This window comes from Chenopodium quinoa, unplaced genomic scaffold, assembly GCF_001683475.1.
Source record: "Chenopodium quinoa cultivar QQ74 unplaced genomic scaffold, ASM168347v1, whole genome shotgun sequence".
Classification (NCBI taxonomy): domain Eukaryota; kingdom Viridiplantae; phylum Streptophyta; class Magnoliopsida; order Caryophyllales; family Amaranthaceae; genus Chenopodium; species Chenopodium quinoa.
This window is the reverse complement of record NW_018744547.1, coordinates 123,444-195,532: the sequence shown is the minus strand read 5'-3', so window position 1 is coordinate 195,532 and position 72,089 is coordinate 123,444. Positions and strand designations below refer to the sequence as shown.

Here is a 72,089-nt window from a genome sequence, read left to right as displayed (position 1 = left end):
CTTGTTTGAATGTGTTTGACTTTCATTTGATTCAATTAGCTTTGTTTGAATGTGTTTTACTTTCATTTGATTCAATTAGCATTGTTGAATGCATTTGGCTTTCATTTTATTCAATTAGCTTTGTTTGATTGTGTTTGACTTTAATTTGATTCAATTAGCTTTGTTTGAATGCATTTGACTTTCATTTGATTTATAAAGCTTTGTTTGAATGTGTTTGACTTTCATTTGATTCAATTAGCATAATTAAATGCATTTGGCTTGCATTTTAGTCATAAAGCTTGTTTGAATGTATTTGACTTTCATTTGATTTAATTAGCTTTGTTTGAAGGTGTTTAACTTAAATTTGATCCAAAAAGATTTGTTTGAATGTGTTTGACTTTCATTTGATTCAATTAGCTTTGTTTTGATGTGTTTGACTTTCATTTGATTCAATTAGCTTTGTAGAATGCATTTGACCCTCATTTGATTCAATTAGCTTTGTAGAATGCATTTGACATCCATTTTTTTTCAATTAGCTTTGTTGAATGCATTTGACTTTAATTTGATTCAAAAAGCTTTGTTTGAATATGTTTGACTTTCATTTGATTTAATTAGCTTTGTAGAATACATTTGACTTTCATTTGATTCAATTAGCTTTGTTTGAATGTGTTTGACTTTCATTTGATTTAATTAGCTTAGTTTGAATGTGTTTGGCTTAAATTTGATTCATAAACTTGTTTGAATGTGTTTGACTTGCATTTCATTCTATTAGCTTTGTTTGAATGTGTTTGACTTTCATTTGATTCAATTAGCTTTGTTTTGATGTGTTTGACTTTCATTTGATTCAATTAGCTTTGTAGAATGCATTTGACCCTCATTTGATTCAATTAGCTTTGTTGAATGTATTAGACTTCAATATAATTCAAAAAGCTTTGTTTGAATGAGTTTGACTTTCATTTAATTTAATTAGCTTTGTTTGAATGTGTTTGACTTTCATTTGATTCAATTAGCATAATTGAATGCATTTGGCTTGCATTTGAGTCATAAAGCTTGTTTGAATGTGTTTGACTTTAATTTGATTCAATTAGCTTTGTTTGAATGTGTTTTACTTTCATTTGATTCAATTAGCATTGTTGAATGCATTTGGCTTTCATTTTATTCAATTAGCTTTGTTTGATTGTGTTTGACTTTAATTTGATTCAATTAGCTTTGTTTGAATGCATTTGACTTTCATTTGATTTAAAAAGCTTTGTTTGAATGTGTTTGACTTTAATTTGATTCAATTAGCATAATTGAATGCATTTGGCTTGCATTTTAGTCATAAAGCTTGTTTGAATGTGTTTGACTTTCATTTGATTTATTTAGCTTTGTTTGAATGTGTTTAACTTAAATTTGATCCAAAAAGCTTTGTTTGAATGTGTTTGACTTTCATTAGATTCAATTAGCTTTGTTTGAATGTGTTTGACTTTCATTTGGTTCAATTAGCTTTATTGAACGCATTAGACTTTCATTGGATTCAATTAGCTTTGTAGAATGCTTTTGACAATTATATTATTCCAAAAGCTTTGTTTAAATGGGTTTGACTTTCATTTGATTCAATTAGCTTTGTTGAATGCATTAGACTTTAACTTGATTCAAAACGATTTATTTGATTCTGTTTGGCTTTCATTGGATTAAATTAGCTATGTTTGAATGTGTTTAACGTTGATTTGATTCAAGTAGCTTTGTAGAATGCATTTGAATTTCACTTTATTCATTTAGCTTTGTTGAATGCATTTGACTTTCATTTGATTTAATTAGCTTTGTTTAAATGTGTTTGATTTTCATTTGATTTAATTAGCTTTGTAGAATGCATTTGACTTTCATTTGATTCAATTAGCTTTGTTTGAATGTGTTTGACTTTCATTTGATTCAATTAGCTTTGTTTGATTGTGTGTTTGACTTTCATTTGATTTAATTAGCTTTGTAGAATGCATTTGACTTTCATTTTATTCAATTAGCTTTGTAAAATGCATTTGACTTTAATTTGATTCAAAAAGCTTTGTTTGAATGTGTTTGACTTTCATTTGATTTAATTAGCTTTGTAGAATGCATTTGACTTTCATTTTATTCAATTAGCTTTGTTTGAATGTGTTTGACTTTCATTTGATCCAATTTGCTTTGTTTGAATGTGTTTAACTTTTAATTGATTTAATTAGCATTGTAGAATGCATTTGACATTAATTTTATTCAAAAAGCTTTGTTTGAATGGGTTTGACTTTAATTTGATTTAATTAGCTCTGTTTGATTGTGTTTGACTTAAATTTGATTCATAAGTCTTGTTTGAATGTGTTTGACTTTAATTTGATTCAATTACATTTGTTGAATGCATTAGACTTTAATTTGATTTAAAAAGCTTTATTTGAATGTGTTTGACTTTCATTGGATTCAATTAGCTTTGTTAGAATGTGTTTAACTTTCATTTGATTCTATTAGCTTTGTAGAATGCATTTGACTTTCGTTTGATTCAATTAGCTTTGTTGAATGTATTTGACTTTAATTTGACTCAAAAACTTTGTTTTAATGTGTTTGACTTTCATTTGATTCAATTAGGTTTGTTTGAATGTGTTTGACTTTCATTTGATTTAAAAAGCTTTGTTTGAATGTGTTTGACTTTCATTTGATTCAATTAGCATAATTGAATGCATTTGGCTTGCATTTTAGACATAAAGCTTGTTTGAATGTGTTTGACTTTCATTTGATTTAATTAGCTTTGTTTGAATGTGTTTAACTTAAATTTGATCCAAAAAGCTTTGTTTGAATGTGTTTGACTTTCGTTTGATTCAATTAGCTTTGTTTTGATGTGTTTGACTTTCATTTGATTCAATTAGCTTTGTAGAATGCATTTGACCCTCATTTGATTCAAGTAGCTTTGTTGAATGTATTAGACTTCAATATAATTCAAAAAGCTTTGTTTGAATGAGTTTGACTTCCATTTAATTTAATTAGCTTTGTTTGAATGTGTTTGATTTTCATTTGACTTAATTAGCTTTGTAGAATGCATTTGACTTTCATTTGATTCAATTAGCTTTGTTTGAATGTGTTTGACTTTCATTTGATTCAATTAGTTTTGTTTGAATATGTTTGACTTTCATTTGATTCAATTAGCTTTGTTATGCATTTGACTTTCATTTTATTCAATTAGCTTTGTAGAATGCATTTGACTTTCATTTTACTCAATTAGCTTTGTTGAATGCATTTGACTTTAATTTGATTCAAAAAGCTTTGTTTGAATGTGTTTGACTTTCATTTGTTAGCTTTGTAGAATGCATTTGACTTACATTTGATTCAATTAGCTTTGTTTGAATGTGTTTGACTTTCATTTGATCCAATTAGCTTTGTTTGAATGTGTTTGACTTTCATTTGATTCAATTGGCTTTGTTTTGATGTGTTTGATTTTCATTTGATTCAATTAGCTTTGTAGAATGCATTTGACCTTCATTTGATTCAATTAGCTTTGTTGAATGTATTAGACTTCAATATAACTCAAAAAGCTTTGTTTGAATGAGTTTGACTTCCATTTAATTTAATTAGCTTTGTTTGAATGTGTTTGACTTTCATTTGATTCAATTAGCATAATTGAATGCATTTGGCTTGCATTTGAGTCATAAAGCTTGTTTGAATGTGTTTGACTTTCATTTGATTCAATTAGCTTTGTTTGAATGTGTTTTACTTTCATTTGATTCAATTAGCATTATTGAATGCATTTGGCTTTCATTTTATTCAATTAGCTTTGTTTGATTGTGTTTGACTTTCATTTGATTCAATTAGCTTTGTTTGAATGCATTTGACTTTCATTTGATTTAAAAAGCTTTGTTTGAATGTGTTTGACTTTAATTTGATTCAATTAGCATAATTGAATGCATTTGGCTTGCATTTTAGTCATAAAGCTTGTTTGAATGTGTTTGACTTTCATTTGATTTAATTAGCTTTGTTTGAATGTGTTTAACTTAAATTTGATCCAAAAAGCTTTGTTTGAATGTGTTTGACTTTCACTGGATTCAATTAGCTTTGTTTGAATGTGTTTGACTTTCATTTGGTTTAATTAGCTTTATTGAATGCATTAGACTTTCATTGGATTCAATTAGCTTTGTAGAATGCATTTGACAATTATATTATTCCAAAAGCTTTGTTTAAATGGGTTTGACTTTCATTTGATTCAATTAGCTTTGTTGAATGCATTAAACTTTAACTTGATTCAAAAAGATTTATTTGATTGTGTTTGGCTTTCATTGGATTAAATTAGCTATGTTTGAATGTGTTTAACGTTCAGTTGATTCAATTAGCTTTGTAGAATGCATTTGAATTTCACTTGATTCATTTAGCTTTGTTGAATGCATTTGACCTTCATTTTATTAAAAAAGCTTTATTTCAATGTGTTTGACTTTCATTTGATTTAATTAGCTTTGTTTGAATGTGTTTGATTTTCATTTGATTTAATTAGCTTTGTAGAATGCATTTGACTTTCATTTTATTCAATTGGCTTTGTTTGAATGTGTTTGACTTTCATTTGATTCAATTAGCTTTGTTTGATTGTGTGTTTGACTTTCATTTGATTCAATTAGCTTTGTAGAATGCATTTGACTTTCATTTTATTCAATTAGCTTTGTTGAATGCATTTGACTTTAATTTGATTTAAAAAGCTTTGTTTGAATGTGTTTGACTTTCATTTTATTTAATTAGCTTTGTAGAATGCATTTGACTTTCATTTGATTCAATTAGCTTTGTTTGAATGGGTTTGACTTTCATTTGATCCAATTTGCTTTGTTTGAATGTGTTTCACTTTTAATTGATTTAATTAGCATTGTAGAATGCATTTGACATTAATTTTATTCAAAAAGCTTTGTTTGAATGGGTTTGACTTTACTTTGATTTAATTAGCTCTGTTTGATTGTGTTTGACTTAAATTTGATTCATAAGTCTTGTTTGAATGTGTTTGACTTTAATTTGATTCAATTACATTTGTTGAATGCATTAGACTTTAATTTGATTTAAAAAGCTTTATTTGAATGTGTTTGACTTTTATTGGATTCAATTAGCTTTGTTAGAATGTGTTTAACTTTCATTTGATTCTATTAGCTTTGTAGAATGCATTTGACTTTCGTTTGATTAAATTAGCTTTGTTGAATGCATTTGACTTTAATTTGACTCAAAAACTTTGTTTTAATGTGTTTGACTTTCATTTGATTAAATTAGGTTTGTTTGAATGTGTTTGACTTTCATTTAATTCAATTAGCTTTGTTTTGATGTGTTTGACTTTCATTTGATTCAATTAGCTTTGTAGAATGCATTTGACCCTCATTTGATTCAATTAGCTTTGTTGAATGTATTAGACTTCAATATAATTCAAAAAGCTTTGTTTGAATGAGTTTGACTTCCATTTAATTTAATTAGCTTTGTTTGAATGTGTTTGATTTTCATTTTGATTTAATTAGCTTTGTAGAATGCATTTGACTTTCATTTGATTCAATTAGCTTTGTTTGAATGTGTTTGACTTTCATTTGATTCAATTAGCTTTGTTTGAATGTGTTTGACTTTCATTTGATTCAATTAGCTTTGTTATGCATTTGACTTTCATTTTATTCAATTAGCTTTGTAGAATGCATTTGACTTTCATTTTACTCAATTAGCTTTGATGAATGCATTTGACTTTAATTTGATTCAAAAAGCTTTGTTTGAATGTGTTTGACTTTCATTTGATTTAATTAGCTTTGTAGAATGCATTTGACTTTCATTTGATTCAATTAGCTTTGTTTGAATGTGTTTGACTTTCATTTGATCCAATTAGCTTTGTTTGAATGTGTTTCACTTTTAATTGATTTAATTAGCTTTGTAGAATGCATTTGACATTAATTTTATTCAAAAAGCTTTGTTTGAATGGGTTTGACTTTAATTTGATTTAATTAGCTCTGTTTGATTGTGTTTGACTTAAATTTGATTCAATTACCTTTTTTGAATGCATTAGACTTTAATTTGATTTAAAAAGCTTTATTTGAATGTGTTTGACTTTCATTGGATTCAATTAGCTTTGTTAGAATGTGTTTAACTTTCATTTGATTCTATTAGCTTTGTAGAATGCATTTGACTTTCTTTTGATTCAATTAGCTTTGTTGAATGCATTTGACTTTAATTTGACTCAGAAACTTTGTTTTAATGTGTTTGACTTTCATTTGATTCAATTAGGTTTGTTTGAATGTGTTTGACTTTCATTTGATTCAATTAGCTTTGTTTTGATGTGTTTGATTTTCATTTGATTCAATTAGCTTTGTAGAATGCATTTGACCCTCATTTGATTCAATTAGCTTTGTTGAATGTATTAGACTTCAATATAACTCAAAAAGCTTTGTTTGAATGAGTTTGACTTCCATTTAATTTAATTAGCTTTGTTTGAATGTGTTTGACTTTCATTTGACTCAATTAACATAATTGAATGCATTTGGCTTGCATTTGAGTCATAAAGCTTGTTTGAATGTGTTTGACTTTCATTTGATTCAATTAGCTTTGTTTGAATGTGTTTTACTTTCATTTGATTCAATTAGCATTGTTGAATGCATTTGGCTTTCATTTTATTCAATTAGCTTTGTTTGATTGCGTTTGACTTTCATTTGATTCAATTAGCTTTGTTTGAATGCATTTGACCTTCATTTGATTTAAAAAGCTTTGTTTGAATGTGTTTGACTTTAATTTGATTCAATTAGCATAATTGAATGCATTTGGCTTGCATTTTAGTCATAAAGCTTGTTTGAATGTGTTTGACTTTCATTTGATTTAATTAGTTTTGTTTGAATGTGTTTAACTTAAATTTGATCCAAAAGGCTTTGTTTGAATGTGTTTGACTTTCATTTGATTCAATTAGCTTTGTTTTGATGTGTTTGACTTTCATTTGATTCAATTAGCTTTGTAGAATGCATTTGACCCTCATTTGATTCAATTAGCTTTGTTGAATGTATTAGACTTCAATATAATTCAAAAAGCTTTGTTTGAATGAGTTTGACTTCCATTTAATTTAATTAGCTTTGTTTGAATGTGTTTGATTTTCATTTGATTTAATTAGCTTTGTAGAATGCATTTGACTTTCATTTGATTCAATTAGCTTTGTTTGAATGTGTTTGACTTTCATTTGATTCAATTAGCTTTGTTCGAATGTGTTTGACTTTCATTTGATTCAATTAGCTTTGTTATGCATTTGACTTTCATTTTATTTAATTAGCTTTGTAGAATGCATTTGACTTTCATTTTATTCAATTAGCTTTGTAAAATGCATTTGACTTTAATTTGATTCAAAAAGCTTTGTTTGAATGTGTTTGACTTTCATTTGATTTAATTAGCTTTGTAGAATGCATTTGACTTTCATTTGATTCAATTAGCTTTGTTTGAATGTGTTTGACTTTCATTTGATCTAATTTGCTTTGTTTGAATGTGTTTCACTTTTAATTGATTTAATTAGCATTGTAGAATGCATTTGACATTAATTTTATTCAAAAAGCTTTGTTTGAATGGGTTTGACTTTAATTTGATTTAATTAGCTCTGTTTGATTGTGTTTGACTTAAATTTGATTCATAAGTCTTGTTTGAATGTGTTTGACTTTAATTTGATTCAATTACATTTATTGAATGCATTAGACTTTAATTTGATTTAAAAAGCTTTATTTGAATGTGTTTGACTTTCATTGGATTCAATTAGCTTTGTTAGAATGTGTTTAACTTTCATTTGATTCTATTAGCTTTGTAGAATGCATTTGACTTTCGTTTGATTCAATTAGCTTTGTTGAATGTATTTGACTTTAATTTGACTCAAAAACTTTGTTTTAATGTGTTTGACTTTCATTTGATTCAATTAGGTTTGTTTGAATGTGTTTGACTTTCATTTGATTTAAAAAGCTTTGTTTGAATGTGTTTGACTTTCATTTGATTCAATTAGCATAATTGAATGCATTTGGCTTGCATTTTAGACATAAAGCTTGTTTGAATGTGTTTGACTTTCATTTGATTTAATTAGCTTTGTTTGAATGTGTTTAACTTAAATTTGATCCAAAAAGCTTTGTTTGAATGTGTTTGACTTTCGTTTGATTCAATTAGCTTTGTTTTGATGTGTTTGACTTTCATTTGATTCAATTAGCTTTGTAGAATGCATTTGACCCTCATTTGATTCAAGTAGCTTTGTTGAATGTATTAGACTTCAATATAATTCAAAAAGCTTTGTTTGAATGAGTTTGACTTCCATTTAATTTAATTAGCTTTGTTTGAATGTGTTTGATTTTCATTTGACTTAATTAGCTTTGTAGAATGCATTTGACTTTCATTTGATTCAATTAGCTTTGTTTGAATGTGTTTGACTTTCATTTGATTCAATTAGTTTTGTTTGAATATGTTTGACTTTCATTTGATTCAATTAGCTTTGTTATGCATTTGACTTTCATTTTATTCAATTAGCTTTGTAGAATGCATTTGACTTTCATTTTACTCAATTAGCTTTGTTGAATGCATTTGACTTTAATTTGATTCAAAAAGCTTTGTTTGAATGTGTTTGACTTTCATTTGTTAGCTTTGTAGAATGCATTTGACTTACATTTGATTCAATTAGCTTTGTTTGAATGTGTTTGACTTTCATTTGATCCAATTAGCTTTGTTTGAATGTGTTTGACTTTCATTTGATTCAATTGGCTTTGTTTTGATGTGTTTGATTTTCATTTGATTCAATTAGCTTTGTAGAATGCATTTGACCTTCATTTGATTCAATTAGCTTTGTTGAATGTATTAGACTTCAATATAACTCAAAAAGCTTTGTTTGAATGAGTTTGACTTCCATTTAATTTAATTAGCTTTGTTTGAATGTGTTTGACTTTCATTTGATTCAATTAGCATAATTGAATGCATTTGGCTTGCATTTGAGTCATAAAGCTTGTTTGAATGTGTTTGACTTTCATTTGATTCAATTAGCTTTGTTTGAATGTGTTTTACTTTCATTTGATTCAATTAGCATTATTGAATGCATTTGGCTTTCATTTTATTCAATTAGCTTTGTTTGATTGTGTTTGACTTTCATTTGATTCAATTAGCTTTGTTTGAATGCATTTGACTTTCATTTGATTTAAAAAGCTTTGTTTGAATGTGTTTGACTTTAATTTGATTCAATTAGCATAATTGAATGCATTTGGCTTGCATTTTAGTCATAAAGCTTGTTTGAATGTGTTTGACTTTCATTTGATTTAATTAGCTTTGTTTGAATGTGTTTAACTTAAATTTGATCCAAAAAGCTTTGTTTGAATGTGTTTGACTTTCACTGGATTCAATTAGCTTTGTTTGAATGTGTTTGACTTCCATTTGGTTTAATTAGCTTTATTGAATGCATTAGACTTTCATTGGATTCAATTAGCTTTGTAGAATGCATTTGACAATTATATTATTCCAAAAGCTTTGTTTAAATGGGTTTGACTTTCATTTGATTCAATTAGCTTTGTTGAATGCATTAAACTTTAACTTGATTCAAAAAGATTTATTTGATTGTGTTTGGCTTTCATTGGATTAAATTAGCTATGTTTGAATGTGTTTAACGTTCAGTTGATTCAATTAGCTTTGTAGAATGCATTTGAATTTCACTTGATTCATTTAGCTTTGTTGAATGCATTTGACCTTCATTTTATTAAAAAAGCTTTATTTCAATGTGTTTGACTTTCATTTGATTTAATTAGCTTTGTTTGAATGTGTTTGATTTTCATTTGATTTAATTAGCTTTGTAGAATGCATTTGACTTTCATTTTATTCAATTGGCTTTGTTTGAATGTGTTTGACTTTCATTTGATTCAATTAGCTTTGTTTGATTGTGTGTTTGACTTTCATTTGATTCAATTAGCTTTGTAGAATGCATTTGACTTTCATTTTATTCAATTAGCTTTGTTGAATGCATTTGACTTTAATTTGATTTAAAAAGCTTTGTTTGAATGTGTTTGACTTTCATTTTATTTAATTAGCTTTGTAGAATGCATTTGACTTTCATTTGATTCAATTAGCTTTGTTTGAATGGGTTTGACTTTCATTTGATCCAATTTGCTTTGTTTGAATGTGTTTCACTTTTAATTGATTTAATTAGCATTGTAGAATGCATTTGACATTAATTTTATTCAAAAAGCTTTGTTTGAATGGGTTTGACTTTACTTTGATTTAATTAGCTCTGTTTGATTGTGTTTGACTTAAATTTGATTCATAAGTCTTGTTTGAATGTGTTTGACTTTAATTTGATTCAATTACATTTGTTGAATGCATTAGACTTTAATTTGATTTAAAAAGCTTTATTTGAATGTGTTTGACTTTTATTGGATTCAATTAGCTTTGTTAGAATGTGTTTAACTTTCATTTGATTCTATTAGCTTTGTAGAATGCATTTGACTTTCGTTTGATTAAATTAGCTTTGTTGAATGCATTTGACTTTAATTTGACTCAAAAACTTTGTTTTAATGTGTTTGACTTTCATTTGATTAAATTAGGTTTGTTTGAATGTGTTTGACTTTCATTTAATTCAATTAGCTTTGTTTTGATGTGTTTGACTTTCATTTGATTCAATTAGCTTTGTAGAATGCATTTGACCCTCATTTGATTCAATTAGCTTTGTTGAATGTATTAGACTTCAATATAATTCAAAAAGCTTTGTTTGAATGAGTTTGACTTCCATTTAATTTAATTAGCTTTGTTTGAATGTGTTTGATTTTCATTTTGATTTAATTAGCTTTGTAGAATGCATTTGACTTTCATTTGATTCAATTAGCTTTGTTTGAATGTGTTTGACTTTCATTTGATTCAATTAGCTTTGTTTGAATGTGTTTGACTTTCATTTGATTCAATTAGCTTTGTTATGCATTTGACTTTCATTTTATTCAATTAGCTTTGTAGAATGCATTTGACTTTCATTTTACTCAATTAGCTTTGATGAATGCATTTGACTTTAATTTGATTCAAAAAGCTTTGTTTGAATGTGTTTGACTTTCATTTGATTTAATTAGCTTTGTAGAATGCATTTGACTTTCATTTGATTCAATTAGCTTTGTTTGAATGTGTTTGACTTTCATTTGATCCAATTAGCTTTGTTTGAATGTGTTTCACTTTTAATTGATTTAATTAGCTTTGTAGAATGCATTTGACATTAATTTTATTCAAAAAGCTTTGTTTGAATGGGTTTGACTTTAATTTGATTTAATTAGCTCTGTTTGATTGTGTTTGACTTAAATTTGATTCAATTACCTTTTTTGAATGCATTAGACTTTAATTTGATTTAAAAAGCTTTATTTGAATGTGTTTGACTTTCATTGGATTCAATTAGCTTTGTTAGAATGTGTTTAACTTTCATTTGATTCTATTAGCTTTGTAGAATGCATTTGACTTTCTTTTGATTCAATTAGCTTTGTTGAATGCATTTGACTTTAATTTGACTCAGAAACTTTGTTTTAATGTGTTTGACTTTCATTTGATTCAATTAGGTTTGTTTGAATGTGTTTAACTTTCATTTGATTCAATTAGCTTTGTTTTGATGTGTTTGATTTTCATTTGATTCAATTAGCTTTGTAGAATGCATTTGACCCTCATTTGATTCAATTAGCTTTGTTGAATGTATTAGACTTCAATATAACTCAAAAAGCTTTGTTTGAATGAGTTTGACTTCCATTTAATTTAATTAGCTTTGTTTGAATGTGTTTGACTTTCATTTGATTCAATTAGCATAATTGAATGCATTTGGCTTGCATTTGAGTCATAAAGCTTGTTTGAATGTGTTTGACTTTCATTTGATTCAATTAGCTTTGTTTGAATGTGTTTTACTTTCATTTGATTCAATTAGCATTGTTGAATGCATTTGGCTTTCATTTTATTCAATTAGCTTTGTTTGATTGCGTTTGACTTTCATTTGATTCAATTAGCTTTGTTTGAATGCATTTGACCTTCATTTGATTTAAAAAGCTTTGTTTGAATGTGTTTGACTTTCATTTGATTCAATTAGCATAATTGAATGCATTTGGCTTGCATTTTAGTCATAAAGCTTGTTTGAATGTGTTTGACTTTCATTTGATTTAATTAGTTTTGTTTGAATGTGTTTAACTTAAATTTGATCCAAAAGGCTTTGTTTGAATGTGTTTGACTTTCATTTGATTCAATTAGCTTTGTTTTGATGTGTTTGACTTTCATTTGATTCAATTAGCTTTGTAGAATGCATTTGACCCTCATTTGATTCAATTAGCTTTGTTGAATGTATTAGACTTCAATATAATTCAAAAAGCTTTGTTTGAATGAGTTTGACTTCCATTTAATTTAATTAGCTTTGTTTGAATGTGTTTGATTTTCATTTGATTTAATTAGCTTTGTAGAATGCATTTGACTTTCATTTGATTCAATTAGCTTTGTTTGAATGTGTTTGACTTTCATTTGATTCAATTAGCTTTGTTCGAATGTGTTTGACTTTCATTTGATTCAATTAGCTTTGTTATGCATTTGACTTTCATTTTATTTAATTAGCTTTGTAGAATGCATTTGACTTTCATTTTATTCAATTAGCTTTGTAAAATGCATTTGACTTTAATTTGATTCAAAAAGCTTTGTTTGAATGTGTTTGACTTTCATTTGATTTAATTAGCTTTGTAGAATGCATTTGACTTTCATTTGATTCAATTAGCTTTGTTTGAATGTGTTTGACTTTCATTTGATCTAATTTGCTTTGTTTGAATGTGTTTCACTTTTAATTGATTTAATTAGCATTGTAGAATGCGTTTGACATTAATTTTATTCAAAAAGCTTTGTTTGAATGGGTTTGACTTTAATTTGATTTAATTAGCTCTGTTTGATTGTGTTTGACTTAAATTTGATTCATAAGTCTTGTTTGAATGTGTTTGACTTTAATTTGATTCAATTACATTTATTGAATGCATTAGACTTTAATTTGATTTAAAAAACTTTATTTGAATGTGTTTGACTTTCATTGGATTCAATTAGCTTTGTTAGAATGTGTTTAACTTTCATTTGATTCTATTAGCTTTGTAGAATGCATTTGACTTTCGTTTGATTCAATTAGCTTTGTTGAATGTATTTGACTTTAATTTGACTCAAAAACTTTGTTTTAATGTGTTTGACTTTCATTTGATTCAATTAGGTTTGTTTGAATGTGTTTGACTTTCATTTGATTTAAAAAGCTTTGTTTGAATGTGTTTGACTTTCATTTGATTCAATTAGCATAATTGAATGCATTTGGCTTGCATTTTAGACATAAAGCTTGTTTGAATGTGTTTGACTTTCATTTGATTTAATTAGCTTTGTTTGAATGTGTTTAACATAAATTTGATCCAAAAAGCTTTGTTTGAATGTGTTTGACTTTCATTTGATTCAATTAGCTTTGTTTGAATGTGTTTGACTTTCATTTGATTCAATTAGCTTTGTAGAATGCATTTGACCCTCATTTGATTCAAGTAGCTTTGTTGAATGTATTAGACTTCAATATAATTCAAAAAGCTTTGTTTGAATGAGTTTGACTTCCATTTAATTTAATTAGCTTTGTTTGAATGTGTTTGATTTTCATTTGATTTAATTAGCTTTGTAGAATGCATTTGACTTTCATTTGATTCAATTAGCTTTGTTTGAATGTGTTTGACTTTCATTTGATTCAATTAGCTTTGTTTGAATGTGTTTGACTTTCATTTGATTCAATTAGCTTTGTTATGCATTTGACTTTCATTTTATTCAATTAGCTTTGTAGAATGCATTTGACTTTCATTTTACTCAATTAGCTTTGATGAATGCATTTGACTTTAATTTGATTCAAAAAGCTTTGTTTGAATGTGTTTGACTTTCATTTGATTTAATTAGCTTTGTAGAATGCATTTGACTTTCATTTGATTCAATTAGCTTTGTTTGAATGTGTTTCACTTTCATTTGATCCAATTAGCTTTATTTGAATGTGTTTCACTTTTAATTGATTTAATTAGCTTTGTAGAATGCTTTTGACATTAATTTTATTCAAAAAGCTTTGTTTGAATGGGTTTGACTTTAATTTGATTTAATTAGCTCTGTTTGATTGTGTTTGACTTAAATTTGATTCATAAGTCTTGTTTGAATGTGTTTGACTTTAATTTGATTCAATTACATTTGTTGAATGCATTAGACTTTAATTTGATTTAAAAAGCTTAATTTGAATGTGTTTGACTTTTATTGGATTCAATTAGCTTTGTTAGAATGTGTTTAACTTTCATTTGATTCTATTAGCTTTGTAGAATGCATTTGACTTTCGTTTGATTAAATTAGCTTTGTTGAATGCATTTGACTTTAATTTGACTCAAAAACTTTGTTTTAATGTGTTTGACTTTCATTTGATTAAATTAGGTTTGTTTGAATGTGTTTGACTTTCATTTAATTCAATTAGCTTTGTTTTGATGTGTTTGACTTTCATTTGATTCAATTAGCTTTGTAGAATGCATTTGACCCTCATTTGATTCAATTAGCTTTGTTGAATGTATTAGACTTCAATATAATTCAAAAAGCTTTGTTTGAATGAGTTTGACTTCCATTTAATTTAATTAGCTTTGTTTGAATGTGTTTGATTTTCATTTTGATTTAATTAGCTTTGTAGAATGCATTTGACTTTCATTTGATTCAATTAGCTTTGTTTGAATGTGTTTGACTTTCATTTGATTCAATTAGCTTTGTTTGAATGTGTTTGACTTTCATTTGATTCAATTAGCTTTGTTATGCATTTGACTTTCATTTTATTCAATTAGCTTTGTAGAATGCATTTGACTTTCATTTTACTCAATTAGCTTTGATGAATGCATTTGACTTTAATTTGATTCAAAAAGCTTTGTTTGAATGTGTTTGACTTTCATTTGATTTAATAAGCTTTGTAGAATGCATTTGACTTTCATTTGATTCAATTAGCTTTGTTTGAATGTGTTTGACTTTCATTTGATCCAATTAGCTTTGTTTGAATGTGTTTCACTTTTAATTGATTTAATTAGCTTTGTAGAATGCATTTGACATTAATTTTATTCAAAAAGCTTTGTTTGAATGGGTTTGACTTTAATTTGATTTAATTAGCTCTGTTTGATTGTGTTTGACTTAAATTTGATTCAATTACCTTTTTTGAATGCATTAGACTTTAATTTGATTTAAAAAGCTTTATTTGAATGTGTTTGACTTTCATTGGATTCAATTAGCTTTGTTAGAATGTGTTTAACTTTCATTTGATTCTATTAGCTTTGTAGAATGCATTTGACTTTCTTTTGATTCAATTAGCTTTGTTGAATGCATTTGACTTTAATTTGACTCAGAAACTTTGTTTTAATGCATTTGACTTTCATTTGATTCAATTAGGTTTGTTTGAATGTGTTTGACTTTCATTTGATTCAATTAGCTTTGTTTTGATGTGTTTGATTTTCATTTGATTCAATTAGCTTTGTAGATTGCATTTGACCCTCATTTGATTCAATTAGCTTTGTTGAATGTATTTGATGCGTTTCTTGATTCGTTTGGTCTTAGGTTTAAACAAGCTTCACTCGTTTGTTTTCGCCTAAGGGTTCTAAATCTGATTTCAAGGCTTCACTCACCTTAATCTCGTGATTTAGGGGTTTTTTTTTTGAGGATAGTTTGAATTAGCTTCACTCACTAATTAATCTAACCTCTCTTAAATCAGGTTTCACTCGCCTAATCTAAGGGTTTTTATGTTTAACTTCACTCGTCAAACACAAAGAAAACTTGGAAAGAAACGTTCCAAATTAACAAGCAATAAAGCTTTAATCAACAAAACAAAACTTGTATAATTCGAAGTTTACAACCTTTATTTATAGACTCAAAACTAATCCTAAACCTAATCAAATTAGAAAACTAATCCTAATTAAATTAGAATCCCATTTGACCTAGAAAACCTAAGAAAACCGAAACTTGATCCCCAAGTTCCTAATTCGGATATGACTAAACTAACTAAGTTTAATTCAACTTAGATTAGGTTATTCAATCCTCCTAAAACACCTAGACACGCCTAAAAACCAAAGTCAAGTCCTAATCCACTTAGGAATTTACTTTGCTAAAAACAAGTCCTAATCCAATTAGGAATCTCTTTTGCTAAAGACAAGTCCTAATTCAAATAGGAACTCACTAGACCAAAACAATTCCTAATCAAAATAAAAATCCTAATGCTTAAAACAAGAAAAACCCTTTCAAGTGAAAGGTAAAAACTTGTAAGCCAAAATCTAATCTAAGAAACATTAAAGAAACGGACCAAGAAAGGAAACGTTGAATGCATCCGCATCATACTCCTCCTCTTGAAAACGAACTTGTCCTCAAGTGACATCATAACAAGGAACGAGATCTTTTGCACTAAGAGAAGCACAAACGCCTTCACCAAGTAGCACTTGAGATGTATCATAATGCTCCCCTTCAAGACCTTTCATATGATTCATAAAATTAATGTTTTGTTCCATCAAAGAAGCCATCTTTTCAAGCAAGTGAGTTTCTGTTGATTTGCTCACCATATTTGCGCACAATCAATAATCTTCCCTCGAATGTTTGTTGCTGTAGATTTTGCGTCACTTATCCAATGACCACGAAATTTTACAGTCTATAATTTTAGTCCAATAGGAATCCAACCAAAAAAGAATCACCGAAAAATACCAAGTATATAGTTCGCAGTAACCTAAAACTTCCAACTGGTCCAGATCTGCGCCGAGAAGAACAAGAACCAAGAAACTAGCACGAATTGATTCTTGATTGCTCAAGAACAAGGATATAACGACTCAATAATCACACCAACAGCTCTGATACCATTTGATGCGTTTCTTGATTCGTTTGGTCTTAGGTTTAAACAAGCTTCACTCGTTTGTTTTCGCCTAAGGGTTCTAAATCTGATTTCAAGGCTTCACTCACCTTAATCTCGTGATTTAGGGGTTTTTTTTTGAGGATAGTTTGAATTAGCTTCACTCACTAATTAATCTAACCTCTCTTAAATCAGGTTTCACTCGCCTAATCTAAGGGTTTTTATGTTTAACTTCACTCGTCAAACACAAAGAAAACTTGGAAAGAAACGTTCCAAATTAACAAGCAATAAAGCTTTAATCAACAAAACAAAACTTGTATAATTCGAAGTTTACAACCTTTATTTATAGACTCAAAACTAATCCTAAACCTAATCAAATTAGAAAACTAATCCTAATTAAATTAGAATCCCATTTGACCTAGAAAACCTAAGAAAACCGAAACTTGATCCCCAAGTTCCTAATTCGGATATGACTAAACTAACTAAGTTTAATTCAACTTAGATTAGGTTATTCAATCCTCCTAAAACACCTAGACACGCCTAAAAACCAAAGTCAAGTCCTAATCCACTTAGGAATTTACTTTGCTAAAAACAAGTCCTAATCCAATTAGGAATCTCTTTTGCTAAAGACAAGTCCTAATTCAAATAGGAACTCACTAGACCAAAACAATTCCTAATCAAAATAAAAATCCTAATGCTTAAAACAAGAAAAACCCTTTCAAGTGAAAGGTAAAAACTTGTAAGCCAAAATCTAATCTAAGAAACATTAAAGAAACGGACCAAGAAAGGAAACGTTGAATGCATCCGCATCAGTATTAGACTTCAATATAACTCAAAAAGCTTTGTTTGAATGAGTTTTACTTCCATTTAATTTAATTAGCTTTGTTTGAATGTGTTTGACTTTCATTTGATTCAATTAGCATAATTGAATGCATTTGGCTTGCATTTGAGTCATAAAGCTTGTTTGAATGTGTTTGACTTTCATTTGATTCAATTAGCTTTGTTTGAATGTGTTTTACCTTCATTTGATTCAATTAGCATTGTTGAATGCATTTGGCTTTCATTTTATTCAATTAGCTTTGTTTGATTGCGTTTGACTTTCATTTGATTCAATTAGCTTTGTTTGAATGCATTTGACCTTCAATTGATTTAAAAAGCTTTGTTTGAATGTGTTTGACTTTCATTTGATTCAATTAGCATAATTGAATGCATTTGGCTTGCATTTTAGTCATAAAGCTTGTTTGAATGTGTTTGACTTTCATTTGATTTAATTAGTTTTGTTTGAATGTGTTTAACTTAAATTTGATCCAAAAAGCTTTGTTTGAATGTGTTTGACTTTCATTTGATTCAATTAGCTTTGTTTTGATGTGTTTGACTTTCATTTGATTCAATTAGCTTTGTAGAATGCATTTGACCCTCATTTGATTCAATTAGCTTTGTTGAATGTATTAGACTTCAATATAATTCAAAAAGCTTTGTTTGAATGAGTTTGACTTCCATTTAATTTAATTAGCTTTGTTTGAATGTGTTTGATTTTCATTTGATTTAATTAGCTTTGTAGAATGCATTTGACTTTCATTTGATTCAATTAGCTTTGTTTGAATGTGTTTAACTTTCATTTGATTCAATTAGCTTTGTTTGAATGTGTTTGACTTTCATTTGATTCAATTAGCTTTGTTATGCATTTGACTTTCATTTTATTTAATTAGCTTTGTAGAATGCATTTGACTTTCATTTTATTCAATTAGCTTTGTAAAATGCATTTGACTTTAATTTGATTCAAAAAGCTTTGTTTGAATGTGTTTGACTTTCATTTGATTTAATTAGCTTTGTAGAATGCATTTGACTTTCATTTGATTCAATTAGCTTTGTTTGAATGTGTTTGACTTTCATTTGATCTAATTTGCTTTGTTTGAATGTGTTTCACTTTTAATTGATTTAATTAGCATTGTAGAATGCATTTGACATTAATTTTATTCAAAAAGCTTTGTTTGAATGGGTTTGACTTTAATTTGATTTAATTAGCTCTGTTTGATTGTGTTTGACTTAAATTTGATTCATAAGTCTTGTTTGAATGTGTTTGACTTTAATTTGATTCAATTACATTTATTGAATGCATTAGACTTTAATTTGATTTAAAAAGCTTTATTTGAATGTGTTTGACTTTCATTGGATTCAATTAGCTTTGTTAGAATGTGTTTAACTTTCATTTGATTCTATTAGCTTTGTAGAATGCATTTGACTTTCGTTTGATTCAATTAGCTTTGTTGAATGTATTTGACTTTAATTTGACTCAAAAACTTTGTTTTAATGTGTTTGACTTTCATTTGATACAATTAGGTTTGTTTGAATGTGTTTGACTTTCATTTGATTTAAAAAGCTTTGTTTGAATGTGTTTGACTTTCATTTGATTCAATTAGCATAATTGAATGCATTTGGCTTGCATTTTAGACATAAAGCTTGTTTGAATGTGTTTGACTTTCATTTGATTTAATTAGCTTTGTTTGAATGTGTTTAACTTAAATTTGATCCAAAAAGCTTTGTTTGAATGTGTTTGACTTTCATTTGATTCAATTAGCTTTGTTTGAATGTGTTTGACTTTCATTTGATTCAATTAGCTTTGTAGAATGCATTTGACCCTCATTTGATTCAAGTAGCTTTGTTGAATGTATTAGACTTCAATATAATTCAAAAAGCTTTGTTTGAATGAGTTTGACTTCCATTTAATTTAATTAGCTTTGTTTGAATGTGTTTGATTTTCATTTGACTTAATTAGCTTTGTAGAATGCATTTGACTTTCATTTGATTCAATTAGCTTTGTTTGAATGTGTTTGACTTTCATTTGATTCAATTAGTTTTGTTTGAATGTGTTTGACTTTCATTTGATTCAATTAGCTTTGTTATGCATTTGAATTTCATTTTATTCAATTAGCTTTGTAGAATGCATTTGACTTTCATTTCACTCAATTAGCTTTGTTGAATGCATTTGACTTTAATTTGATTCAAAAAGCTTTGTTTGAATGTGTTTGACTTTCATTTGATTTAATTAGCTTTGTAGAATGCATTTGACTTTCATTTGATTCAATTAGCTTTGTTTGAATGTGTTTGACTTTCATTTGATCCAATTAGCTTTATTTGAATGTGTTTCACTTTTAATTGATTTAATTAGCTTTGTAGAATGCATTTGACATTAATTTTATTCAAAAAGCTTTGTTTGAATGGGTTTGACTTTAATTTGTTTTAATTAGCTCTGTTTTATTGTGTTTGACTTAAATTTGATTCATAAGTCTTGTTTGAATGTGTTTGACTTTAATTTGATTCAATTACCTTTTTTGAATGCATTAGACTTTAATTAGATTTAAAAAGCTTTATTTGAATGTGTTTGACTTTCATTGGATTCAATTAGCTTTGTTAGAATGTGTTTAACTTTCATTTGATTCTATTAGCTTTGTAGAATGCATTTGACTTTCGTTTGATTCAATTAGCTTTGTTGAATGCATTTGACTTTAATTTGACTCAGAAACTTTGTTTTAATGTGTTTGACTTTCATTTGATTCAATTAGGTTTGTTTGAATGTGTTTGACTTTCATTTGATTCAATTAGCTTTGTTTTGATGTGTTTGATTTTCATTTGATTCAATTAGCTTTGTAGAATGCATTTGACCCTCATTTGATTCAATTAGCTTTGTTGAATGTATTAGACTTCAATATAACTCAAAAAGCTTTGTTTGAATGAGTTTGACTTCCATTTAATTTAATTAGTTTTGTTTGAATGTGTTTGACTTTCATTTGATTCAATTAGCATAATTGAATGCATTTGGCTTGCATTTGAGTCATAAAGCTTGTTTGAATGTGTTTGACTTTCATTTGATTCAATTAGCTTTGTTTGAATGTGTTTTACTTTCATTTGATTCAATTAGCATTGTTGAATGCATTTGGCTTTCATTTTATTCAATTAGCTTTGTTTGATTGTGTTTGACTTTGATTTGATTCAATTAGCTTTGTTTGAATGCATTTGACTTTCATTTTATTTAAAAAGCTTTGTTTGAATGTGTTTGACTTTCATTTGATTCAATTAGCATATTTGAATGCATTTGGCTTGCATTTTAGTCATAAAGCTTGTTTGAATGTGTTTGACTTTCATTTGATTTAATTAGCTTTGTTTGAATGTGTTTAACTTAAATTTGATCCAAAAAGCTTTGTTTGAATGTGTTTGACTTTAATTTGATTCAATTACATTTGTTGAATGCATTAGACTTTAATTTGATTTAAAAAGCTTTATTTGAATGTGTTTGACTTTCATTGGATTCAATTAGCTTTGTTAGAATGTGTTTAACTTTCATTTGATTCTATTAGCTTTGTAGAATGCATTGACTTTCGTTTGATTCAATTAGCTTTGTTGAATGTATTTAACTTTAATTTGACTCAAAAACTTTGTTTTAATGTGTTTGACTTTCATTTGATCCAATTAGCTTTGTTTGAATGTGTTTCACTTTTAATTGATTTAATTAGCTTTGTAGAATGCATTTGACAATAATTTTATTCAAAAAGCTTTGTTTAAATGGGTTTGACTTTAATTTGTTTTAATTAGCTCTGTTTGATTGTGTTTGACATAAATTTGATTCATAAGTCTTGTATGAATGTGTTTGACTTTAATTTGATTCAATTACCTTTTTTGAATGCATTAGACTTTAATTTGATTTAAAAAGCTTTATTTGAATGTGTTTGACTTTCATTGGATTCAATTAGCTTTGTTAGAATGTGTTTAACTTTCATTTGATTCTATTAGCTTTGTAGAATACATTTGACTTTCGTTTGATTCAATTAGCTTTGTTGAATGCATTTGACTTTAATTTGACTCAGAAACTTTGTTTTAATGTGTTTGACTTTCATTTGATTCAATTAGGTTTGTTTGAATGTGTTTGACTTTCATTTGATTCAATTAGCTTAGTTTTGATGTGTTTGATTTTCATTTGATTCAATTAGCTTTGTTGAATGCATTTGACCCTCATTTGATTCAATTAGCTTTGTTGAATGTATTAGACTTCAATATAACTCAAAAAGCTTTATTTGAATGAGTTTGACTTCCATTTAATTTAATTAGCTTTGTTTGAATGTGTTTGACGTTCATTTGATTGAATTAACATAATTGAATGCATTTGGCTTGCATTTGAGTCATAAAGCTTGTTTGAATGTGTTTGACTTTCATTTGATTCAATTAGCTTTGTTTGAATGTGTTTTACTTTCATTTGATTCAATTAGCATTGTTGAATGCATTTGGCTTTCATTTTATTCAATTAGCTTTGTTTGATTGCGTTTGACTTTCATTTGATTCAATTAGCTTTGTTTGAATGCATTTGACTTTCATTTGATTTAAAAAGCTTTGTTTGAATGTGTTTAACTTTCATTTGATTCAATTAGCATAATTGAATGCATTTGGCTTGCATTTTAGTCATAAAGCTTGTTTGAATGTGTTTGACTTTCATTTGATTTAATTAGTTTTGTTTGAATGTGTTTAACTTAAATTTGATCCAAAAAGCTTTGTTTGAATGTGTTTGACTTTCATTTGATTCAATTAGCTTTGTTTTGATGTGTTTGACTTTCATTTGATTCAATTAGCTTTGTAGAATGCATTTGACCCTCATTTGATTCAATTAGCTTTGTTGAATGTATTACACTTCAATATAATTCAAAAAGCTTTGTTTGAATGAGTTTGTCTTCCATTTAATTTAATTAGCTTTGTTTGAATGTGTTTGATTTTCATTTGATTTAATTAGCTTTGTAGAATGCATTTGACTTTCATTTGATTCAATTAGCTTTGTTTGAATGTGTTTAAATTTCATTTGATTCAATTAGCTTTGTTTGAATGTGTTTGACTTTCATTTGATTCAATTAGCTTTGTTATGCATTTGACTTTCATTTTACTCAATTAGCTTTGTTGAATGCATTTGACTTTAATTTGATTCAAAAAGCTTTGTTTGAATGTGATTGACTTTCATTTGATTTAATTAGCTTTGTAGAATGCATTTGACTTTCATTTGATTCAATTAGCTTTGTTTGAATGTGTTTGACTTTCATTTGATCCAATTAGCTTTGTTTGAATGTGTTTCACTTTTAATTGATTTAATTAGCTTTGTAGAATGCATTTGACATTAATTTTATTCAAAAAGCTTTGTTTAAATGGGTTTGACTTTCATTTGATTTAATTAGCTTTGTTTGAATGTGTTTAACTTAAATTTGATCCAAAAAGCTTTGTTTGAATGTGTTTGACTTTAATTTGATTCAATTACATTTGTTGAATGCATTAGACTTTAATTTGATTTAAAAAGCTTTATTTGAATGTGTTTGACTTTCATTGGATTCAATTAGCTTTGTTAGAATGTGTTTAACTTTCATTTGATTCTATTAGCTTTGTAGAATGCATTTGACTTTCGTTTGATTCAATTAGCTTTGTTGAATGCATTTGACTTTAATTTGACTCAGAAACTTTGTTTTAATGTGTTTGACTTTCATTTGATTCAATTAGGTTTGTTTGAATGTGTTTGACTTTCATTTGATTCAATTAGCTTAGTTTTGATGTGTTTGATTTTCATTTGATTCAATTAGCTTTGTTGAATGCATTTGACCCTCATTTGATTCAATTAGCTTTGTTGAATGTATTAGACTTCAATATAACTCAAAAAGCTTTGTTTGAATGAGTTTGACTTCCATTTAATTTAATTAGCTTTGTTTGAATGTGTTTGACTTTCATTTGATTCAATTAGCATAATTGAATTCATTTGGCTTGCATTTGAGTCATAAAGCTTGTTTGAATGTGTTTGACTTTCATTTGATTCAATTAGCTTTGTTTGAATGTGTTTTACTGTTATTTGATTCAATTAGCATTGTTGAATGCATTTGGCTTTCATTTTATTCAATTAGCTTTGTAGAATGCATTTGACCCTCATTTGATTCAATTAGCTTTGTTAAATGTATTAGACTTCAATATAACTCAAAAAGCTTTGTCTGAATGAGTTTGACTTCCATTTGATTTATTTAGCTTTGTTTGAATGTGTTTGACTTTCATTTGATTCAATTAGCATCATTGAATGCATTTGGCTTGCATTTGAGTCATAAAGCTTGTTTGAATGTGTTTGACTTTCATTTGATTCAATTAGCTTTGTTTGAATGTGTTTTACTTTCATTTGATTCAATTAGCATTGTTGAATGCATTTGGCTTTCATTTTATTCAATTAGCTTTGTTTGATTGTGTTTGACTTTCATTTGATTCAATTAGCTTTGTTTGAATGCATTTGACTTTCATTTTATTTAAAAAGCTTTGTTTGAATGTGTTTGACTTTCATTTCATTCAATTAGCATAATTGAATGCATTTGGCTTGCATTTTAGTCATAAAGCTTGTTTGAATGTGTTTTACTTTCATTTGATTTAATTAGCTTTGTTTGAATGTGTTTAACTTAAATTTGATCCAAAAAGCTTTGTTTGAATGTGTTTGACTTTTATTTGATTCAATTAGCTTTGTTTGAATGTGTGTTTGACTTTCATTTGATTCAATTAGCTTTGTAGAATGCATTTGACTTTCATTTTATTCAATTAGCTTTGTTGAATGCATTTGACTTTAATTTGATTTAAAAAGCTTTGTTTGAATGTGTTTGACTTTCATTTGATTTAATTAGCTTTGTACAATGCATTTGACTTTCATTTGATTCAATTAGCTTTGTTTGAATGTGTTTGACTTTCATTTGATCCAATTTGCTTTGTTTCAATGTGTTTCACTTTTAATTGATTTAATTAGCTTTGTAGAATGCATCTGACATTAATTTTATTCAAAAAGCTTTGTTTGAATGGGTTTGACTTTAATTTGATTTAATTAGCTCTGTTTGATTGTGTTTGACTTAAATATGATTCATAAGTTTTTTTTGAATGTGTTTGCCTTTAATTTGATTCAATTACCTTTTTTAATATGTTTGACTTTCATTTGATTCATTTAGCTTTGTAGAATGCATTTGACTTTCGTTTTATTCAATTAGCTTTGTTGAATGCATTTGACTTTAATTTGATTCAAAAAGCTTTGTTTGAATGTGTTTGACTTTCATTTTATTTAATTAGCTTTGTAGAATGCATTTGACTTTCATTTTATTCAATTAGCTTTGTTTGAATGTGTTTGACTTTCATTTGATCCAATTAGCTTTGTTTGAATGTGTTTCACTTTTAATTGACTTAATTAGCTTTGTAGAATGCATTTGACATTAATTTTATTCAAAAAGCTTTGTTTGAATGGGTTTGACTTTAATTTGATTTAATTAGCTCTGTTTGATTGTGTTTGACTTAAATTTGATTTATAAGTCTTGTTTGAATGTGTTTGACTTTAATTTGATTCAATTACATTTGTTGAATGCATTAGACTTTAATTTGATTTAAAAAGCTTTATTTGAATGTGTTTGACTTTCATTGGATTCAATTAGCTTTGTTAGAATGTGTTTAACTTTCATTTGATTCTATTAGCTTTGTAGAATGCATTTGACTTTTGTTTGATTCAATTAGCTTTGTTGAATGTATTTGACTTTAATTTGACTCAAAAACTTTGTTTGAATGTGTTTGACTTTCATTTGATTCAATTAGGTTTGTTTGAATGTGTTTGACTTTCATTTAATTCAATTAGCTTTTGTTTTGATGTGCTTGACTTTCATTTAATTCAATTAGCTTTGTAGAATGCATTTGACCCTCATTTGATTCAATTAGCTTTGTTGAATGTATTAGACTTCAATATAACTCAAAAAGCTTTGTTTGAATGAGTTTGACTTCCATTTAATTTAATTAGCTTTGTTTGAATGTGTTTGACTTTCATTTTATTTAAAAAGCTTTGTTTGAATGTGTTTGACTTTCATTTCATTCAATTAGCATAATTGAATGCATTTGGCTTGCATTTTAGTCATAAAGCTTGTTTGAATGTGTTTTACTTTCATTTGATTTAATTAGCTTTGTTTGAATGTGTTTAACTTAAATTTGATCCAAAAAGCTTTGTTTGAATGTGGTTGACTTTCATTTGATTCAATTAGCTTTGTTTGAATGTGTTTGACTTTCATTTGGTTCAATTCGCTTTATTGAACGCATTAGACTTTCATTGGATTCAATTAGCTTTGTAGAATGCTTTTGACAATTATATTATTCCAAAAGCTTTGTTTAAATGGGTTTGACTTTCATTTGATTCAATTAGCTTTGTTGAATGCATTACACTTTAACTTGATTCAAAAAGATTTATTTGATTGTGTTTGGCTTTCATTGGATTAAATTAGCTATGTTTGAATGTGTTTAACGTTCTGTTGATTCAATTAGCTTTGTAGAATGCATTTGAATTTCACTTGATTCATTTAGCTTTGTTGAACGCATTTGACTTTCATTTTATTAAAAAAGCTTTGTTTCAATGTGTTTGACTTTCATTTGATTTAATTAGCTTTGTTTGAATGTGTTTGATTTTCATTTGATTTAATTAGCTTTGTAGAATGCATTTGACTTTCATTTTATTCAATTAGCTTTGTAAAATGCATTTGACTTTAATTTTATTCAAAAAGCTTTGTTTGAATGTGTTTGACTTTCATTTGATTTAATTAGCTTTGTAAAATGCATTTGACTTTCATTTGATTCAATTAGCTTTGTTTGAATGTGTTTGACTTTCATTTCATCCAATTTTCTTTGTTTGAATGTGTTTCACTTTTAATTGATTTCATTAGCATTGTAGAATGCATCTGACATTAATTTTATTCAAAAAGCTTTGTTTGAATGGGTTTGACTTTAATTTGATTTAATTAGCTCTGTTTGATTGTGTTTGACTTAAATTTGATTCATAAGTCTTCTTTGAATGTGTTTGACTTTAATTTGATTCAATTACATTTTTTGAATGCATTAGACTTTAATTTGATTTAAAAAGCTTTATTTGAATGTGTTTGACTTTCAATGGATTCAATTAGCTTTGTTAGAATGTGTTTAACTTTCATTTGATTCTATTAGCTTTGTAGAATGCATTTGACTTTCGTTTGATTCAATTAGCTTTGTTGAATGTATTTGACTTTAATTTGACTCAAAAACTTTGTTTTAATGTGTTTGACTTTCATTTGATTCAATTATGTTTGTTTGAATGTGTTTGACTTTCATTTAATTCAATTAACTTTTGTTTTGATGTGTTTGGCTTTCATTTTATTCAATTAGCTTTGTAGAATGCATTTGACCCTCATTTGATTCAATTAGCTTCGTTGAATGTATTAGACTTCAATATAACTCAAAAAGCTTTGTTTGAATGAGTTTGACTTCCATTTAATTTAATTAGCTTTGTTTGAATGTGTTTGACTTTCATTTGATTCAATTAGCATAATTGAATGCATTTGGCTTGCATTTGAGTCATAAAGCTTGTTTGAATGTGTTTGACTTTCATTTGATTCAATTAGCTTTGTTTGAATGTGTTTTACTTTCATTTGATTCAATTAGCATTGTTGAATGCATTTGGCTTTCATTTTATTCAATTAGCTTTGTTTGATTGTGATTGACTTTCATTTGATTAAATTAGCTTTGTTTGAATGCATTTGACTTTCATTTGATTTAAAAAGCTTTGTTTGAATGTGTTAGACTTTCATTTGATTTAATTAGCATAATTAAATGCATTTGGCTTGCATTTTAGTCATAAAGCTTGTTTGAATGTGTTTGACTTTCATTTGATTTAATTAGCTTTGTTTGAATGTGTTTAACTTAAATTTGATCCAAAAAGCTTTGTTTGAATGTGTTTGACTTTCATTTGATTCAATTAGCTTTGTTTGAATGTGTTTGACTTTCATTTGGTTTAATTAGCTTTATTGAATGCATTAGACTTTCATTGGATTCAATTAGCTTTGTAGAATGCATTTGACATTCATAATATTCCAAAAGCTTTGTTTAAATGGGTTTGACTTTCATTTGATTCAATTAGCTTTGTTGAATGCATTAGACTTTAACTTGATTCAAAAAGATTTATTTGATTGTGTTAGGCTTTCATTGGATTAAATTAGCTATGTTTGAATGTGTTTAACGTTGATTTGATTCAATTAGCTTTGTAGAATGCATTTGAATTTCACTTGATTCATTTAGCTTTGTTGAATGCATTTGACTTTCATTTTATTAAAAAAGCTTTGTTTCAATGTGTTTGACTTTCATTTTATTTAATTAGCTTTGTTTGAATGTGTTTGACTTCCATTAAATTTAATTAGCTTTGTTTGAATGTGTTTGACTTTCATTTGATTCAATTAGCATAATTGAATGCATTTGGCTTGCATTTGAGTCATAAAGCTTGTTTGAATGTGTTTGACTTTCATTTGATTCAATTAGCTTTGTTTGAATGTGTTTTACTTTCATTTGATTCAATTAGCATTGTTGAATGCATTTGGCTTTCATTTTATTCAATTAGCTTTGTAGAATGCATTTGACCCTCATTTGATTCAATTAGCTTTGTTAAATGTATTAGACTTCAATATAACTCAAAAAGCTTTGTTTGAATGAGTTTGACTTCCATTTAATTTATTTAGCTTCGTTTGAATGTGTTTGACTTTCATTTGATTCAATTAGCATAATTGAATGCATTTGGCTTGCATTTGAGTCATAAAGCTTGTTTGAATGTGTTTGACTTTCATTTGATTCAATTAGCTTTGTTTGAATGTGTTTTACTTTCATTTGATTCAATTAGCATTGTTGAATGCATTTGGCTTTCATTTTATTCAATTAGCTTTGTTTGATTGTGTTTGACTTTCATTTGATTCAATTAGCTTTGTTTGAATGCATTTGACTTTCATTTTATTTAAAAAGCTTTGTTTGAATGTGTTTGACTTTCATTTCATTCAATTAGCATAATTGAATGCATTTGGCTTGCATTTTAGTCATAAAGCTTGTTTGAATGTGTTTTACTTTCATTTGATTTAATTAGCTTTGTTTGAATGTGTTTAACTTAAATTTGATCCAAAAAGCTTTGTTTGAATGTGTTTGACTTTTATTTGATTCAATTAGCTTTGTTTGAATGTGTGTTTGACTTTCATTTGATTTAATTAGCTTTGTAGAATGCATTTGACTTTCATTTTATTCAATTAGCTTTGTTGAATGCATTTGACTTTAATTTGATTCAAAAAGCTTTGTTTGAATGTGTTTGACTTTCATTTGATTTAATTAGCTTTGTACAATGCATTTGACTTTCATTTGATTCAATTAGCTTTGTTTGAATGTGTTTGACTTTCATTTAATCCAATTTGCTTTGTTTCAATGTGTTTCACTTTTAATTGATTTAACTAGCTTTGTAGAATGCATCTGACATTAATTTTATTCAAAAAGCTTTGTTTGAATGGGTTTGACTTTAATTTGATTTAATTAGCTCTGTTTGATTGTGTTTGACTTAAATATGATTCATAAGTCTTGTTTGAATGTGTTTGCCTTTAATTTGATTCAATTACCTTTTTTAATATGTTTGACTTTCATTTGATTCATTTAGCTTTGTAGAATGCATTTGACTTTCGTTTTATTCAATTAGCTTTGTTGAATGCATTTGACTTTAATTTGATTCAAAAAGCTTTGTTTGAATGTGTTTGACTTTCATTTTATTTAATTAGCTTTGTAGAATGCATTTGACTTTCATTTTATTCAATTAGCTTTGTTTGAATGTGTTTGACTTTCATTTGATCCAATTAGCTTTGTTTGAATGTGTTTCACTTTTAATTGACTTAATTAGCTTTGTAGAATGCATTTGACATTAATTTTATTCAAAAAGCTTTGTTTGAATGGGTTTGACTTTAATTTGATTTAATTAGCTCTGTTTGATTGTGTTTGACTTAAATTTGATTCATAAGTCTTGTTTGAATGTGTTTGACTTTAATTTGATTCAATTACATTTGTTGAATGCATTAGACTTTAATTTGATTTAAAAAGCTTTATTTGAATGTGTTTGACTTTCATTGGATTCAATTAGCTTTGTTAGAATGTGTTTAACTTTCATTTGATTCTATTAGCTTTGTAGAATGCATTTGACTTTCGTTTGATTCAATTAGCTTTGTTGAATGTATTTGACTTTAATTTGACTCAAAAACTTTGTTTTAATGTGTTTGACTTTCATTTGATTCAATTAGGTTTGTTTGATTGTGTTTGACTTTCATTTAATTCAATTAGCTTTTGTTTTGATGTGCTTAACTTTCATTTGATTCAATTAGCTTTGGAGAATGCATTTGACCCTCATTTGATTCAATTAGCTTTGTTGAATGTATTAGACTTCAATATAACTCAAAAAGCTTTGTTTGAATGAGTTTGACTTCCATTTAATTTAATTAGCTTTGTTTGAATGTGTTTGACTTTCATTTGATTCAATTAGCATAATTGAATGCATTTGGCTTGCATTTGAGTCATAAAGCTTGTTTGAATGTGTTTGACTTTCATTTGATTCAATTAGCTTTGTTTGAATGTGTGTTACTTTCATTTGATTCAATTAGCATTGTTGAATGCATTTGGCTTTCATTTTATTCAATTAGCTTTGTTTGATTGTGTTTGACTTTCATTTGATTCAATTAGCTTTGTTTGAATGCATTTGACTTTCATTTTATTTAAAAAGCTTTGTTTGAATGTGTTTGACTTTCATTTCATTCAATTAGCATAATTGAATGCATTTGGCTTGCATTTTAGTCATAAAGCTTGTTTGAATGTGTTTTACTTTCATTTGATTTAATTAGCTTTGTTTGAATGTGTTTAACTTAAATTTGATCCAAAAAGCTTTGTTTGAATGTGTTTGACTTTTATTTGATTCAATTAGCTTTGTTTGAATGTGTGTTTGACTTTCATTTGATTCAATTAGCTTTGTAGAATGCATTTGACTTTCATTTTATTCAATTAGCTTTGTTGAATGCATTTGACTTTAATTTGATTCAAAAAGCTTTGTTTGAATGTGTTTGACTTCCATTTAATTTAATTAGCTTTGTTTGAATGTGTTTGACTTTCATTTGATTCAATTAGCATAATTGAATGCATTTGGCTTGCATTTGAGTCATAAAGCTTGTTTGAATGTGTTTGACTTTAATTTGATTCAATTAGCTTTGTTTGAATGTGTTTTACTTTCATTTGATTCAATTAGCATTGTTGAATGCATTTGTCTTTTATTTTATTCAATTAGCTTTGTTTGATTGTGTTTGACTTTCATTTGATTCAATTAGCTTTGTTTGAATGCATTTGACTTTCATTTGATTTAAAAAGCTTTGTTCGAATGTGTTTGACTTTAATTTGATTCAATTACCATAATAGAATGCATTTGGCTTGCATTTTAGTCATAAAGCTTGTTTGAATGTGTTTGACTTTCATTTGATTTAATTAGCTTTGTTTGAATGTGTTTAACTTAAATTTGATCCAAAAAGCTTTGTTTGAATGTGTTTGACTTTCATTTGATTCAATTGGATTTGTTGAATGCATTAGACTTTAACTTGATTCAAAAAGATTTGTTTGATTGTGTTTGGCTTTCATTGGATTAAATTAGCTATGTTTGAATGTGTTTAACGTTCAGTTGATTCAATTAGCTTTGTAGAATGCATTTGAATTTCACTTGATTCATTTAGCTTTATTGAATGCATTAGAATTTAATTTGATTTAAAAAGCTTTATTTGAATGTGTTTGACTTTCATTGGATTCAATTAGCTTTGTTAGAATGTGTTTAACTTTCATTTGATTCTATTAGCTTTGTAGAATGGATTTGACTTTCGTTTGATTCAATTAGCTTTGTTGAATGCATTTGACTTTAATTTGACTCAGAAACTTTGTTTTAATGTGTTTGACTTTCATTTGATTCAATTAGGTTTGTTTGAATGTGTTTGACTTTCATTTGATTCAATTAGGTTTGTTTTGATGTGTTTGATTTTCATTTGATTCAATTAGCTTTGTAGAATGCATTTGACCCTAATTTGATTCAATTAGCTTGGTTAAATGTATTAGACTTCAATATAACTCAAAAAGCTTTGTTTGAATGAGTTTGACTTCCATTTAATTTAATTAGCTTTGTTTGAATGTGTTTGACTTTCATTTGATTCAATTAGCATAATTGAATGCATTTGGCTTGCATTTGAGTCATAAAGCTTGTTTGAATGTGTTTGACTTTCATTTGATTCAGTTAGCTTTGTTTGAATGTGTTTTACTTTCATTTGATTCTATGAGCTTTGTTTGAATGCATTTGACTTTCATTTTATTTAAAAAGCTTTGTTTGAATGTGTTTGACTTTCATTTGATTCAATTAGCATAATTGAATGCATTTGGCTTGCATTTTAGTCATAAAGATTGTTTGAATGTGTTTGACTTTCATTTGATTTAATTAGCTTTGTTTGAATGTGTTTAACTTAAATTTGATCCAAAAAGCTTTGTTTAAATGTGTTTGACTTTCATTTGATTCAATTAGCTTTGTTTGAATGTGTTTGACTTATTTGTTTCAATTAGCTTTATTGAATGCATTAGACTTTCATTGGATTCAATTAGCTTTGTAGAATGCATTTGACATTCATATTATTCCAAATCTTTGTTTAAATGAGTTTGACTTTCATTTGATTCAATTAGCTTTGTTGAATGCATTAGACTTTAGCTTGATTCAAAACGATTTCTTTGATTGTGTTTGGCTTTCATTGGATTAAATTAGCTATGTTTGAATGTGTTTAACGTTGATTTGATTCAATTAGCTTTGTAGAATGCATTTGAATTTCACTTTATTCATTTAGCTTTGTTGAATGCATTTGACTTTCATTTTATTAAAAAAGCTTTGTTTCAATGTGTTTGACTTTCATTTGATTTAATTAGCTTTGTTTGAATGTGTTTGACTTCCATTTAATTTAATTAGCTTTGTTTGAATAGGTTTGACTTTCATTTGATTCAATTAGCATAATTGAATGCATTTGGCTTGCATTTGAGTCATAAAGCTTGTTTGAATGTGTTTGACTTTCATTTGATTCAATTAGCTTTGTTTGAATGTGTTTTACTTTAATTTGATTCAATTAGCATTGTTGAATGCATTTGGCTTTCATTTTATTCAATTAGCTTTGTTTGATTGTGTTTGACTTTCATTTGATTCAATTAGCTTCGTTTGAATGCATTTGACTTTCATTTGATTTAAAAAGCTTTGTTTGCATGTGTTTGACATTCATTTGATTCAATTAGCATAATTGAATGCATTTTGCTTGCATTTTTGTCTTAAAGCTTGTTTGAATGTGTTTGACTTTCATTTGATTTAATTAGCTTTATTTGAATGTGTTTAACTTAAATTTGATCCAAAAAGCTTTATTTGAATGTGTTTGACTTTCATTTGATTCAATTAGCTTTGTTTGAATGTGTTTGACTTTCATTTGGTTCAATTAGCTTTATTGAATGCATTAGACTTTCATTGGATTCAATTAGCTTTGTAGAATGCATTTGACATTCATATTATTCCAAAAGCTTTGTTTAAATGAGTTTGACTTTCATTTGATTCAATTAGCTTTGTTGAATGCATTAGACTTTAGCTTGATTCAAAACGATTTCTTTGATTGTGTTTGGCTTTCATTGGATTAATTAGCTATGTTTGAATGTGTTTAACGTTGATTTGATTCAATTAGCTTTGTAGAATGCATTTGAATTTCACTTTATTCATTTAGCTTTGTTGAATGCATTTGACTTTCATTTTATTAAAAAAGCTTTGTTTCAATGTGTTTGACTTTCATTTGATTTAATTAGCTTTGTTTGAATGTGTTTGACTTCCATTTAATTTAATTAGCTTTGTTTGAATGTGTTTTACTTTAATTTGATTCAATTAGCATTGTTGAATGCATTTGGCTTTCATTTTATTCAATTAGCTTTGTTTGATTGTGTTTGACTTTCATTTGATTCAATTAGCTTCGTTTGAATGCATTTGACTTTCATTTGATTTAAAAAGCTTTGTTTGCATGTGTTTGACATTCATTTGATTCAATTAGCATAATTGAATGCATTTTGCTTGCATTTTTGTCTTAAAGCTTGTTTGAATGTGTTTTACTTTCATTTGATTTAATTAGCTTTGTTTGAATGTGTTTAACTTAAATTTGATCCAAAAAGCTTTGTTTGAATGTGTTTGACTTTTATTTGATTCAATTAGCTTTCTTTGAATGTGTGTTTGACTTTCATTTGATTTAATTAGCTTTGTAGAATGCATTTGACTTTCATTTTATTCAATTAGCTTTGTTGAATGCATTTGACTTTAATTTGATTCAAAAAGCTTTGTTTGAATGTGTTTGACTTTCATTTGATTTAATTAGCTTTGTACAATGCATTTGACTTTCATTTGATTAAATTAGCTTTGTTTGAATGTGTTTGACTTTCATTTGATCCAATTTGCTTTGTTTCAATGTGTTTCACTTTTAATTGATTTAACTAGCTTTGTAGAATGCATCTGACATTAATTTTATTCAAAAAGCTTTGTTTGAATGGGTTTGACTTTAATTTGATTTAATTAGCTCTGTTTGATTGTGTTTGACTTAAATATGATTCATAAGTCTTGTTTGAATGTGTTTGCCTTTAATTTGATTCAATTACCTTTTTTAATATGTTTGACTTTCATTTGATTCATTTAGCTTTGTAGAATGCATTTGACTTTCGTTTTATTCAATTAGCTTTGTTGAATGCATTTGACTTTAATTTGATTCAAAAAGCTTTGTTTGAATGTGTTTGACTTTCATTTTATTTAATTAGCTTTGTAGAATGCATTTGACTTTCATTTTATTCAATTAGCTTTGTTTGAATGTGTTTGACTTTCATTTGATCCAATTAGCTTTGTTTGAATGTGTTTCACTTTTAATTGACTTAATTAGCTTTGTAGAATGCATTTGACATTAATTTTATTCAAAAAGCTTTGTTTGAATGGGTTTGACTTTAATTTGATTTAATTAGCTCTGTTTGATTGTGTTTGACTTAAATTTGATTCATAAGTCTTGTTTGAATGTGTTTGACTTTAATTTGATTCAATTACATTTGTTGAATGCATTAGACTTTAATTTGATTTAAAAAGCTTTATTTGAATGTGTTTGACTTTCATTGGATTCAATTAGCTTTGTTAGAATGTGTTTAACTTTCATTTGATTCTATTAGCTTTGTAGAATGCATTTGACTTTCGTTTGATTCAATTAGCTTTGTTGAATGTATTTGACTTTAATTTGACTCAAAAACTTTGTTTTAATGTGTTTGACTTTCATTTGATTCAATTAGGTTTGTTTGATTGTGTTTGACTTTCATTTAATTCAATTAGCTTTTGTTTTGATGTGCTTGACTTTCATTTGATTCAATTACCTTTGTAGAATGCATTTGACCCTCATTTGATTCAATTAGCTTTGTTGAATGTATTAGACTTCAATATAACTCAAAAAGCTTTGTTTGAATGAGTTTGACTTCCATTTAATTTAATTAGCTTTGTTTGAATGTGTTTGACTTTCATTTGATTCAATTAGCATAATTGAATGCATTTGGCTTGCATTTGAGTCATAAAGCTTGTTTGAATGTGTTTGACTTTCATTTGATTCAATTAGCTTTGTTTGAATGTGTGTTACTTTCATTTGATTCAATTAGCATTGTTGAATGCATTTGGCTTTCATTTTATTCAATTACCTTTGTTTGATTGTGTTTGACTTTCATTTGATTCAATTAGCTTTGTTTGAATGCATTTGACTTTCATTTTATTTAAAAAGCTTTGTTTGAATGTGTTTGACTTTCATTTCATTCAATTAGCATAATTGAATGCATTTGGCTTGCATTTTAGTCATAAAGCTTGTTTGAATGTGTTTTACTTTCATTTGATTTAATTAGCTTTGTTTGAATGTGTTTAACTTAAATTTGATCCAAAAAGCTTTGTTTGAATGTGTTTGACTTTTATTTGATTCAATTAGCTTTGTTTGAATGTGTGTTTGACTTTCATTTGATTCAATTAGCTTTGTAGAATGCATTTGACTTTCATTTTATTCAATTAGCTTTGTTGAATGCATTTGACTTTAATTTGATTCAAAAAGCTTTGTTTGAATGTGTTTGACTTCCATTTAATTTAATTAGCTTTGTTTGAATGTGTTTGACTTTCATTTGATTCAATTAGCATAATTGAATGCATTTGGCTTGCATTTGAGTCATAAAGCTTGTTTGAATGTGTTTGACTTTAATTTGATTCAATTAGCTTTGTTTGAATGTGTTTTACTTTCATTTGATTCAATTAGCATTGTTGAATGCATTTGTCTTTTATTTTATTCAATTAGCTTTGTTTGATTGTGTTTGACTTTCATTTGATTCAATTAGCTTTGTTTGAATGCATTTGACTTTCATTTGATTTAAAAAGCTTTGTTCGAATGTGTTTGACTTTAATTTGATTCAATTACCATAATAGAATGCATTTGGCTTGCATTTTAGTCATAAAGCTTGTTTGAATGTGTTTGACTTTCATTTGATTTAATTAGCTTTGTTTGAATGTGTTTAACTTAAATTTGATCCAAAAAGCTTTGTTTGAATGTGTTTGACTTTCATTTGATTCAATTGGATTTGTTGAATGCATTAGACTTTAACTTGATTCAAAAAGATTTGTTTGATTGTGTTTGGCTTTCATTGGATTAAATTAGCTATGTTTGAATGTGTTTAACGTTCAGTTGATTCAATTAGCTTTGTAGAATGCATTTGAATTTCACTTGATTCATTTAGCTTTATTGAATGCATTAGAATTTAATTTGATTTAAAAAGCTTTATTTGAATGTGTTTGACTTTCATTGGATTCAATTAGCTTTGTTAGAATGTGTTTAACTTTCATTTGATTCTATTAGCTTTGTAGAATGGATTTGACTTTCGTTTGATTCAATTAGCTTTGTTGAATGCATTTGACTTTAATTTGACTCAGAAACTTTGTTTTAATGTGTTTGACTTTCATTTGATTCAATTAGGTTTGTTTGAATGTGTTTGACTTTCATTTGATTCAATTAGGTTTGTTTTGATGTGTTTGATTTTCATTTGATTCAATTAGCTTTGTAGAATGCATTTGACCCTCATTTGATTCAATTAGCTTGGTTAAATGTATTAGACTTCAATATAACTCAAAAAGCTTTGTTTGAATGAGTTTGACTTCCATTTAATTTAATTAGCTTTGTTTGAATGTGTTTGACTTTCATTTGATTCAATTAGCATAATTGAATGCATTTGGCTTGCATTTGAGTCATAAAGCTTGTTTGAATGTGTTTGACTTTCATTTGATTCAGTTAGCTTTGTTTGAATGTGTTTTACTTTCATTTGATTCTATTAGCTTTGTTTGAATGCATTTGACTTTCATTTTATTTAAAAAGCTTTGTTTGAATGTGTTTGACTTTCATTTGATTCAATTAGCATAATTGAATGCATTTGGCTTGCATTTTAGTCATAAAGATTGTTTGAATGTGTTTGACTTTCATTTGATTTAATTAGCTTTGTTTGAATGTGTTTAACTTAAATTTGATCCAAAAAGCTTTGTTTAAATGTGTTTGACTTTCATTTGATTCAATTAGCTTTGTTTGAATGTGTTTGACTTATTTGGTTCAATTAGCTTTATTGAATGCATTAGACTTTCATTGGATTCAATTAGCTTTGTAGAATGCATTTGACATTCATATTATTCCAAATCTTTGTTTAAATGAGTTTGACTTTCATTTGATTCAATTAGCTTTGTTGAATGCATTAGACTTTAGCTTGATTCAAAACGATTTCTTTGATTGTGTTTGGCTTTCATTGGATTAAATTAGCTATGTTTGAATGTGTTTAACGTTGATTTGATTCAATTAGCTTTGTAGAATGCATTTGAATTTCACTTTATTCATTTAGCTTTGTTGAATGCATTTGACTTTCATTTTATTAAAAAAGCTTTGTTTCAATGTGTTTGACTTTCATTTGATTTAATTAGCTTTGTTTGAATGTGTTTGACTTCCATTTAATTTAATTAGCTTTGTTTGAATGTGTTTGACTTTCATTTGATTCAATTAGCATAATTGAATGCATTTGGCTTGCATTTGAGTCATAAAGCTTGTTTGAATGTGTTTGACTTTCATTTGATTCAATTAGCTTTGTTTGAATGTGTTTTACTTTAATTTGATTCAATTAGCATTGTTGAATGCATTTGGCTTTCATTTTATTCAATTAGCTTTGTTTGATTGTGTTTGACTTTCATTTGATTCAATTAGCTTCGTTTGAATGCATTTGACTTTCATTTGATTTAAAAAGCTTTGTTTGCATGTGTTTGACATTCATTTGATTCAATTAGCATAATTGAATGCATTTTGCTTGCATTTTTGTCTTAAAGCTTGTTTGAATGTGTTTGACTTTCATTTGATTTAATTAGCTTTATTTGAATGTGTTTAACTTAAATTTGATCCAAAAAGCTTTGTTTGAATGTGTTTGACTTACATTTGATTCAATTAGCTTTGTTTGAATGTGCTTGACTTTCATTTGGTTCAATTAGCTTTATTGAATGCATTAGACTTTCATTGGATTCAATTAGCTTTGTAGAATGCATTTGACATTCATATTATTCCAAAAGCTTTGTTTTAATGGGTTTGACTTTCATTTGATTCAATTAGCTTTGTTGAATGCATTAGACTTTAACTTGATTCAAAAAGATTTATTTGATTGTGTTTGGCTTTCATTGGATTAAATTAGCTATGTTTGAATGTGTTTAACATTCAGTTGATTCAATTAGCTTTGTAGAATGCATTTGAATTTCACTTGATTCATTTAGCTTTGTTGAATGCATTAGAATTTAATTTGATTTAAAAAGCTTTATTTGAATGTGTTTGACTTTCATTGGATTCAATTAGCTTTGTTAGAATGTGTTTAACTTTCATTTGATTCTATTAGCTTTGTAGAATGGATTTGACTTTCGTTTGATTCAATTAGCTTTGTTAATGCATTTGACTTTAATTTGACTCAGAAACTTTGTTTTAATGTGTTTGACTTTCATTTGATTCAATTAGGTTTGTTTGAATGTGTTTGACTTTCATTTGATTCAATTAGGTTTGTTTTGATGTGTTTGATTTTCATTTGATTCAATTAGCTTTTGATAAGCCTTCTTATCATGGGTTGAGAGAAGCATTTTAGGGTGTGTTTTGATGCTTTATATGTACTTTTGTTAGCTTTTGTGAGTTTTGACTCATCGTCCCATTTATGTGCAAAAGAGGGAAATTATGAGTGAAAGTGAGTGAGTTGAGCTCGGGAATGAAGTGAAGAGTACTATGAGTAGGCGGACCTTGGATGATGATTTGAGAGTGTATGAAGCATGGCTTGTTGATTCACAAGGAGGCAAGAAAGCAAGTTTGAAGAAGCTAGAAGAAGGTTCAAAGCAAGGAAGAAGGAAAAAACAGTAGTGAATTGCTGCCAGGGCAGCTGGCAGCTGGCCAGAGCCGCTGGCAGCTGCTATTCCAGCATACGAAGGCTTCCAAGGCTGCCAGAGCCGCTGCCAGCGGGTCCAGAGCAGCTGGCAGCGGCAATCTCAGTTTTTGCGCAATTTTTGGCTTCTTTTTCAGCAATTTTGGCTTTGTTTTGGCACGTGTTTGGATATTATTTTATTATTATTATTGTGTTATGTTATTAAAATATAGAAACATATAAATAGCTTAGTTTTAATTAAGTTTAGAGGGGAGGAGAGGAGAATGAAGTTTTGAGAAAAAAAAGCTTTCTAGGGTTTTCTTGGAATTTTCAGAATTCTTTGTTTTGGAATTAGAATCCATGGAAGCTTAATCTTCCGGATTCTTGGTTAAAGATTGAAGCTTTTAGCTACGAATTGTGAGATCTTTCTTCTCTTAATATCTATTGAATATATATTGTTCCTTGAATTAATTTCATGATTTGCTTTAATCAATTGCTAGGTTAGAATTATTGGATTCGCTTGCATCTAATTAATCTTTCCAAAGTAGCAACTTTAGGTTATTGATGCATGCTTTTGGTTGATAACTTGAAGAGGGAATAATATTATTGAAGAAATTAGACCGCTTGTGTTAATTTATTCAATCCTTGTTGATTTCTCCGTTTATTTTCTTCTTGTGGATAATTTAGAGCGCTTGTCTTGAATTGTGCATTGGAAAGGGTTAGAAAGGAGCGCTTTGCTATTTCTAACTATTTATGAGAATTTAGAATCTAGGAATTCTACAACAAGGTGTTCAATAGAGCTTGATTGAGGAGACTTCTATGATCAATTTGTATGTTCATTAGTGGATTTCGCATAACCAAGACCGTTCTTCTCATTGATTACCTATTCATTACGTTCGTTGTTCTTACTTAGTTCATTTATCATCATTGCTCGTGAAAACCCCCCTCGTTACTTAGGTTACTACCGTCCTAGAGTATTTCCACTTAGGTTTCCAGTTATTAGTCCCTTTTTCCCTGTGGATTCGAACTCGACTTCCCTAACTACGTTTATTTGCAGTTAGCTTAGTTGTGATATTTTTGGTTGCATACGACTGAGGCACACCAAATTTTGGCGCCGTTGCCGGGGACTTAGGCGTTACCGTTTAATTGTTTATCTTAGTAGAATTTATTTTAGGATTGTTCTTAGATATTTTTTCTTTGTTTGTTCGCTAGGGTATGATAAGTACCCGTTCTGCTAACAAAGAAGTTTTGCAGTTTGATCCAGAAATTGAAAGAAATATTTCCAGGTCGCGAAGAGAGGCAAGAACAAACCCCAGTGAATCAACATACATCTTCAACATTAAAGAAGAGGAAGTGATGGCAGAAAATCGAACACTGAGAGAGCTAACAGCTCCTAACTTGAACCAACAGCCGTTGTGCATCGCATATCAGCAGTTGGAGGAAGGTGCTAATGTTGAGATCAAATCTGGTCTAATTCATCTATTGCCGGCATTCCATGGCATGAAGGGTGAAGATCCAAATAAACATCTGGCAGAATTTCATGTGGTATGTACTAGCATGAAACCGATTGGGATGACTGATGAGCAAATTCAGTTGAGAGCATTTCCTTTTTCTCTCAAAGATGTAGCGAAGGATTGGTTTTACTATCTTCCCCCAGGGAGCATAACAAATTGGGCAGGTTTGAAGAAGTGTTTCTTAGAGAAGTATTACCCAGCCACTATTTCTGCAAGCCTTAAGAAAGCTATCAGCAATGTGGATCAGAAGGAAGATGAGTCCTTGTATGAGTATTGGGAGAGATTCAAGAGATTGTGTGCTAGTTGTCCGTACCATGGGTATTCCGATCAAGACCTCATCCTATACTTCTATGGAGGTCTAACAGATGATGATTTGAGGATGGTGAATGCAGCAACTGGTGGAGGGCTAGTGAATAAGACTCCAGGAGATGCAACTAGGCTGATTGCAGAGCTAGCAGAGAATTCTAGGCAGTTCAGTCAGAGAACTCCCACGCGCCGGGTGAATGCAGCAAATTCAAATACAACTGAGTTAGAGAGTCAAGTAGCTGATTTGACTTCTATGATGCGTGAGTTCATGGTGAACTCAAGGAATCCACAGCAACTGAATGCTTGTGGTTTATGCACCTCCACAGGACATCCCACTGATGCATGTCCTCAATTACAAGAGGAACAGAATGAGCAGGCCAATGCAATGGGTTTCCAAGGGCAAGGTCCTCAGAGAAGATATGATCCATATTCGAATACATACAATCCAGGATGGAGGGATCATCCAAATTTGAGATATGGGAATTCCCAGGGGAACCAACAACAACAGCAAAATGCTCAAGGCCAGCAGCAATATCAGCAATATAGGGCACCATTAGCCAAACCTCAGGGCCAAAGCTCAAATTCGAGTAATATGTCAACTGATGAAATGATTAGATCACTAACTTCTAATGTTTCTACTATGCAGCAAAACATGGTGCAATTCCAGCAAGAGACCAAATCCAGTATTCAGAATTTGGAAAGTCAAGTGAGTCAAATTTCAAGTGCAGTGAGCAGACTTGAAGCTAAGGATTCGGGAAAACTTCCATCTCAAACGGAGTTGAATCCTAAGCAACAAGCCAACGCTATTACATTGAGAAATGGCAAGGAGCTGAAAGAGACTGAAATTGCAACTAAGAGGGCTGAAGAGTTGATTGGAGCTGAGGAGAAGGAAGTGGAACATGAAGCTGTAGCAAATCCTCCCACTTTTCCATCTTATGAACCCACACCACCTTTTCCTGAAGCTTTGAAAGAAACGAAGAGGTATGAGAAGGACAAAGATATCTATGAAACATTCAGCAAGTGTGAGGTAAACATTCCCCTTTTGAATTTAATAAAGAGTGTTCCTCGATTCGCTAAATTTTTGAAAGAACTTTGTACTATTAAGAGGAAGCACAGGTTAGGAGGGAAGGAAAAAGTGAAAGTCAGTGCTCATGTTTCTGCAGTTTTCCAAAAGAAACTTCCTGAAAAATGCAGTGACCCTGGTATGTTTACTGTTCCAGTTACAATAGGGGACACCACTTTTCATAGAGCAATGTTGGATTTGGGTGCATCAATTAATGTTATTCCATATTCACTGTTCAAATCTTTGGAACTTGGACCCTTACATGACACCGGGGTAGTGATTCAATTAGCTGATAGATCAAATGTTTATCCTAAGGGAGTAGTGGAAGATGTGCTTGTGAAAGTTGATGAACTAATTTTTCCTGCTGATTTTTATGTGCTTGATATGGAACATGATAGACAAGCAGTACCCATCTTGTTAGGAAGACCTTTCTTGAAAACTGCTAGGACTAAAATTGATGTTTTTACTGGTTCTTTGACTATGGAGTTTGATGGACAAGAAATTGTGTATAACATCTATGATTCCATGAAATACCCTGTTGACACTCATTCTTTGTGTTCCATTGATATCATTGATCCTATAGTGCAGGATGTCTTCAATGTTGAGGGCGAGGATGCGCTCCTCACTTCCATTTCTAATGATTTATCTGCTGATTGTTTGGATATTCCTTTGCCTAATAGTGTGCAGATGATGGTAGCAGAGTTGAATGGTCATTCCAAGCTTCCACTTAGACCACCAGGTTCGACACCTACCCCATTGACAGTGCCTACTGATAAACTCTTACCTTCTGTTTTGCAGGCACCCCAGGTGGAGCTAAAACCACTGCCTGATCATTTGAAATATGTGTTCCTTGGTCAGAACGATACTTTACCTGTTATAATTTCAAGCAAATTGACCAAGGAGCAAGAGGACAAGTTGGTGACAGTGCTGAAAGAGCACAAGTTAGCTATTGGATGGACCATTGCAGACATTAAGGGAATAAGTCCATCCACTTGCATGCATCGTATTCTGTTAGAAGATGATGCCAAACCTGTGAGGCAACCTCAGCGTCGCCTAAATCCCCCCATGATGGACGTGGTAAAGAAGGAGATCATAAAATTATTGCAAGTAGGAATGATATTTCCTATATCTGATAGTAAATGGGTCAGTCCTACGCAGGTGGTTCCTAAGAAAAGTGGTGTGACTGTGGTAGAAAATCAACAGGGTGAAATGGTTCCTACTAGAGTTCAAAATGGTTGGCGAGTTTGCATTGATTATCGTAGGTTGAATGCAGTAACTAGGAAAGACCATTTCCCTTTACCTTTTATTGACCAAATGATTGAAAGACTTGCAGGGAAATCTTATTACTGTTTCCTTGATGGGTATTCTGGGTACTTTCAAGTGCCCATTGCACCTGAAGATCAGGAAAAGACAACTTTTACATGTCCTTTTGGCACATTTGCTTATCGCCGTATGCCTTTTGGCCTATGTAATGCACCTGCAACCTTTCAGAGATGCATGATGAGCATCTTTTCTGAGTTTGTTGAGCATTTCATGGAGGTATTTATGGATGATTTCACTGTGTATGGTGATTCTTTTGATAAATGCTTGCATCACTTATCTATGGTCCTCAAAAGATGTATTGACTCTAACCTTGTCTTGAATTCTGAGAAATGTCATTTTATGGTCCAACAGGGCATTGTGTTAGGTCATGTAGTTTCTTCTAGAGGTATTGAGGTTGATAAGGCTAAGATTGACACTATTCAGTCTCTCCCTTATCCTACTAATGTGCGTGAAGTGCGTTCTTTTCTTGGCCATGCAGGTTTCTATCGTAGGTTCATTGAGGGATTCTCAAAGCTTGCAAATGCTATGTGCAAATTGCTGCAGAAAGATGTGAAATTCCACTTTGATGATGATTGCAAGAAGGCTTTCGACGAATTGAAGGCTAAGCTCATTTCTGCCCCTATCATTCAAGCCCCAGATTGGTCTCGACCATTTGAGATAATGTGTGATGCGAGTGATTATGCAGTTGGAGCTGTTTTAGGCCAGAAAGTAGGGAGGGCATCTCATGTGATCTATTATGCCTCAATGACCCTCAATTCAGCCCAACGAAACTACACTACCACAGAAAAAGAGTTGTTAGCTGTAGTATTTGCTCTAGAAAAGTTTCGATCTTATTTGCTTGGTACTAAAGTAATTGTTTTCACTGATCATGCAGCTCTTCGCCACTTGATGACGAAGAAAGAGGCCAAACCAAGACTAATAAGATGGATTCTGCTCTTATGTGAGTTTGAGTTAGAAATCAAGGACAAGATAGGCGCGGAAAATCTAGTTGCTGATCATTTGAGTCGTTTGACCCATATTGTTGATCAACCATCATTCCAATATCAAATCCTAGGAGAATTTCCGGATGAATCTCTATTTGCTCTTAAGGTTTTGCGCCCTTGGTTTGCTAACATTGTGAATTTTCTGGTTTCTCAACAGTTTCCTCCAGGTTTCACAAAGTCTCAAAAGGACAAGCTTCGAACTGATGCGAAGTACTATGCATGGGATGATCCATACTTATGGAAGTTCTGCTCCGATCAAATCATTCGCAGATGCATTCCCGAAAATGAGGTGATCCCCATTCTCACCTTCTGTCATTCTCATGCTTGTGGAGGACACTTTGGAGCCAAACGCACAGCAAGGAAGGTTCTCGACTGTGGTTTTTACTGGCCAAGTTTGTTTCGAGATTCCTATGGATTTTGTAAATCCTGTGATAATTGCCAGAGAGTAGGTAACATTTCCCAGAAAAGTGAAATGCCCCAATCCTCTCTTCTATATTGTGAAATATTCGATGTTTGGGGTATAGATTTCATGGGACCATTCCCTATTTCTTACGGTTTTACTTATATACTTCTTGCTTGTGATTATGTGTCGAAGTGGGTGGAAGCAATACCCACTAGGACTGATGACTCTAAAGTGGTTTCAGGTTTTATCAAAGCTTACATATTTTCTAGGTTTGGAATCCCAAGGGCGTTGATAAGTGACCGTGGAACACACTTTTGCAACCGTACAGTGAGTGCTTTGTTGAGGAAGTACTCTGTTCACCACAAAATCTCCACGGCTTATCACCCACAAACCAATGGGCAAGCCGAGGTGTCCAATAGAGAGGTGAAGTCAATTCTGCAGAAAACGGTGAATCCGGATAGGAAGGATTGGAGTTTGAGGTTGGAGGATGCTCTATGGGCGTACCGCACCGCATACAAAACACCTATCGGGATGTCCCCTTACCGCCTTGTCTTCGGAAAACCGTGCCATCTACCGGTTGAGCTTGAGCATAAAGCATATTGGGCGGTTAAGTCATTCAACATGCAAATGGATGAAGCAGGTGAACATCGGAAATTGCAACTCCAAGAACTAGAGGAGATCCGGCTTGAGTCCTATGAGAATGCAGATATTTATAAAGCAAAGACCAAGCTATGGCATGATCGAATGATCACGCGGAAGGAGTTTAAAGTCGGTGACAAAGTACTCCTATATCAATCCCGACTTAGATTATTTCCGGGAAAACTTCGGTCCCGTTGGGAGGGCCCTTTTCAAGTGGTGAATGTATATCCGCATGGAGCAGTTGAAATTCAAAGCCCCGAGACCGATAAGGTTTTCAAAGTCAATGGACAAAGGCTCAAACCCTACTTCGAGGGTTTCAAAACCGAGAACGTGGAGAGCATCGATCTCTACGAGCCATCAATGGAGTAGCGAAGTGGGATGAGCCGCGTCGAGCCAACGACGTAAAACAAAGGCGCTAATCGGGAGGCAACCCGATCGAAAACTCTTCCCCATTACTTTTCGTAGTTTAGTTTTATTTTTTTCGTGTGATGTGAAGAGTGTTTTTATTGTTTTTGTGTAGGTGGAGGCCTTGGGAGCAATTTTTATGCGCGAAACGCAGCAAAAACAGAGCAAAACATAAACAAAGGGGCCTTCCCTGCAGAAGCCGCTGGCAGCTGCTCTGCAGCCGCTACCAGCGGGTCTTCTTGCAGCCCAACCCCTTTGTTTCTGTCCCAGCCGCTGGTAGCTGCTCCTGAGCCGCTGCCAGCGGGCCCCCCTCTACGTAAAAAAAAAAAAAAAAAAAAAAAAACAAAAAAAAAAAAAAAATAAAAAAAAAAAAAAAAAAACAAAAATAAAAAAAAAAAAAAAAAAAAAAAAAAAAAAAAAACACCAAAATCTGCCAGAGCCGCTGGCAGCGGGCCTCAAGCCGCTACCAGCGGCTCCTACAGCTCTCCCCGATTTTTTTTTCCCCTTATTTCCCCTTTTCCAAACTCCAACTTCATTATCCCCCAATTCACATAAACCCTTACTCCTTTTCTTCTCCTTCTCTCTACTCATTCATTCCCCTACTCCAATTATACCAAATTCCTACCAATTTCCCTTTCCCAAATCTTCATCTTTCATCAAATTCTCAATTCCCATCACAATTTCACCTAAGGTGAAGGTGAAGGTGCAAGTGAACATATTCCTTTTTATAGCCATGGGTAGAGACAACAAGAGGTCTAAAGAATCATCTCCATCAAGACCCTCAAGGGGCAAGAGGCAAGGGGCTTCTTCAAGTCAAGGGGAGGCACCTCCATTGCCTCAAGGGGATGGTTTCATGGGTGTTCGGTTGCATTCCAAGGAGAAGGGCGTATGGACTAAGCTTCAACAACCCCGACGAACGGTGCAATGCACCAAGTTCTTTGACTTAGAAGCTCTACAAGAGCTAGAGATGGAGGAAGGAGTGCGGCTCTTGCTAAGGAACGTGGGTCTCGAGAATTTCATGACCAAATGCGCTCCCACCTATGTCAGGTATACATATGAATTCCTTTCAACGCTTACTAAAGGACGTGAACAAATATCCTTTAATTTGAACAATAGGAATTATGTGATGTCTTATGATGATTTGCGTATGGCATTTGGTTGGGATGCACCCCATTGGTGAACCGTTGGGGTGATTATAGCACGTACTCGTCCCGAACATTTTGGAGGGCTATAACTGGTTGTGAAGTTGACCCTCATGGTGATCATAGCTTCAAAATCACCCACCCATGCCTTAGACTGGTGCATAGGTTTATATCGTCCACTATTCTATGCCAAGGGGAGGCCACTAAGGTCCCCAAAGTCACATTGTCGTATTTGTGGGCGATGACCCCTGAAGGTGTCGGTACGCCCAATTGGGTGGAGATTTTTGTTGATAGTTGTGTAAAGGTGAAGTCCAACTCCAGTGGCCATATTAGTATGGGTGGCATGGTCTCTTTGCTAGCCTGTTATTTGAATGTTCCACCCCCTGAGGATCTTGTGCCAGTAGACTCGACATACTTGACATATAACATCATGACTCTGGTCAAGACCGGTTTATTATCGCGTTCCCCCGTCGCCGGTAGTTATTTCTGGCGATATGGACCGCAGGGTTTGAACTATTTGAGACTTCCTCGTCCCGAGGGACGAGCATTACCTTTTGGCCCTACTGCTGCAGACTTTTTCCTTCCGCCCGACCCGGATGTTGCTCCTTATTTGGGAGATGCTGAAATCATAGTTGAGAACATGGGAGAGGAGAATCCCGATGTTCATATGGGCGGAGAGTTTGTTGATGAGGAAGGGGGTGAGGATGCTGCTGGAGTGCAGCACGATGATTGGCCTCGATGGAGGGCTGATGTGGATGATAGACTAGAGGAGGTGTGCGATGGGATGCAGGAGCTGCTTGCATATCAAAGAAGCATGAGTCGGTTTTACACCACTCAGTATCCGCAGTATGAGCCTCCAACTGAGGCGTTCATGGATCATTTGGCATCCCGTGCTTTGCGTCGTTCCGAGAGGCGTGCTTCTCGGGGCGATGCCGGCTCTTCTGGCTCTGGAGGTCCCTCTCATTGAGATGGTAACGATTCTCTTCCTTTTCCCTTATTTTTGGTTTCATTGTAGTTGTTCTTGCATCGAGGACAATGCTTCATTCAAGTAGGGGGGGGAAGAAATTCTTGCATATATTCTTTGAATTTTGTATAGTTATTTTGATTTCATGTTTTGTATAACTATCTTAATTGTGGTTCAATGAAGCAAGCTTGAAAAAAAAAAAACAGAAAAATGAAAAGAAAAAAAAAAAAAAAAAAAAAGAAGGAAAAAAAGAAAAAGAAACCCGCTAAGTCGAAAACCTGAAAAGGCGGCTTAGGCAAAAATGGGGGCCCGGTTAGGTTGAAAACCCGAAAGGGCGACCTAAGCAAAAAAGTGGCTAATGAGTGGGTGAGAAAGTGAGATTTGGAAAAAGATGAGAGGCTAGGATGAAAACCCGAAAGGGCTCCTAGGCAAAATGAGAGAAAAAAGAGAGAAATGTTCATGAATTTGATTCTTCAAGGAAATTTCGCATCTATTTGCCGGAGTCGGTGTCATAAGGGGAGGAGATATAAGGAGGTGTTGGGGTAGGTTTCATCTTGGTGATTTTGGGAGATAGTTGAGATTTTGGGGGAATTTGTTGATCATCTTAGGAATTTGAGAGCATGAGTTGTTTGTTTTCACTCTTGAATGTGGAAGTGTTTTTATGAGATTTTTGGTTAAGTTGAGTTTTTGTTTGCCCAATTTTATCAAAAATTTCATTTCTTTAGGAGGTTGAGAATATTCATACTCATGGCTATGCGTTTATCGTTCCAAGTTGATTTTGGGGATGAATTGATAAATAAGAAAAAAGGGAGATTCAAAGTGTGAAGTATGGGGGAGTGTGATTGTGATTGGTTGATAAGTACTAGGATGTTTTGTTGAGTTTGAGTGCGTAGAGCTAGTTTGATTCCACCATCTTCTGTTTTGAACCTTAGTGAGGAGGATGTTTTTTATTCTCTAAGTTTACTCGAGGGCGAGTAAAGGTTCAAGCATGGGGGAATTTGATAAGCCTTCTTATCATGGGTTGAGAGAAGCATTTTAGGGTGTGTTTTGATGCTTTATATGTACTTTTGTTAGCTTTTGTGAGTTTTGACTCATCGTCCCATTTATGTGCAAAAGAGGGAAATTATGAGTGAAAGTGAGTGAGTTGAGCTCGGGAATGAAGTGAAGAGTACTATGAGTAGGCGGACCTTGGATGATGATTTGAGAGTGTATGAAGCATGGCTTGTTGATTCACAAGGAGGCAAGAAAGCAAGTTTGAAGAAGCTAGAAGAAGGTTCAAAGCAAGGAAGAAGGAAAAAACAGTAGTGAATTGCTGCCAGGGCAGCTGGCAGCTGGCCAGAGCCGCTGGCAGCTGCTATTCCAGCATACGAAGGCTTCCAAGGCTGCCAGAGCCGCTGCCAGCGGGTCCAGAGCAGCTGGCAGCGGCAATCTCAGTTTTTTGCGCAATTTTTGGCTTCTTTTTCAGCAATTTTGGCTTTGTTTTGGCACGTGTTTGGATATTATTTTATTATTATTATTGTGTTATGTTATTAAAATATAGAAACATATAAATAGCTTAGTTTTAATTAAGTTTAGAGGGGAGGAGAGGAGAATGAAGTTTTGAGAAAAAAAAGCTTTCTAGGGTTTTCTTGGAATTTTCAGAATTCTTTGTTTTGGAATTAGAATCCATGGAAGCTTAATCTTCCGGATTCTTGGTTAAAGATTGAAGCTTTTAGCTACGAATTGTGAGATCTTTCTTCTCTTAATATCTATTGAATATATATTGTTCCTTGAATTAATTTCATGATTTGCTTTAATCAATTGCTAGGTTAGAATTATTGGATTCGCTTGCATCTAATTAATCTTTCCAAAGTAGCAACTTTAGGTTATTGATGCATGCTTTTGGTTGATAACTTGAAGAGGGAATAATATTATTGAAGAAATTAGACCGCTTGTGTTAATTTATTCAATCCTTGTTGATTTCTCCGTTTATTTTCTTCTTGTGGATAATTTAGAGCGCTTGTCTTGAATTGTGCATTGGAAAGGGTTAGAAAGGAGCGCTTTGCTATTTCTAACTATTTATGAGAATTTAGAATCTAGGAATTCTACAACAAGGTGTTCAATAGAGCTTGATTGAGGAGACTTCTATGATCAATTTGTATGTTCATTAGTGGATTTCGCATAACCAAGACCGTTCTTCTCATTGATTACCTATTCATTACGTTCGTTGTTCTTACTTAGTTCATTTATCATCATTGCTCGTGAAAACCCCCCTCGTTACTTAGGTTACTACCGTCCTAGAGTATTTCCACTTAGGTTTCCAGTTATTAGTCCCTTTTTCCCTGTGGATTCGAACTCGACTTCCCTAACTACGTTTATTTGCAGTTAGCTTAGTTGTGATATTTTTGGTTGCATACGACTGAGGCACACCAGCTTTGTAGAATGCATTTGACCCTCATTTGATTCAATTAGCTTGGTTAAATGTATTAGACTTCAATATAACTCAAAAAGCTTTGTTTGAATGAGTTTGACTTCCATTTAATTTAATTAGCTTTGTTTGAATGTGTTTGACTTTCATTTGATTCAATTAGCATAATTGAATGCATTTGGCTTGCATTTGAGTCATAAAGCTTGTTTGAATGTGTTTGACTTTCATTTGATTCAATTAGCTTTGTTTGAATGTGTTTGACTTTCATTTGATTCAATTAGCTTTGTTTGAATGCATTTGACTTTCATTTTATTTAAAAAGCTTTGTTTGAATGTGTTTGACTTTCATTTGATTCAATTAGCATAATTGAATGCATTTGGCTTGCATTTTAGTCATAAAGATTATTTGAATGTGTTTGACTTTCATTTGATTTAATTAGCTTTGTTTGAATGTGTTTAACTTAAATTTGATCCAAAAAGCTTTGTTTAAATGTGTTTGACTTTCATTTGATTCAATTAGCTTTGTTTGAATGTGTTTGACTTATTTGGTTCAATTAGCTTTATTGAATGCATTAGACTTTCATTGGATTCAATTAGCTTTGTAGAATGCATTTGACATTCATATTATTCCAAAAGCTTTGTTTAAATGGGTTTGACTTTCATTTGATTCAATTAGCTTTGTTGAATGCATTAGACTTTAACTTGATTCAAAAAGATTTATTTGATTGTGTTTGGCTTTCATTGGATTAAATTAGCTATGTTTGAATGTGTTTAACATTCAGTTGATTCAATTAGCTTTGTAGAATGCATTTGAATTTCACTTGATTCATTTAGCTTTGTTGAATGCATTAGAATTTAATTTGATTTAAAAAGCTTTATTTGAATGTGTTTGACTTTCATTGGATTCAATTAGCTTTGTTAGAATGTGTTTAACTTTCATTTGATTCTATTAGCTTTGTAGAATGGATTTGACTTTCGTTTGATTCAATTAGCTTTGTTAATGCATTTGACTTTAATTTGACTCAGAAACTTTGTTTTAATGTGTTTGACTTTCATTTGATTCAATTAGGTTTGTTTGAATGTGTTTGACTTTCATTTGATTCAATTAGGTTTGTTTTGATGTGTTTGATTTTCATTTGATTCAATTAGCTTTGTAGAATGCATTTGACCCTCATTTGATTCAATTAGCTTGGTTAAATGTATTAGACTTCAATATAACTCAAAAAGCTTTGTTTGAATGAGTTTGACTTCCATTTAATTTAATTAGCTTTGTTTGAATGTGTTTGACTTTCATTTGATTCAATTAGCATAATTGAATGCATTTGGCTTGCATTTGAGTCATAAAGCTTGTTTGAATGTGTTTGACTTTCATTTGATTCAATTAGCTTTGTTTGAATGTGTTTGACTTTCATTTGATTCAATTAGCTTTGTTTGAATGCATTTGACTTTCATTTTATTTAAAAAGCTTTGTTTGAATGTGTTTGACTTTCATTTGATTCAATTAGCATAATTGAATGCATTTAGCTTGCATTTTAGTCATAAAGATTATTTGAATGTGTTTGACTTTCATTTGATTTAATTAGCTTTGTTTGAATGTGTTTAACTTAAATTTGATCCAAAAAGCTTTGTTTAAATGTGTTTGACTTTCATTTGATTCAATTAGCTTTGTTTGAATGTGTTTGACTTATTTGGTTCAATTAGCTTTATTGAATGCATTAGACTTTCATTGGATTCAATTAGCTTTGTAGAATGCATTTGACATTCATATTATTCCAAAAGCTTTGTTTAAATGGGTTTGACTTTCATTTGATTCAATTAGCTTTGTTGAATGCATTAGACTTTAACTTGATTCAAAAAGATTTATTTGATTGTGTTTGGCTTTCATTGGATTAAATTAGCTATGTTTGAATGTGTTTAACATTCAGTTGATTCAATTAGCTTTGTAGAATGCATTTGAATTTCACTTGATTCATTTAGCTTTGTTGAATGCATTAGAATTTAATTTGATTTAAAAAGCTTTATTTGAATGTGTTTGACTTTCATTGGATTCAATTAGCTTTGTTAGAATGGGTTTAACTTTCATTTGATTCTATTAGCTTTGTAGAATGGATTTGACTTTCGTTTGATTCAATTAGCTTTGTTAATGCATTTGACTTTAATTTGACTCAGAAACTTTGTTTTAATGTGTTTGACTTTCATTTGATTCAATTAGGTTTGTTTGAATGTGTTTGACTTTCATTTGATTCAATTAGGTTTATTTTGATGTGTTTGATTTTCATTTGATTCAATTAGCTTTGTAGAATGCATTTGACCCTCATTTGATTCAATTAGCTTGGTTAAATGTATTAGACTTCAATATAACTCAAAAAGCTTTGTTTGAATGAGTTTGACTTCCATTTAATTTAATTAGCTTTGTTTGAATGTGTTTGACTTTCATTTGATTCAATTAGCATAATTGAATGCATTTGGCTTGCATTTGAGTCATAAAGCTTGTTTGAATGTGTTTGACTTTCATTTGATTCAATTAGCTTTGTTTGAATGTGTTTGACTTTCATTTGATTCAATTAGCTTTGTTTGAATGCATTTGACTTTCATTTTATTTAAAAAGCTTTGTTTGAATGTGTTTGACTTTCATTTGATTCAATTAGCATAATTGAATGCATTTGGCTTGCATTTTAGTCATAAAGATTATTTGAATGTGTTTGACTTTCATTTGATTTAATTAGCTTTGTTTGAATGTGTTTAACTTAAATTTGATCCAAAAAGCTTTGTTTAAATGTGTTTGACTTTCATTTGATTCAATTAGCTTTGTTTGAATGTGTTTGACTTATTTGGTTCAATTAGCTTTATTGAATGCATTAGACTTTCATTGGATTCAATTAGCTTTGTAGAATGCATTTGACATTCATATTATTCCAAAAGCTTTGTTTAAATGGGTTTGACTTTCATTTGATTCAATTAGCTTTGTTGAATGCATTAGACTTTAACTTGATTCAAAAAGATTTATTTGATTGTGTTTGGCTTTCATTGGATTAAATTAGCTATGTTTGAATGTGTTTAACATTCAGTTGATTCAATTAGCTTTGTAGAATGCATTTGAATTTCACTTGATTCATTTAGCTTTGTTGAATGCATTAGAATTTAATTTGATTTAAAAAGCTTTATTTGAATGTGTTTGACTTTCATTGGATTCAATTAGCTTTGTTAGAATGTGTTTAACTTTCATTTGATTCTATTAGCTTTGTAGAATGGATTTGACTTTCGTTTGATTCAATTAGCTTTGTTAATGCATTTGACTTTAATTTGACTCAGAAACTTTGTTTTAATGTGTTTGACTTTCATTTGATTCAATTAGGTTTGTTTGAATGTGTTTGACTTTCATTTGATTCAATTAGGTTTGTTTTGATGTGTTTGATTTTCATTTGATTCAATTAGCTTTGTAGAATGCATTTGACCTTCATTTGATTCAATTAGCTTGGTTAAATGTATTAGACTTCAATATAACTCAAAAAGCTTTGTTTGAATGAGTTTGACTTCCATTTAATTTAATTAGCTTTGTTTGAATGTGTTTGACTTTCATTTGATTCAATTAGCATAATTGAATGCATTTGGCTTGCATTTGAGTCATAAAGCTTGTTTGAATGTGTTTGACTTTCATTTGATTCAATTAGCTTTGTTTGAATGTGTTTGACTTTCATTTGATTCAATTAGCTTTGTTTGAATGCATTTGACTTTCATTTTATTTAAAAAGCTTTGTTTGAATGTGTTTGACTTTCATTTGATTCAATTAGCATAATTGAATGCATTTAGCTTGCATTTTAGTCATAAAGATTATTTGAATGTGTTTGACTTTCATTTGATTTAATTAGCTTTGTTTGAATGTGTTTAACTTAAATTTGATCCAAAAAGCTTTGTTTAAATGTGTTTGACTTTCATTTGATTCAATTAGCTTTGTTTGAATGTGTTTGACTTATTTGGTTCAATTAGCTTTATTGAATGCATTAGACTTTCATTGGATTCAATTAGCTTTGTAGAATGCATTTGACATTCATATTATTCCAAAATCTTTGTTTAAATGAGTTTGACTTTCATTTGATTCAATTAGCTTTGTTGAATGCATTAGACTTTAACTTGATTCAAAACGATTTATTTGATTGTGTTTGGCTTTCATTGGATTAAATTAGCTATGTTTGAATGTGTTTAACGTTGATTTGATTCAATTAGCTTTGTAGAATGCATTTGAATTTCACTTTATTCATTTAGCTTTGTTGAATGCATTTGACTTTCATTTTATTAAAAAAGCTTTGTTTCAATGTGTTTGACTTTCATTTGATTCAATTAGCATTTTTGAATGTGTTTTACTTTAATTTGATTCAATTAGCATTGTTGAATGCATTTGGCTTTCATTTTATTCAATTAGCTTTGTTTGATTGTGTTTGACTTTCATTTGATTCAATTAGCTTTGTTTGAATGCATTTGACTTTCATTTGATTTAAAAAGCTTTGTTTGCATGTGTTTGACTTTCATTTGATTCAATTAGCATAATTGAATGCATTTTGCTTGCATTTTTGTCTTAAAGCTTGTTTGAATGTGTTAGACTTTCAGTTGATTTAATTAGCTTTATTTGAATGTGTTTAACTTAAATTTGATCCAAAAAGCTTTGTTTGAATGTGTTTGACTTTCATTTGATTCAATTAGCTTTGTTTGAATGTGTTTGACTTTCATTTGGTTCAATTAGCTTTATTGAATGCATTAGACTTTCATTGGATTCAATTAGCTTTGTAGAATGCATTTGACATTCATATTATTCCAAAAGCTTTGTTTAAATGGGTTTGACTTTAACTTGATTCAAAAAGATTTATTTGATTGTGTTTGGCTTTCATTGGATTAAATTAGCTATGTTTGAATGTGTTTAACGTTCAGTTGATACAATTAGCTTTGTAGAATGCATTTGAATTTCACTTGATTCATTTAGCTTTGTTGAATGCATTTGACTTTCATTTTATAAAAAAAGCTTTGTTTCAATGTGTTTGACTTTCATTTGATTTAATTAGCTTTGTTTGAATGTGTTTGATTTTCTTTTAATTTAATTAGCTTTGTAGAATGCATTTGACTTTCATTTGATTCAATTAGCTTTGTTTGAATGTGTTTGACTTTCATTTGATTCAATTAGCTTTGTTTGAATGTGTTTGACTTTCATTTGATTCAATTAGCTTTGTTATGCATTTGACTTTCATTTTATTCAATTAGCTTTGTAGAATGCATTTTACTTTCATTTTATTCAATTAGCTTTGTTGAATGCATTAGACTTTAATTTGATTTAAAAAGCTTTATTTGAATGTGTTTGACTTTCATTGGATTCAATTAGCTTTGTTAGAATGTGTTTAACTTTCATTTGATTCTATTAGCTTTGTAGAATGCATTTGACTTTTGTTTGATTCAATTAGCTTTGTTGAATGCATTTGACTTTAATTTGACTCAGAAACTTTGTTTTAATGTGTTTGACTTTCATTTGATTCAATTAGTTTTGTTTGAATGTGTCTGACTTTCATTTGATTCAATTAGTTTTGTTTGAATGTGTTTGACTTTCATTTGATTCAATTAGCTTTGTTTTGATGTGTTTGATTTTCATTTGATTCAATTAGCTTTGTAGAATGCATTTGACCCTCATTTGATTCAATTAGCTTGGTTAAATGTATTAGACTTCAATATAACTCAAAAAGCTTTGTTTGAATGAGTTTGACTTCCATTTAATTTAATTAGCTTTGTTTGAATGTGTTTGACTTTCATTTGATTTAATTAGCATAATTGAATGCATTTGGCTTGCATTTGAGTCATAAAGCTTGTTTGAATGTGTTTGACTTTCATTTGATTCAATTAGCTTTGTTTGAATGTGTTTTACTTTCATTTGATTCAATTAGCATTGTTGAATGCATTTGGCTTTCATTTTATTCAATTAGCTTTGTTTGATTGTGTTTGACTTTCATTTGATTCTATTAGCTTTGTTTGAATGCATTTGACTTTCATTTTATTCAATTAGCTTTGTTGAATGCATTAGACTTTAATTTGATTTAAAAAGCTTTATTTGAATGTGTTTGACTTTCATTGGATTCAATTAGCTTTGTTAGAATGCGTTTAACTTTCATTTGATTCTATTAGCTTTGTAGAATGCATTTTACTTTCGTTTGATTCAATTAGCTTTGTTGAATGCATTTGACTTTAATTTGACTCAGAAACTTTGTTTTAATGTGTTTGACTTTCATTTGATTCAATTAGGTTTATTTGAATGTGTTTGACTTTCATTTGATTCAATTAGCTTTGTTTTGATGTGTTTGATTTTCATTTGATTCAATTAGCTTTGTAGAATGCATTTGACCGTCATTTGATTCAATTAGCTTGGTTAAATGTATTAGACTTCAATATAACTCAAAAAGCTTTGTTTGAATGAGTTTGACTTCCATTTAATTTAATTAGCTTTGTTTGAATGTGTTTGACTTTCATTTGATTCAATTAGCATAATTGAATGCATTTGGCTTGCATTTGAGTCATAAAGCTTGTTTGAATGTGTTTGACTTTCATTTGATTTAATTAGCTTTGTTTGAATGTGTTTGACTTTCATTTGGTTCAATTAGCTTTATTGAATGCATTAGACTTTCATTGGATTCAATTAGCTTTGTAGAATGCATTTGACATTCATATTATTCCAAAAGCTTTGTTTAAATGGGTTTGACTTTCATTTGATTCAATTAGCTGTGTTGAATGCATTAGACTTTAAGTTGATTAAAAAAGATTTATTTGATTGTCTTTGGCTTTCATTGGATTAAATTAGCTATGTTTGAATGTGTTTAACGTTCAGTTGATTCAATTAGCTTTGTAGAATGCATTTGAATTTCACTTGATTCATTTAGCTTTGTTGAATGCATTAGAATTTAATTTGATTTAAAATGCTTTATTTGAATGTGTTTGACTTTCATTGGATTCAATTAGCTTTGTTAGAATGTGTTTAACTTTCATTAGATTCTATTAGCTTTGTAGAATGCATTTGACTTTCGTTTGATTCAATTAGCTTTGTTGAATGCATTTGACTTTAATTTTACTCAGAAACTTTGTTTTAATGTGTTTGACTTTCATTTGATTCAATTAGGTTTGTTTGAATGTGTTTGACTTTCATTTGATTCAATTAGCTTTGTTTTGATATGTTTGATTTCATTTGATTCAATTAGCTTTGTAGAATGCATTTGACCCTCATTTGATTCAATTAGCTTGGTTAAATGTATTAGACTTCAATATACCTCAAAAAGCTTTGTTTGAATGAGTTTGACTTCCATTTAATTTAATTAGCTTTGTTTGAATGTGTTTGACTTTCATTTGATTCAATTAGCATAATTGAATGCATTTGGCTTGCATTTGAGTCATAAAGCTTGTTTGAATGTGTCTGACTTTCATTTGATTCAATTAGCTTTGTTTGAATGTGTTTTACTTTCATTTGACTCAATTAGCATTGTTGAATGCATTTGGCTTTCATTTTATTCAATTAGCTTTGTTTGATTGTGTTTGACTTTCATTTGATTCAATTAGCTTTGTTTGAATGCATTTGACTTTCATTTGATTTAAAAAGCTTTGTTTGAATGTGTTTGACTTTCATTTGATTCAATTAGCATAATTGAATGCATTTGGCTTGCATTTTTGTCATAAAGCTTGTTTGAATGTGTTTGACTTTCATTTGATTTAATTAGCTTTGTTTGAATGTGTTTAACTTAAATTTGATCCAAAAAGCTTTGTTTGAATGTGTTTGACTTTCATTTGATTCATTTAGCTTTGTTTGAATGTGTTTGACTTTCATTTGGTTCAATTAGCTTTAGTGAATGCATTAGACTTTCATTGGATTCAATTAGCTTTGTAGAATGCATTTGACATTCATATTATTCCAAAAGCTTTGTTTAAATGGTTTTGACTTTCATTTGATTCAATTAGCTTTGTTGAATGCATTAGACTTTAACTTGATTCAAAAAGATTTATTTGATTGTGTTTGGCTTTCATTGGATTAAATTAGCTATGTTTGAATGTGTTTAACGTTGATTTGATTCAATTAGCTTTGTAAAATGCATTTGAATTTCACTTGATTCATTTAGCTTTGTTGAATGCATTTGACTTTCATTTTATTAAAAAAGCTTTGTTTCAATGTGTTTGACTTTCATTTTATTTAATTAGCTTTGTTTGAATGTTTTTTATTTTCATTTGATTTAATTAGCTTTGTAGAATGCATTTAACTTTCATTTGATTCAATTAGCTTTGTTTGAATGTGTTTGACTTTCATTTGATTCAATTAGCTTTGTTTGGATGTGGTTGACTTTCATTTGATTCAATTAGCTTTGTTATGCATTTGACTTTCATTTTATTCAATTAACTTTGTAGAATGCATTTGACTTTCATTTTATTCAATTAGCTTTGTTGAATGCATTTGACTTTAATTTGATTCAAAAAGCTTTGTTTGAATGTGTTTGACTTTCATTTGATTTAATTAGCTTTGTAGAATGCATTTGACTTTCATTTGATTCAATTAGCTTTGTTTGAATGTGTTTGACTTTCATTTGATCCAATTAGCTTTGTTTGAATGTGTTTCACTTTTAATTGATTTAATTAGCTTTGTAGAATGCATTTGACATTAATTTTATTCAAAAAGCTTTCTTTGAATGGGTTTGACTTTAAGTTGATTTAATTAGCTCTGTTTGATTGTGTTTGACTTAAATTTGATTCATAAGTCTTGTTTGAATGTGTTTGCCTTTAATTTGATTCAATTACCTTTTTAGAATGCATTAGACTTTAATTTGATTTAAAAAGCTTTATTTGAATGTGTTTGACTTTCATTGGATTCAATTAGCTTTGTTAGAATGTGTTTAACTTTCATTTGACTCTATTAGCTTTGTAGAAGGCATTTGACTTTTGTTTGATTCAATTAGCTTTGTTGAATGCATTTGACTTTAATTTGACTCAGAAACTTTGTTTTAATGTGTTAGACTTTCATTTGATTCAATTAGGTTTGTTTGAATGTGTTTGACTTTCATTTAATTCAATTAGCTTTTGTTTTGATGTGTTTGACTTTCATTTGATTCAATTAGCTTTGTAGAATGCATTTGACCCTCATTTGATACAATTAGCTTTGTTGAATGTATTAGACTTCAATATAATTCAAAAAGCTTTGTTTGAATGAGTTTGACTTCCATTTAATTTAATTTGCTTTGTTTGAATGTGTTTGACTTTCATTTGATTCAATTAGCATAATTGAATGCATCTTGCTTGTATTTGAGTCATAAAGCCTTTTTGAATGTGTTTGACTTTCATTAAATTCAATTAGCTTTGTTTGAATGTGTTTTAATTTCATTTGATTCAATTAGCATTGTTGAATGCGTTTGGCTTTCATTTTATTCAATTAGCTTTGTTTGATTGTGTTTGACTTTCATTTGATTCAATTAGCTTTGTTTGAATGCATTTGACTTTCATTTGCTTTAAAAAGCTTTGTTTGAATGTGTTTGACTTTCATTTAATTCAATTAGCATATTTGAATGCATTTGGCTTGCATTTTAGTCATAAAGCTTGTTTGAATGTGTTTGACTTTCATTTGATTTAATTAGCTTTGTTTGAATGTGTTTAACTTAAATTTGATCCAAAATGCTTTGTTTGAATGTGTTTGACTTTCATTTGATTCAATTAGCTTTGTTTGAATGTGTTTGAATTTCATTTGGTTCAATTAGCTTTATTGAATGCATTAGACTTTCATTTGATTCAATGCATTTGGCTTGCATTTTAGTCATAAAGCTTGTTTGAATGTGTTTGACTTTCATTTGATTTAATTAGCTTTGTTTGAATGTGTTTAACTTAAATTTGATCCAAAAAGCTTTGTTTGAATGTGTTTGACTTTCATTTGATTCAATTAGCTTTGTTTGAATGTGTTTGATTTTCATTTGATTTAATTAGCTTTGTAGAATTTATTTGACTTTCATTTGATTCAATTAGCTTTGTTTGAATGTGTTTGACTTTCATTTGATTCAATTAGCTTTGTTTGATTGTGTGTTTGACTTTCATTTGATTCAATTAGCTTTGTAGAATGCATTTGACTTTCATTTTATTCAATTAGCTTTGTTGAATGCATTTGACTTTAATTTGATTCAAAAAGCTTTAATTGAATGTGTTTGACTTTCATTTGATTTAATTAGCTTTGTACAATGCATTTGACTTTTATTTGATTCAATTAGCTTTGTTTAAATGTGTTTGACTTTCATTTGATCCAATTTGCTTTGTTTGAATGTGTTTCACTTTTAATTGATTTAATTAGCATTGTAGAATGCATTTGACATTAATTTTATTCAAAAAGCTTTGTTTGAATGGGTTTGACTTTAATTTGATTTAATTAGCTCTGTTTGATTGTGTTTGACTTAAATTTGATTCATAAGTCTTGTTTGAATGTGTTTGACTTTAATTTAATTCAATTACATTTGTTGAATGAATTAGACTTTAATTTGATTTAAAAAGCTTTATTTGAATGTGTTTGACTTTCATTGGATTCAATTAGCTTTGTTAGAATGTGTTTAACTTTCATTTGATTCTTTTAGCTTTGTAGAATGCATTAGACTTTCGTTTGATTCAATTAGCTTTGTTGAATGCATTTGACTTTAATTTGACTCAAAAACTTTGTTTTAATGTGTTTGACTTTCATTTGATTCAATTAGGTTTGTTTGAATGTGTTTGACTTTCATTTAATTCAATTAGCTTTTGTTTTGATGTGTTTGACTTTCATTTGATTCAATTAGCTTTGTAGAATGCATTTGACCCTCATTTGATTCAATTAGCTTTGTTGAATGTATTAGACTTCAATATAATTCAAAAAGCTTTGTTTGAATGAGTTTGACTTCCATTTAATTTTAATTTGCTTTGTTTGAATGTGTTTGACTTTCATTTGATTCAATTAGAATAATTGAATGCATTTGGCTTGCATTTGATTCGTAAAGCTTGTTAGAATGTGTTTGACTTTCATTTTATTCAATTAGCTTTGTTTGAATGTGTTTTACTTTCATTTGATTCAATTAGCATTGTTGAATGCATTTGGCTTTCATTTTATTCAATTAGCTTTGTTTGATTGTGTTTGACTTTCATTTGATTCAATTAGCTTTGTTTGAATGCATTTGACTTTCATTTGATTTAAAAAGCTTTGTTTGAATGTGTTTGACTTTCATTTGATTCAATTAGCATAATTGAATGCATTTGGCTTGCATTTTAGTCATAAAGCTTGTTTGAATGTGTTTGACTTTCATTTGATTTAATTAGCTTTGTTTGAATGTGTTTAACTTAAATTTGATCCAAAAAGCTTTGTTTGAATGTGTTTGACTTTCATTTGATTCAATTAGCTTTGTTTGAATGTGTTTGACTTTCATTTGGTTCAATAGCTTTATTGAATGCATTAGACTTTCATTGGATTCAATTAGCTTTGTAGAATGCATTTGACATTCATATTATTCCAAAAGCTTTGTTTAAATGGGTTTGACTTTCATTTGATTCAATTAGCTTTGTTGAATGCATTAGACTTTAACTTGATTCAAAAAGATTTATTTGATTGTGTTTGGCTTTCATTGGATTAAATTAGCTATGTTTGAATGTGTTTAACGTTGATTTGATTCAATTAGCTTTGTAAAATGCATTTGAATTTCACTTGATTCATTTAGCTTTGTTGAATGCATTTGACTTTCATTTTATTAAAAAAGCTTTGTTTCAATGTGTTTGACTTTCATTTTATTTAATTAGCTTTGTTTAAATGTGTTTAACGTTGATTTGATTCAATTAGCTTTGTAGTATGCATTTGAATTTCACTTGATTCATTTAGCTGTGTTGAATGCATTTGACTTTCATTTTATTAAAAAAGCTTTGTTTCAATGTGTTTGACTTTCATTTGATTTAATTAGCATTGTTTGAATGTGTTTGACTTCCATTTAATTTAATTAGCATTGTTTGAATGTGTTTGACTTTCATTTGATTCAATTAGCATAATTGAATGCATTTGGCTTGCATTTTAGTCATAAAGCTTGTTTGAATGTGTTTGACTTTCATTTGATTCAATTAGCTTTGTTTGAATGTGTTTAACTTAAATTTGATCCAAAAAGCTTTGTTTGAATGTGTTTGACTTTCATTTGATTCAATTAGCTTTGTTTGAATGTGTTTGACTTTCATTTGGTTCAATTAGCTTTATTGAATGCATTAGACTTTCATTGGATTCAATTAGCTTTGTAGAATGCATTTGACATTCATATTATTCCAAAAGCTTTGTTTAAATGGGTTTGACTTTCATTTGATTCCATTAGCTTTGTTGAATGCATTAGACTTTAACTTGATTTAAAAAGATTTATTTGATTGTGTTTGGCTTTCATTGGATTAAATTAGCTATGTTTGAATGTGTTTAACGTTGATTTGATTCAATTAGCTTTGTAGAATGCATTTGAATTTCACTTGATTCATTTAGCTTTGTTGAATGCATTTGACTTTCATTTTATTAAAAAAGCTTTGTTTCAATGTGTTTGACTTTCATTTGATTTAATTAGCATTGTTTGAATGTGTTTGACTTCAATTTAATTTAATTAGCTTTGTCTGAATGTGTTTGACTTTCATTTGATTCAATTAGCATAATTGAATGCATTTGGCTTGCATTTTAGTCATAAAGCTTGTTTGAATGTGTTTGACTTTCATTTGATTTAATTAGCTTTGTTTGAATGTGTTTAACTTAAATTTGATCCAAAAAGCTTTGTTTGAATGTGTTTGACTTTCATTTGATTCAATTAGCTTTGTTTGAATGTGTTTGACTTTCATTTGGTTCAATTAGCTTTATTGAATGCATTAGACTTTCATTAGATTCAATTAGCTTTGTAGAATGCATTTGACATTCATATTATTCCAAAAGCTTTGTTTAAATGGGTTTGACTTTCATTTGATTCAATTAGCTTTGTTGAATGCATTAGACTTTAACTTGATTCAAAAAGATTTATTTGATTGTGTTTGGCTTTCATTGGATTAAATTAGCTATGTTTGAATGTGTTTAACGTTGATTTGATTCAATTAGCTTTGTAGAATGCATTTGAATTTCACTTAATTCATTTAGCTTTGTTGAATGCATTTGACTTTCATTTTATTAAAAAAGCTTTGTTTCAATGTGTTTGACTTTCATTTGATTTAATTAGCTTTGTTTGAATGTGTTTAATTTTCATTTGATTTAATTAGCTTTGTAGAATGCATTTGACTTTCATTTGATTCAATTAGCTTTGTTTGAATGTGTTTGACTTTCATTTGATTCAATTAGCTTTGTTTGATTGTGTGTTTGACTTTCATTTTATTCAATTAGCTTTGTAGAATGCATTTGACTTTCATTTTATTCAATTAGCTTTGTTGAATGCATTTCACTTTAATTTGATTCAAAAAGCTTTAATTGAATGTGTTTGACTTTCATTTGATTTAATTAGCTTTGTAGAATGCATTTGACTTTCATTTAATTCAATTAGCTTTGTTTGAATGTGTTTGACTTTCATTTGATCCAATTTGCTTTGTTTGAATGTGTTTCACTTTTGAATGATTTAATTAGCATTGTAGAATGCATTTGACATTAATTTTATTCAAAAAGCTTTGTTTGAATGGGTTTGACTTTAATTTGATTTAATTAGCTCTTTTTGATTGTCTTTGACTTAAATTTGATTCATAAGTCTTGTTTGAATGTGTTTGACTTTAATTTAATTCAATTACATTTGTTGAATGCATTAGACTTTAATTTGATTTAAAAAGCTTTCTTTGAATGTGTTTGACTTTCATTGGATTCAATTAGCTTTGTTAGAATGTGTTTAACTTTCATTTGATTCTATTAGCTTTGTAGAATGCATTTGACTTTCGTTTGATTCAATTAGCTTTGTTGAATGCATTTGACTTTAATTTGACTCAAAACTTTGTTTTAATGTGTTTGACTTTCATTTGATTCAATTAGGTTTGTTTGAATGTGTTTGACTTTCATTTAATTCAATTAGCTTTTGTTTTGATGTGTTTGACTTTCATTTGATTCAATTAGCTTTGTAGAATGCATTTGACCCTCATTTGATTCAATTAGCTTTGTTGAATGTATTAGACTTCAATATAATTCAAAAAGCTTTGTTTGAATGAGTTTGACTTTCATTTAATTTAATTGGCTTTGTTTGAATGTGTTTGACTTTCATTTGATTCAATTAGCATAATTGAATGCATTTGGCTTGCATTTGAGTCATAAAGCTTGTTTGAATGTGTTTGGCTTTCATTTGATTCAATTAGCTTTGTGTGAATGTGTTTTACTTTCATTTGATTCAATTAGCATTGTTGAATGCATTTGGCTTTCATTTTATTCAATTAGCTTTGTTTGAATGCATTTGACTTCCATTTGATTTAAAAAGCTTTGTTTGAATGTGTTTGACTTTCATTTGATTCAATTAGCATAATTGAATGCATTTGGCTTGCATTTAGTCATATAGCTTGTTCGAATGTGTTTGACTTTCATTTGATTTAATTAGCTTTGTTTGAATATGTTTAACTTAAATTTGATCCAAAAAGCTTTGTTTGAATGTGTTTGACTTTCATTTGCTTCAATTAGCTTTGTTGAATGCATTAGAATTTAATTTGATTCAAAAAGCTTTGGTTGATTGTGTTTGACTTTCATTTGTTCAATTAGCATTGTTGAATGCATTTGACTTTCATTTGATTCAAAAAGCTTTGTTTGAATGTGTTTGACTTTCATTTGATTCAATTAGCTTCGTTTGAATGTGTTTGACTTTCATTTGATTCAATTAGGTTTGATGAATATATTAGACTTTCATTGGATTCAATTAGCTTTGTTTGAATGTGTTTGACTTTCAATTGATTCAATTAGCTTTGTATAATGCATTTTACATTCATTTTATTCATAAATCTTTGTTTAAATGGGTTTGACTTTCATTTGATTCAATTAGCTTTGTTGAATGCATTAGACTTTAACTTGATTCAAAAAGATTTATTTAATTGTGTTTGGCTTTCATTGGATTAAATTAGCTATGTTTGAATGTGTTTAAAGTTCATTTGATTCAATTAGCTTTGTAGAATGCATTTGAATTTCACTTGATTCATTTAGCTTTGTTGAATGCATTTGACTTTCATTTTATTAAAAAAGCTTTGTTTCAATGTGTTTGACTTTCATTTGATTCAATTAGCTTTGTTTGAATGTGTTTTACTTTGATTTGATTCAATTAGCATTGTTGAATGCATTTGGCTTTCATTTTATTCAATTAGCTTTGTTTGATTGTGTTTGAATTTCATTTGATTCAATTAGCGTTATTTGAATGTGTTTAACTTTCTTTGGATTCAATTAGCTTTGTTAGAATGTGTTTATCTTTCATTTGATTCTATTAGCTTTGTAGAATGCATTTGACTTTCGTTTGATTCAATTAGCTTTGTTGAATGCATTTGACTTTAATTTGACTCAAAAACTTTGTTTTAATGTGTTTGACTTTCATTTGATTCAATTAGGTTTGTTTGAATGTGTTTGACTTTCATTTGATTTAATTAGCTTTGTAGAATGTATTTGACAATCATTTGATTCAATTAGCTTTGTTAAATGCATTAGACTTTAATTTGATTCAAAAAGCTTTGTTTGAATGTGTTTTACTTTCATTTGATTCAATTAGCTTTGTTTTAATGTGTTTGACTTTCATTTGATTTAATTAGCTTTGTTTGAATGTGTTTAAATTAAATTTGATCCAAAAAGCTTTGTTTGCATGTGTTTGACTTTAATTTGATTCAATTAGCTTTGTTTGAATGTGTTTTGTTTCGGGGTTTTCTGATGTCCTGCGGGAGAGTTACAATTCCGAGACTGGAACCGGACGCCTATACCTGCAAAATAACGGAGACTCCTGTGAGCTCCGCCTCCAACGGTAAAGTTAGTACTTGATTAAGGAGTAATTAATGCGGAAATTAAAGTGATTAGGTCTCTCTAGGTGAGAGTGATTAACGTAGGTAATCTGCTTTGTTAGCGAGATCAGCCGGTTATTACTGTGTGTAATTAATGTGTTTTTTCCGTTATGTTTATGTTCTCCTTTTTTTGTAATCCCCTTTAATGAGGATTAAGGGAGGTATTTATAACCTTGGAAAACGTGCCCATCCTAGGTTTAGGTTAACCTAGGGCCGATTGGGCTTCCCTCGGAAGTTGGGCCTGGGTGGCCGGTTTCTCCATTAGGCATGGAGTATGCCACATGTCGTGACATAACAGGTCCAAGGTGGACGAATAAGCGCGTGCCACGTGGGAAGCCCTGACTGTTCCAACTGGGGGACACTTGGCAGGACCTGATTGGTCCACGTGGCGCATTCCAATTGGTGGGAGCAAAATCCCCTAATCATTTGCCCCTCACAGGTGGCACGTGATTGGTCACGTGTTACCTGTGACAGGTGTCGCACTGTAACAGGCGACGGCCTGCTACAGGTGTCAGTCGGCGAAAGGACGAGAGATTTTCCCGCCCAAATTTTGAATTCTGAAAGTGACCCTTCGCCTTCTCACTTCGCCTATATAAGGGAGAGTTGTCTTGAGTCATTTTCACACTTTGAGAACTTTTTGAGAACATTCGGACCCCTGAACTTGCTCTGACATTTTGGACCTTTTCTGCCTACCGCCTGTTCTAACAAGCCGACTGCACCGGATTTCCAGAACTTCTTCAACCGTCACTCGTTCAGGTAACTCAGTTCTCTTACTCTTGATTTTCTTTTTATTTTCTGAAATGGCACCACGGAAGCACACGACACGACCTAGGTTAGTGATCAGCCGGTCACCGGGGACGGCTGAATCTAGGACTAGGAGTGTCGCCTGCCCTTTTCCGGACCCATCTTTGCCCTTTATACAAAGTCCGACTGTATCTGTGTCTATGCAGAGCAGGATGGCCAGAACGAAAAAGACAGCTAGGATCTCAAATTCAGACGGCTCCTCCCACAGGGTGCCGCTTAGTGAAACATCTGACCATGCGCCAGATGTGGAAGTGAAACAAGGCGGCCTGGATGTCGGCAATTCTGTGGGGGGAGTCATAGTGACCCCTTCCTATTTAACAGTTAACAAATCTGCTCCTTTTCAAAGAGAGGAGGCGGGCCCCTCCGGGAGAGGGGAGGAGTCGTCCTCTTCGGACTCGTCGGAGGACGATTCCGAGTCAAGCTCTTCTGGCCATGCTTCTTTGGGTACAGAAGAGAAAAACAGCCGCCTGCAAGAGGCGAGACTTTCTCACGCAGTTGAGAAGGGGGACAATTGGGCGGAACCATCCGCCTCTTACCGAGAGCTAAATACCCCCTACTACTGCACGGTACCTCGGGGCCGAATCACAGCCATAAAGTGGAGAGCTTTGTTGCAAACCACACCATGGGCCCCGACTTTCTAGTGTTTGTGCCGGATCCAGAAGACACAGTCGTCTGGCCGGCTGGTTCCAGTTATGAAAGCTCCTGCTTTGGCTGCTACGAGGCGGCCATCAAGGCAGGGCTTCGCTTCCCATTACATCCGGCTGTTCAGCGGATTTTGGATGGGTATGAGTTGGGGTTATGGCAGTTAGCCCAAACTCCTAGGTCAACGTACTCGGCTATGTGGTCGGGTGCGAACTGCACGGGGTGGAGCCGAGCTTCGAGGCTTTCGCCCATATGAACTATCTCAGCCGGACCCCTAAGACAGGCGGTACCGGCTGGTATCAATTGACAAGCCACAGGGGCTACCTCATGACAAGAGGTAAAGCAAACAAGTGGAAGGACTGGCGGAGCACCTTCCTCATCATTGAGAGTTCAGACATTGAACAGAACAAGCGCTTCAATAGGTGGAACAGGAATCCGCCCCTTCTTGCAGGCGGCCGTAGCATGCCGCCTATTCCCCCCAAGGCTAAGAAAGAGATCCTTGATAAAGGACTCTTTAAAGTAGAGTCGAGGGTCGACTCTACTTCAGGGGTACGAGAGCAAGTACCCCTGCACTGCGTCCCGAGCTTCAAGTGGCTCTATGACGAGTACTTTTTGGCCGCCTGCGGCCTCAGCAGTCGGTGCTCAAGAGGTAGTCGGCCTGTCGTATACTCTGTTGTTCCATACATTTGTTGTTTATCTTTTATTAACTTTGTTGTTTGTTTTTGCAGCTGACGCCATGAGCAAAATCACCGCCTCCAAGACTGCGGCGGCCATGTTGCGGGCCTCTATTATGCAACAAGCTTCAACCGACTCCCCCAAGAAGGGGGCACCCTTGGTGAGCTCCGAACCTTTCACCCTCTTTTTGGAGTGTTTATGCATATACTGACTTATTTCTTCTTTTTTAGACGGGTGCTCCAAGAGCTTCATCTTCCCAACAGCCGGACCCCAAGGCCCGGAAGACGACTGTTGGGAGCTCTCCTGGTTCTGCCAGGAAACAAGTGGCGGCTGAGAAACAGCCGGCCACTTCTTTTAAAACTCCAACTGGGCCGCCTAGAGGTATGAAGTTGTCCTTGTAAATTTTAGACTTGCTCCTTTTTACTAAGTCTAATCCGTTTGTTTATGCTTGATGCAGCCGGCCCCCAGGAGCCTGACTTGGTAGAGATGGCCAAGTCTATGATCAGGGCAGTTCCTCCAACTGAAAGGGAGGCGGTCAGGGGTGTCGGCACCCTTGACCTTGACGGGATTGCAGGGGTCCTTGCTGAGGTATACTTAGCATATTTTTGAGTATTTGAATTTCTGGACGCCTGTTTTCTTTTTTGTTTGGAAACTGACGCCTGTTTTTTTTTTGTACTTAGGCCCTGCTCCGAGTTAACGGCCTTCGCAAGCCGCTTGATCGGAAGAACAAAGAGGTAAAGGCTGCAAAAGCTATGGCCGCCTCTGACTGTGATAAGGCAATGTTTCAAATTGCCCAAAATGAAGTACTGACCATTGATATTCTTTATTATCAGGCGCAGGCTACCGCCGCTGTTCGGGCTCAGTTAGAGGCAGCCCAGAAGAAGAATGATGAGCTGGAGGCGACCATCACAAATCTCAAGGCCGAGCTAAAACCTCTTCGCCTGGAAATGTACTCTTACGAAGCCATGGAGAAATCCTTGGCCAGCGTAAAGGAACGCTTGGTGACCCAGGAGAAGAGTCTTACCCAAGAGCTCTCGGAAAAGGCCGAGCAAGAGAAGAAAGAGCTGGTCCGGGAGATGATGGAAGACTCCGCTCAAATCCAGCGCATGACCTGGGGCCGCCTCTTCTCCAGTGCCGACTTTGCCTCTTGGGAAAGAACGTACCGCCAGTGTTCGGAAACATATAATCAAGAGATCCTGGCGGCTGCTGAAGAAGAGGCGTTGGGGGAAGCGTTGGAGGAGGAGGAGCCGGCAGTGGCGCTTGTGCCGCTTGGGGGTAAGGCATCAAAAAAGGATGCAGCTGAAGCCGAGTCCAGCAAGAAGAGTGCTGACCAGGCGGCAACTGCTAATACTGAACTGCCCCCTTCTTAAGCTTTATGTATTCTTTCCACGGCCTGCGTGCCGTTTGCTTTGTATTTACCCGACCAGGGGGCCGGGGCTTTGAATATTTTACTGGTCTTTAATGACCGGCTTATTTTTAATGAATTTTTTGTTTTACTTCAAATTTGTCTAAGTATTCCATATCTAATATCCAATTGTTCACTAGACCGACTGTTTTACATGGCCGAACGTTGCAGACAGGTACGGAGAGTTAGTACGCCGCCTATGCCCCTGGACGACTGGTTGTCTGTTTCCAGGATAGACGATCAGTCGACCATTTATCCAATCAGTATTTGAACTATTTTGTCTGGATCCTTTTAAGGCAGGCGGTCCTGTCATTTGTAAATTTAACCAAGTAGGAAAGTGGTATGACCAAGTAAATAGAGTATTACCTAGTCGCCAAGGAACTGAGTAGTAGAGATAACAAGCGGCGGGTACCGGTTGTTTCCCTTTATTGCCAATGTTGTTGGCTTTTAACTCATAATTTGTTAACCTAGCAAGAGTAGTGGTTGAGAGCCCCTGTTTGTTAAAAACAGGCGGACGACTCATACCTTTTAGGCTCCATACTAAGTTTGAGTGACTATTAAGTTAACATAGGAGTTACTTAGTCTTCGTCACAATTTAGATTGAGTAGTAGAGGTACCAGGCGGTGGAGGCCGGCTGATCCCCTTGATTTGCCAATGTTTGTTGGCTATTAACTCAATAGGTTACCTAGTAGGAATAGGGGTTTGAGTGCCCCTGTTTGTTAAAAACAGGCGGACGACATAAACCTTTTAGGTTCCATACCAAATTTGAGGGAGTGACTATGAATTAACGTTGGAGTTACTCAGTCGCCGTCACTTTTGTTTGAGAAGTAGAGGTACCAGGCGGCGTAGGCCGGCTAGACCCCTTGATTCGCCAATGTTTGTTGGCTATTAACTCAATAGGTACCCTTGCATTTATCCCAAGTAATACAGGCGGTCATCTGACTCAGATGTCAACTGCTACCACTGGTTTGGTTAGTGATAGAGTTATCCTTGTCTCAAAAACGGCTACGTGGTTGCCCTTGGGGACAGTCGTATAGGTGTCGTGTAATTAGTTTATAGACTAATGTTCCACCCAAAAGGGAGCTGCTCTCTGCGACGAATTTCATCCGGAGGGATGCCGTCGGACGCCTGCTATGATGTTGGGACAGGTCGTATTAGTTTTGAAGATTGGATCAGTTGGCTTGACGCCTGGTCTGATCATTCGGCCTGTGGCCTTGGTAAGTTCTTGGTGAACGTAGGTGCTAAGAAAAAGGAGGGTAGCCGCCTGTTAGGCACAGGGTCGGCCAGGCCCTAATCTTTTTAGCTAAGTATTAGGGGGGTGGCTATGTGTTTGGAACCAGTCGGCCATCTTCTTATGGAGAGTAGCCGACTATATGCCCAGACGACATGCCCCTATTGTGAGTGAAATACTCAATGGAGAGTAGCCGACTGTAAAGGCACAGACGACATGCCCCTCTGAAGATAGAGTGAAAAACTCAATGGAGAGTAGCCGACTGTAAAGGTACAGACGACATGCCCCTCGTAGTACAAAATTGAATAGTAAGTGCAAACTTTAAGTAGCTCTTTACTTTACATCATTCAAAAGAAATATTTCTTAAGATTATCTACATTCCAAGTTCGAGGCAACGGTTGTCCGTCTGGTGTTTCCAGACGGTAGGTACCGTCCCTGACTTCCTCGTAGATTCGGTAGGGTCCTTCCCAGTTGGGAGTTAGTTTGCCAGACTCATTAGCCCTACCAACTGCTTCCATTTTTCTAAGTACAAAGTCCCCTACTTTGAGTTGACGCCTGTGTACTTTTTTGTTGTATGATCTAGTCATTCTCAGGCGATAGATCTCATGGCGCAAGACAGCATTGCCCCTCTTTTCAGGAAGTGAGTCTAATGCCAGGCGCATGGCTTCCCAGTTTGCCTCTTCGTCATATAGCATTACTCGAAGAGTCGGCTCGTAGTGTTCTATTGGAAGAACAGCTTCCGCACCGTAAGTTAGGAGGAATGGAGTTTCTCCAGTCGCCCCTTTTTCAGTCGTCCTAATGGCCCAGAGAACATGTGGTAGTTCATCCGCCCATAGGCCGCCTGCTCGTTCAATCTTTTTCTTGAGACCGTCTGAGATGATTTTATTAAAGGCTTCTACCTGGCCGTTTGCTTGTGGACGGCCGACAGATGCAAAGTAGTTTGTAATTCCTTGGTCACCCAACCAGCTTTTGAGAACATGCGTCTCAAATTGGGGACCATTATCAAAAACCATAGACATGGG

General features: G+C 31.0%; 1 protein-coding gene across 1 annotated transcript; it reads left to right on the top strand.

The window, feature by feature from the left end:
- The first annotated feature begins 40,525 nt into the window (after window positions 1–40,525).
- Window positions 40,526–47,914, top strand: LOC110699000. The gene is made up of 6 exons (XM_021876483.1): window positions 40,526–40,676; window positions 40,797–40,847; window positions 41,076–45,716; window positions 45,921–46,081; window positions 46,497–46,981; window positions 47,074–47,914. Exons 1-6 carry the CDS (start codon window positions 40,526–40,528, stop codon window positions 47,912–47,914), a joined length of 6,330 nt encoding a protein of 2,109 aa, XP_021732175.1.
- The last annotated feature ends 24,175 nt before the right edge of the window (window positions 47,915–72,089 follow it).

Bases quoted from the DNA above. Each gene is read 5' to 3' on its own strand.
- LOC110699000 (XM_021876483.1), top strand. From the start codon at position 40,526: ATGGCAGAAAATCGAACACTGAGAGAGCTAACAGCTCCTAACTTGAAC. The intron at 45,717-45,920 runs TCAAAACCGAGA...GTTTTTGTGTAG, and splicing joins CAAACCCTACTTCGAGGGTT to GTGGAGGCCTTGGGAGCAAT. The intron at 46,982-47,073 runs GTGAACCGTTGG...TGGTGATCATAG, and splicing joins GGTTGGGATGCACCCCATTG to CTTCAAAATCACCCACCCAT.